Below are 72,089 nucleotides of genomic sequence, written 5' to 3' on the forward strand. Positions count from 1 at the left end.
AAGCACTCCTGGCCTGCCTGTCTTTCATTTCAGTCACTCTCCATTGCCACTCGAATTTCTTTGAACATTACTCTTGGAGAACTCATTGTCGTTGTCATCTAATAGGCCGCAGCTTGCTCAGCCAGGATCAGTGCCCCACAGGAAATCTCCAACAATTGCAGCCTGAGGCAAATGTTGGATGGCACAGAAACATTGTAGAAAATACAGTGCAAAAGTTTTGTGAGAGGAACTGCAGAGGTTCGGCCGAGCTAGAATACATGGCTTGCATCTCAACCCATATGGCTGTGCAGAAGGCCAGCCCAGGACCAATGAACAGCCCTTTGTGAAGATTAGAACCTCCTCTTAGGGATGGATACATAGAAGCATTTAAAATGTTCTTAATAGCAGTGTCTAGGGGCTGTTTTGGGATGGATGAGGGTGAACAAGCTGAAATTTAATCCAGACAAGACTAGGGATGTATGAAAGGCACTTACCTGGTCCCGCAGCTTGCTTCGCGGTGGGGGGGAGGCGCTTCGGTTCTCCCCCCGAAGTTCAGGCCAGGGGGGAGGCGCCCCGCCTCGCCCAGCCGAAATTCAGGCCGGGGAGAAGCACCCCGTCTCCCCGGCCGCGAAATACAAAAGTGAAAAAAACAAAAACACCCGTGATAGGCTACGTAACGATTTACGTAGCCTATCACGGCTAGATTCCCAAAGTCAGCCATGATAGGCTTCGTAAATCATTACGTAGCCTATCATGGGTGACTTTGAAAAAAAAAAAGCGCGTACACAAAAGGCGGCGCCCATGGGCGCCGCCATTTGCGTTCCTTATTTGGTCCCGGTAGTCTACGTAAAGATTTACGTAGACTACGGCGAAAATAAGGGCAACGCTATAAGGGCAATGCTACGTAATAAGGGCAACGCTACGTAAAATCTTTACGTAGACTACTGGGACCAAATAAGGAACGCAAATGGCGGCGCCCATGGGCGCCGCCATTTGCGTACGGGCTTTTTTTTTTCAAAGTCACCCGTGATAGGCTACGTAACGATTTATGTAGCCTATCACAGCTGACTTTGGGAATGTAGCCGTGATAGGCTACATAAATCATTACGTAGCCTATCACGGGTGTTTTGGGGTTTTTTTACTTTATTTTGTAATGGCAGCGGCGGCAGCCGGTCGGAGGACCGGGCGCCGCCCCCGACGAACCTCCACCAAACTCCTGCCGGGACCCGCCACCAAGAGGGACATTCGAGGGAGGTAAGTCCCATCCCGGGGGGGGGGCGGAGAATTTCCCCACCAATTTGGGGGTCCGAATGTATTGGCATTCGGCCTCCCTGAGATTCGTGGAGAAATTCTCTGACATCCCTACCCTCCCCTCAGCAGCAGCAGCAGCAGTCACCGTCTGCAAGATGGGGGTCGCTGGCAGGGTTAGCACCAGGCTCCAGTGGCCCCTTGGCATAGTGCAGGCAATGGTCCCCTGCCACCCTCCCCCTCTGTCAAAGCCCATCACTACTGAAGCCACCTGCTCACCTACCAAAGCCCCTCACCTGCCCACCAACTGACTTATCTACCCACCACAGCCCTTCACCTGCCCACCCACCACAGCTAAACCCCCTGCCTGCCTGCTGCCAAACCCCCCTGCCTACCTGCTCATCCACCAAACAACGCATGCACACACCACAGCCCCACATGTGCCTACCACCCCACCCCACCCACCTGATGATGCCCCTTGGCTGCCTGCCACAGCTTCTCATCCAGTCCCCAGCCTGCTGAAGCTCCTCACTTGCCTGCCACAGACCTGGCCAACCACTGAAGCCTCCCACCCACCATCGCTGCCACCCACACACCAACCGACCTGCCAGCTGCTGCCAAATCCCACCACTGCCACCTGCCCAACCAACCAACCTGCCAGCGGGCTCAACCAACCAACCAACCAACCAACCTGCTAGCTGGTCCACTGCTGCCACACCTCCAAACAGCCCCCCTGCCAGGTGTTTGCAAATCCCACCACTACCACCTGACCACCCACCACCTGCCAGCTGCTGCCAAATCCCACCACTGCCACCCACCCATCCAAACAGCCCACCTGCCAGGTGTTTGCAAATCCCATCACTACCACCTGTCCACCCACCCACCTGCCAGCTGCTGCCAAATTCCTACACCTGCACACTGCCCAATCCATTGGAGAACTATTGATGCATTATTTGGAATGAATTTGGAATGAATGAATGTGAGGCTGAATTTGAATTGCCCATCCAACCACTGTGGCCGCCAACAGCTGCCTGCAGCTTGTGTGATGACATGCTGAAAATGATGCTGGTGCAGCTCACCCCCATACTTGTGATAGATCCAGCACTCAAGTCCCATTTCTGCCTCTGACATCATGTTCATCAAGTGAGCCAACAACGTGGTGAATCCCAGATATGTCTGTTTTACCACAGTGTCATAAATGCAATTTGCTAGGGCAATTTTAACTGGTCTTATCATCCTCTCCCTGCCCTCTAATGTAGGATATCAGGCCTGGGAGCCAAATCTGGCCCTCCTGATGAAATCGCTGTTACATGGCCAAAATTGGCACAGATATCCAGCAATATGGCAGCAGCAAAAATGGCAGTGATTTCTCTTTAAGCCAAGTCACCCAGGGAGCACACAGCTACTTTTAATGCAAAATTATGCTCCCTGGAAGCTTCCGGGAGCACAATTTCGCTTCAAAACAAGATGTGCACTCCCTACACACCTTGCTTTAACAAGAAAGTTTTTGTTACTGATGCATCACTGGCACACACATTTGGCTGTGCAGCAGAAGTGGCAAAGGTGGGGCCCTCAAAAAAGCTGGCATGTGCCCCATGGGTCATGTGTTGGCCACCTCTGCAATAGATGAAACTTCTCTCCCCACAACCTCAACATGTCATGACAAGAAGCATTTTGCTAGTAAACAACATGAAATAATCACCACCACTGTGCCGGGCCTGTCTTAGACTTGGGAACTGCTTACAGCAAACAAGGTCTTTCTAAAAATAATTGGGGAGGGAGCTACATAATCAATGCATGTCAAGATCTCATCACCAGATATGCTATACACAAGATGACAAAGTATGCAGCTGTAAGACAAGCGGCAATGACTTGAAGCATGTAACGGTGCAATGCTACGCATCTCTACCCAGAAGGAAACCCCACTGAGTTCAGTTAGACTTACTCCTAGGTAAGTGAATATAGGAATGCAGTTTTGGCATCCAAGTTCTATGAAATATTTCTTTAACAGATTGCTTTTCGTTGAGTCCGTAAGCTGGATGCCATGCCTTTCTTGCTGAATGCGAATGATGGGACACCCCAAATAATGGGATAGTTCCATCTCCCACCTCTTTGGATTCTTGCAAAAACTTTTTGTGTGTATGTATGTGTGTCAGGAGAAGTCATTAACATAACATCAGCATGACCAAGAGAGATGCTTTGTTTTCAGTATCTCAAGAAAAGGAAGCCATTCACTGGATTCTATTTGATGAAGCTGGCTGCACCATGCATATGGAATGAAAAGGTGTGAATGAAGGGTGAGAGGCAATAAATTTCAACCTGGTTGACTTTTGCAGCTGAGAAAAAGCAGATCAAAAGAACAAGAGAAAACAACATCCCTAATGGGTGTTTTATCTAATCTTCAACCTTCCATCCTCCATGCGCAATGATGGTGGCATCCCTTGCAAGGATGTTGTACAGGCTGCAGAGATAAAGCCAATGATCTTTTAGACAAGGTGATATCAGTGCTAAGGTCTGATACAGCTGAGAGCTGATGTCACAGTATTAAAAACCCCTGTTGCGGCTGAGACTATCTAAGGGTGCAATCCGATGCATGTTTAAAGTGAGAAAAAAGTCTTACAATTCCCAGCATGCCCCAGCCAGCATGGCTGGCTGGCTGGGGCATGCTGAGAATTGTAGGACTTTTTTCTGTCTAAACATGCGTAGGGCTGCACCCTAAGGCTAGAACATTTCACAAATAATCAGAGCTGGTTATTTATTTTTCAGGGGTTTCCATCTCTTTTGCAGCATTTCATCATGCTTGATGCAAGTTTTCCAAAACAACCAAACAAACAGTGTTTCATACCTTAGATATAATCTCCCCTTTGTCATTGATTATTTGTGCTTCCAAAAGCATAAACAGAAGGTTTATCAAGGGCACTAAAACTCATTTCAAGCTCTCTTGGTGAAGATAGGGATCCACAAAACTGTCAATTTCAGTTTCTCTCCATTTCTCATTTTCCCAGTCTTCAGTTCATTCCATTCCATTTACACATTAGTTTGCAACTATTAAAAAGAAAAACTAGTTTGTACAAAAATTCATATGCATTTTCATGCGCATTTCTCCTAATATACACATTTTTCTATGCATTTTTGCCTGATATGTGCATTATTTGGTAGCAACATTCCCTTATATAAAGGTTTTGTACATTTTCCTCACTAATATTCATATTTTGTGGCATACCTTTCCCTAATATACACATTTTTATACTCTTTTTGTTGTTGTTCAGAGACTGCATGACAAATTCTGAGAAGTGCAGATACTGAAGGATAACTACGTTCTGGTTCACATAATGATTTGGGTTTGGTAACTTAAAATGTGAACTGAATGAAATTCTACCCTATTCCTAGACTGAGGATGGGGAACCTCCTGGCTGCAGGCTGAATGTGGCCATCAAATGCCTGGGAATGGAGGAAAGACATGGTGTAAAAAAGATGACAATGTTGGTGCCAGGCGGACCTCATGGGAGAGAGCATTCCTCAATCGGGGGGCCACCACCAAAAAGGCCCTCTTCCTTGTTGCCATCCTCCAAACTTCTCTCAGAGGAGGCACTCTGAGCAGGTCCTCAGATGTTGATTCAGCGGAGGCTGGTGGCTCCGATGTCAGTGGAGCAGTGAATCTGCTCCAGGTTTCAGTCAGAACCTATCAGAAGACTAAAGGAGCTATCCAATGTGATGAACATATTTTGGAGATAGCACCTTGGATCGCTCCTTTAGAGTTCTGACTGAAATCCAGAGCGGATCCACCACCTCATGACATCAGAGCCACCAGCCTCCACTGTAGTGTATATGCCAGGAAAGGCCCTCCATCAAGTATTACAGTCCTGAGCCATGTAAGGTTTATAGGTTAAAATCATCACCTTGAATTGGGCTCTGAAATGATAGGGATGGCGGAGAATTTCTGAGAATTTCTCCACGAATCTTGGTGAGGCCAAATGCCAATGCATTCGGCCCCCCGAAATTGGCGGTGAAATTCTCCGCCACCCCCCCCCGGGATGGGACTTACCTCCTGCGAATGTCCCTCTCGGCGGCGGGTCCCAGCGGCGGTTTGGTGGGGGCGGGGGCAGCGGCCGGTCTTCCAACCGGCTGCCACCGCTGCCATTACAAAATAAAGTAAAAAAAAACTGTGATAGGCTACGTAACAATTAACGTAGCCTATCACGGTTAGATTTCCAAAGTCAGCCATGATAGGCTACGTTAATCGTCATGTAGCCTATCACGGGTGACTTTGGAAAAAAAAAAAAAGCGCATACGCAAATGGTGGTGCCCATGGGCCGCCACCATTTGCGTACGCACTTCTTTTTTTCTTTCAAAAGTCACCCGTGATAGGCTACGTGACGATTAACGTAGCCTATCATGGCTGACTTTGGAAATCTCGCCAATCGTTAATCGTTACGTAGCCTATCACAGGGTTTTGGTTTTTTTTTTCACTTTTTGTTTCATGGCCGGGGAGACGGGGAGCTTCTCCCCAGCCTGAATTTTGGCCGGGCGAGGCAGGCCGCTTCCCCCCCCCGGCCTGAATTTCGGCCCGGCGAGGTGGGATGCCTCCCCCCCCTCGCCTGAACTTCGGGGGGAGAAGCGAAGCGCCTCCCCCCCACCGCGAAAAAAGCTGCGGGACAAGGTAAGTCCCTTTCGTACATCCCTAGAAATGAACAGGCATCTAGTGCAAGTGGGCTAGAATCAGTGTTTTAGTTTAATTTTTTGTTTGTTTGTTTTTGTTTTGTTCTGTTTTTACCTCAGGCACCAAAATATCTTGGGCTAGCCCTGGCTATTCAAGTACTCTAGGATGCACTAGAGTGGTACCATCTCATACGCTGGAGCTGATATGTGGCACACTTGCCAAAAAGGTTGGCCGCCATTGCTCCATAGAAGTGCTAAATCTTATTATCACCACTTCTAGCTTAAAACAACATAGGCATTGGGCATCTCCCCCTCCCTAGTAATTCCTTACCTTTCCATGGCACAGTCATTCCCCTTTTCTGTTTATTGGTATGCAAATATGCTGCATTCCAAATCGTTCCTTGAACAGACTGTTATTGTGTTTGAACGGCAAGAGGCGTACATCACCTTGTCAGCTGCACCAGTTAGTAGCTGCGATTCTGAATCCGTCTCTAGGGCTGCCTGTAAGATGGCTAATGGGTGAGGGAGGGGGAGATGTCATTAGTTTCTCAAAGCATCTGGTACTTATTGTTGAGTACCAGACAGGTGGCCCCAGAATGAAGCAGGCTAAATGCAACACATAAAACAAAGGAAAGTGGTCATTTCTATGTGGACCTTCTGTTGGCGTAAGCTGTTGGGGACAACTCCTTTTGAATTCGGCCTTGAGACAGAGGTGGGCAGCTCTGCCTATCCTCCTCACAAGCACCATCTTCACTGCTTACTTAAAAGCTGGCAGCTAGCACACATAGCGATCCCAACTATTGCTGTGAGGGATGTAGGACAATTTCGTTTATGTTTGCGAATCATGCAAGCATGCTGTGTTTGCAGATTGAAGTGGGGAAGCAAGTAGGAGGACAGGTTCTCCAAAACTGTTCTCAAATTCTCAAACACATGTTCATATTTGGAAAATGTGCCTTACAAAAATACACATTTTTAAAATGACACATTAAAAAAAAAAAAAAACCCTTGCACATTTTCACAGTGGAGTCTAGAGCAGAAAGTATGCACTTTTGGAAAATACCAATTTGGGGCGCATTTTTCATTTTGCACACTTTCCCCATTCACGCGAAGCAAACAGAGATCGCAAATGAATGTGGTAAACGAGGAGAAACAAACATCAAGTTGGCGGCCGGAGAATCTGGGCAAATGCCAACGTCACATGTCTGCCCATCCCTAATTGCTGTATCCTAAATACAGTGATGAAAATGGGCTACACACAAAAACCCAGCTCAAGAGGTGGATGGAGAAAACAGAACTCCATTGAACCCTACACCAACCCGTTCATCCCACCTGGAGCTCTGACAGTGTGGCAATCAAGAATGGATCCTGCCCTTTGTAACTGTTTATTTATTTATTTTATTACATTTCTATCCGGCCTTTTTTTCCTCCTTAAGGAACACAAGGTGCTGTACATAGTCCTCCTCCCCCTCCATTTTATCCTCACAACAACAACCCTGTGAGGTGGGTTGGGCTGAGAGTCTGTGACTGGCCCAAAGTCACCCAGTGAGCTTCCGTGGCTGAGTGGGGACTAGAACCTGGATCTCCCAACTCCCAGTCCAACACTCTAGCCACTACACCACACTGGCTGTCATTAATATTAATAAGTAATTAATTATTTATTGATATTAATAAATAATTTTAATAAATAATAATAATACTATAAATACATAAATAATACTAATATTAATAAATAATATTATTTATTAACTAAATAATAAAATGTTCCTATGTGCTACTTATTCATCCATGCCAAAGGCACATCCTCAAAGAAGTGATTCTCAGCTGTGTTTTGATCATCTTGGTAAGGTTATTATGTGGTATGAAAAAGTAATAAGAACAAATGATCTTAAAACAGGTCATAGCTGAGGAGAGATTTGGACGTGGGTCTTCCACATCCTGTCCTTAGCCATCCTACCACTATCATGCTGGCTTGAAGGAGGATGAAATCTGATGCTGGTTTGTAGGATTTTGAAATGTTTTTACAGCCTTGTGGAGGGCTTATGCTTAAAAATCTCACATTGGCTACCCCAAAAATGGATATTACCACTTATGAATATGAAACATTTTATACTTAGTTGCAAATCACACATTTTGGGGAACCTATAATGTCATTTTGCAATCTTACAATAATTACCTTGATTTTTATATGTGTTGTTTTACTGAAATCAAGTTCAGACATTTTAAAATCAACATTATAGTAGGGATGGTGCAGGCACCCGATTCATTCTGGGGATCTGGCTGACCTGCTCCTGGCTGCACCCCCAAGCCCTGCTCACTGAGCCCCTGCCCCTGCTCGCCCCCGGCCCATGCTCGGCGAATGGCCTACACTCACCCCGGCAGCCTCATCAAGCTTTACAGTCACCATTTTTTGAGACATAAAATGGTAATCACAAAAATGCGCAAAATTGAGCACATGTGAAAATGTGCATTTTAGCGAATGCGTATGTGCGAAAAGGCACATTTTCCAAAAATGCAATTTTCGCGCCACTGTGTGCTTTTGCAAAAATGTGTATTTCACACATGAGAATATGTGCATTCACAAAAATGTGCATTTTTGTGCATACAAAAACATGCTCATTTTTGCAATCACTATTTATTTATTTATTTTTAAAAATGTGACTGCGGAGCTTGGTGAGGCTGCTGGGGCGAGTGCAGGCTGTTCACCAAGCATGGGAGGGCCTGAAGTGCGGCCTGGGGACTGGCGAGTGGGGGCAGGGGCTGGGCGGGCATCCGGAGAACCCAAACAGGGGTGAGTTTGCACATCCCTAGGCTAGCAAAAATTAGGTAATGTATAAGTATGTTTCAATTTCCACATTAATATTGGCTCAATGCCCCCTAAATTCTACGGTGTGTATATTTTCCCTTTTAAGAAATACTCTTTGTGAAATGTTCCAGAAAACATGTGGATAAATAACTTCAAAACAGATAGACATGGTGGGTAATTTGATATCACTTTCCCCTTCTAAAGAATAATTTAAGTGGATGTCGAGTAATTGCCCATCAATAAAGACTCTATTGTGTGATGCATCAAGATTTGTATATCTTTCCAAACACTGGGACCAGGCAGCAAGTGCACTTTCTCGAGTTAATGTGATTTCAAATGTGTGTATTGATTTTCTACTTCTTTTGTTAGAGTGAGCACTATTTTGATTAGAAATGGGTTTAAAAACAAAAAATAAACAAATTTTCAGTGGAGAATAAACTGTCTGGATAGATTGGCTTTTGATTTGACCTCCTTAGGAAACATGAAAAAGACGTTCTAAAAACTGTAGACTTCCAAGAATTTGGAGGAAATCTTGATGGGTTTCTGCAAATAAGCATCCAGCCCTTATAAGCAGACAAAGGTATGCACAATCTGGAGTGAAACAGAGCTACTGGTATGGATGGAGGGAGGAAGCTCCAGCTTGTACACCACCTCCAGTTCTATCTGGAGCAATTGGACCTGGCCATGGTTACCTTTGCTCTGGTTATCTCCAAAATAGATTACTTCATTGCACTGTATGTGGGCCTGCCTCTGAAGATGGACCGGGAGTTTCAGATGATGGAAATATGGCTGCCTAGATGTTGGTGCAGGGCCAGAAAACCTGAACCCATAATTTCAATCTTGCACCAGCTGCACTGGCTACCAGTATGTTTCCAGGCCCAATTCAAAATGCTGGTCTTATTCTTTAAAGCCATTAATGGCTTGGAACTAGGTTATCTGAAAGACTGCCCTCACCCACACAATCCTCTCCATATACTAATGTAACACTTTTCTTCGGGGTCTCTAAAAGGACTCATAACAAAGATGTTGTACAGGGACAATGAACATATATAATTTCAATTTCTTAATTAAAAACAATAATAATGCACATGTAATAATTTCACATGAATAACAATACACTTATCACCAAATATAACAAAATAGAGCACAGTGTTCCCAAAGTTCTGTCTTTCAGCTTGAGTCCACAACAAAAATATACATAACACTTCTCTCCGAAGCTTGATTTTTCTGCTGGCCAAAGAAGGAAAACAGCCTCTACTCAGTTCACTCCAGCTCTGCAGCAATCTTCTCAAAAATGGATCAGGATCCAGCAACACAGGAACAATGTAAACAGCCCTTTATACAATATAAAAGAACATAAACAAGGAACTCATAGTGTCTGTAAAAAAAAAATGACTCTCAAAAAACATTTCAAAAGGAATCCCCCATACTAAATTTGTTGTATTTCATGTTGTTATTTGTATTGTATGCTGCCTAGAGTGGCCGGGTAGCCAGCCAGATGGGCAGCTAATAAATCTAATAAATAAATAAATACTAACTTGTCTCAAGGGTTCCAGGTCCTACAGAGCAAGCTTCTTCCACACTGTATTTTGGTAACTCCTAAAATGTTGGTCACTCCCTATCTCACTCCTTTGCATGTGCAGGAATATTCCCACTCAAAAGTAGGGATGGCAGATAATTCCGCCACGGATTTCAGTGAGGCCGAATGCCAGTGCATTCTGCCCCCCAAAATCCGTGGCGGAATGACCTCCTGCCTTCTTTATCCATGGCGGAACGGCCTCCTGCCTTAACTCCTTTAAGTTTGAAATACTTAAAATTCATAAATAAATAACTAAAAATAAGGAATGCGACTTCAAAAAAAAGGAGCAAGTACATCTTCCACATAGGGTGTGAAGTTTGGGTCTTGCTGGAGTGGGGAAAATGTGCAAAGTTTTTTTAAAAAAAGTTTGGTCTCTATGCTTCCATAGATGATTAAACTATCCAATGAGAACTCTTTCTCTTCATGGTAGCCTAGTTGTCTATATCATCCTGCCAATAGTAAGGAGCTTTTAACAATACATTTTTTTGGTTTAAAAGTGTGATAGACAGATGTGTCATCCATATGTTAAAAATGTACATTGGGAGAAAGGCCCATGGCAGATTTTAGATTAATTGCCCAAAGACCTCCTTTATGAAGATGCCTTAATAATATATGGAAAATTATTTTAAAATGGTGGGTGCATTTATAGACTGGAACAGAACATGTATAAAAAGAGATCAAACCCCAGAAATGAATAGTTAGCCAATGAAGAGTTATTGAATGATAAGCCATTGACTGATATGTTATCAACTGGTGCAAAATTCATGCAGGTTGTGAATCAAGCATGAGTGTGTGAATTGCTTTCAAATGAGAAACGTTGTGTTTGAGGCAAGGTGAAATGATACACAAGCCATCCATATGATGTTTGCCCAATGATGACTATGGCACACCTAGGGGTCATTGTGACTAGGGATGGCATGGGAGTCTGAGCAGGGGGTGGAGTTTGATGGATTACCCCCCCAATCACCCAGATCCCACTCGCCGGGCTGTGGGGGGCTCACTTGCCCACTCGGCAACCAGTGGGAAGCACTGCAAGGCCATCCATGCCCTTACTAAGCTGCAATTATATGCACAATTGCAGCTCTGGGTTACTTCCACATATCTAAATTTGCATCTATGGCTGCCTTAAAGGAGCAATGATTCAAGATTACAGGTGTAAAGGGTCCAGGTACAGAGCAGGTGGGCTTGCAGATGGCGGATCATGCTGAAGTGTGCCAAAGCACTTCGGAGAGACCCAACCCACTTTGGATTGCTTCGGGCAGATCCCAACCTGCTTTGGGTGTGGCCCAAAACAGCCCGAAGCAGCCCACTTCAGCTCGAAATTCAGCTCCAGAACTGAAGCAGTGCAGAGCCTTACTGAATATTGCAGCCAGTGAGTAATGATATGCCTGTGTGAATTCATTCTAATACAGAAAGAAATGTCAGATGAACAATTGCTACAGTGCCCCTGAGTATCCCAAGCACAAGGAAGAATTACTTAGGCTTGCCTGCGATGATAAGAACTTTGATATCTTTGAATGGGCCTTCGGGTCCCTTCTAATGTTGCTTTTAGTAGTGAAGGATCTGCTGTAAATGCCTGTGTCTGAGATCACATGAGACGAGTCTATGCAGTGGTTCCTCCCCACACCAGAATTGCACCAGTTTCCAGGCAGGGTGTCACTCACTGGTGGGGAAAGGTTCCTGTGGCAAGGACTCTTCTCCCACTCCCAGACCTCCGAAGTTACTGAGTAGCTTGGGTGATGTCAGAAGGGTTCCTTGGGAATGGATGAAAAGTGGCTTGAGATTGTATGATCTGGCTGGCCTTCTTATGTTTATTCTTTTCTTTTTATTAGTATTTATTGCATTTATATCCCGCCTTTCTTCCTCTTGCAAGGAACCCAAGGCGGCTTACATTATCCTCTTCCTCTCCATTTCATCCTCACAACAACCCTGTGAGGTCGGCTGGGCTGAGAGTCTGTGACTGGCCCAAAGTCACCCAGTGAGCTTCCATGGCTGAGTGGGGACTAGAACCCGAATCTCCCAGCTTCCAGTCCAGCACTCTCACCACTACACCACACTGGCTCCCATGTTTATTACTTAGAGGCCCTTGTTATAGTAGACTGAAAATGAAAGCCTTTGCTCACACCAGTGTATCTATCTATCTTTCTGAAGCTGCTGATCATTGCCTACTACTTCACAATGTCCTTTTCAGTTGATAGGCTACACCCAGTCCTGACTTTAACCAGTCATTGTAGGGGATAGTCAAGCCGCTAGACAAGACTTTCCTGATGATCTTTGATATTGCCTTCCATATCAGACCCATAGAAATAGATAGATCTCTTCTCTCCTTCCAAGAAATGAGCATCTCTGTCTTGCCATGGATGGAAATTTTAATTTTCTTCTGGGAAATAAAGCACAATGTATTGTTAGTCTGTGGCTACTTTTGCCATTCTGGCAAATATTATTAGAGTGCAGGCTGTCATGAATCAGGTTTTCTTGGCAATCCTTCCTTTATAGTGCTCGATTGTATTATCCTCTATGCATTTTAATTTCATTTTGTCAGATTTAAAGGCATAGCTTTCTTTCCGATTTCCATAGGGCTTGTTTTTTGTAAGTATATAGAAGATTTGGCAGAGACATGTTTGGCAAGTTCTTCTGTAGAAAAATTAGTTTTAAATGCCTTAAGAAGGAACATACCCCCTGTCATCTCATTGAATATGGCAAAGTTCCACAGTTTTAAATATGTCATATAGTTCTGGGCTATGATGCATAACTTTATATACATAATTCCATATTTATGTTTTATAAATACAGTTTTATGGTTGAGGAGTTTGTGGGAGTGGAATGTTAACAAATACAGGGTGAATTTGCAAGTGGGGAAGGGCTAAGCTACCCCTTCCACTCACTGATTCTTCCCTGCAAATGTCCCTCGGCCCCTACATTCACATTATGAGGCACACATGAGGTGGGGGAATCCCATGTTTGCGAGATAGCACAGTTCTGCCCTGAGATTCCTGCTGTTGAAGAACATTCTAACCAAACCAGTGAGTAACCAGGGGTCATTTGTGGATGGAAGCGCCCCCCTCATAATTCCCTGTTGACATGAAGAGTGGCACTATAGCAAAGAAAGAACTGAAGATTATTATGGATGCAGTTTTGGTATGTATCAAGTCGGAATAGCCGGGTTACTGACAAAAGGAGCATATGGAGGGAGAACAGAACAAAAAGTGGAACAATTTATCTTACACAATTGGATTTCTATGCTACTTTCTGCATAGAATAACACTTAGGTCCTATTACACAATCTGCAGTTCCTAGAGAATGTGTTTGCTTCTGCCTTGGATTTGGTCAGGCACAAATTCAAGACTGATGGGTTTTAAACATATGATAAAAAATGTTCCTAAATTTAATGATATTTCTGCAACCAAGAGCTGCAGGCTGACAGGTGGTGTGTGTGTGTGTGTGTGTGTGTGTGTGTGTGTATAATGAACCACTATTAACAGATCTGGACTATCCCTCCCCTCCTACGAGCCAAAGTTGCTTCTAGGCACGCCACTGTTGCTCAAACCCAAGGTTGTGCTATCACACTGGAACAACAATTAACAATGTCTTCAGTAACTATTATGGCATGCCCAGCAGCACAATCTGCTTTGCTTAGTGGTACAGTTGTACATTATTTAGTCTTCATTATAGTTAGAAGTGAGGACCAAGGAAGAGGGAGGGGTGGTACCTTTTGAGAAGGAGTTCCCAGAAGGAGAACTCCTTCCCAGGGAGTTCCCAAGGTTCAGGGAAGGAGTTCCAGACATAAGGGGCAGCATGGGAAAATGAATGGATCCAGACAGAAGGAGAGTTTGGGTGGTTGAGGGCAATTGAGTTGGAGGAGTAAAAGTAGGGGTGTACGAAACCCCGCTTACCTGGCTCCGCTGGGTTCCACTTGGGGGGAGGCGCTCCGTCCCTCCCCCTGGAATCCTCACCGTGGAGGGAGGCAATCCGGTCCTCCCCCCCGGAATCCTCGAAAGCCGGCTGTGCTCCATGGCAGCTCCGTGGAGCAGCTGGCCAGGCCCAGGCCAGGGCCATCCGCAGCCGGATTTCCGGCCGCAGAGGGCTCTGGGTAAGGGGGGAAAAAATGCGTATGCAAATGGCGGCGGCTACAGCCGCCGCCATTTGCATTCCTTATTTTTCTTCATCTTAGTCTACATAAATATTTACGTAGACTAAGACAAAGAAAAATAAGGAACGCAAACGGCAGCGGCTGTAGCCGCCGCCATTTGCGTACGCCTTTTTTTTTTTTTTTTTTTACCCAGACGTTTTATGCTATGTAAAAACTTACGTAGCCTGTCACGTCTGGGTTAAAAAAAAAATGCATACACAAATGGTGGTGGCTATGGCCGCCACCATTTGCGTTTCTTATTTTTCGTCTTTTTTTTTTTAGAGAGAGACGTGATAGGCTACGTAAAAACTTATGTAGCCTATCACGTCTCTGTAAAATAAAAAAAGACAAGATTGCAAATGGCGGTGGCAGCAGCCATTCGGAAGACCAGCCGCCACAGCTGCCACCGCCACCAAAGCTGCCGCCGGAGCCGCCGCCGCCTGGAACATCCGCCCCAGGTAGGGGTGGACGAAAGTCACTTACCTGTTGTCGAAGGCCATTCGCGGTGGGGGGGAGGCGCTTCGCTGCTCCCCCCGCGAAGTTCAGCCCAGGGGGGGAGGCTTCCCACCTCGCCCGGCCGCGAACGCGAAAGTAAAAAAAAAAAAAAAAAAGCCCCCTGATAGGCTACGTGACGATTCACGTAGCCTATCACGGCTAGATCTGCAAAGTCAGCCATGATAGGCTACGTGAATCATCACGTAGCCTATCACGGGTGACTTAAAAAAAAAAAAAAGCGCGTACGCGAATGGCGGCCCCCATAGGGAGCCGCCATTCGCGTTCCTTATTTAGTCGCTAATGTTTAGTCGCTTATTTAGTCGTAAATGTTTACGTAGACTACGGCGAAAATAAGGGCAATGCAAATAGCGTTGCCCTTATTTTTGCCGTAGTCTGCGTAAACATTTACGTAGACTACAGCGACCAAATAAGGAACGGGAATGGCGGCTCCCTATGGGGGCCGCCATTATCCGTACACTCTTTTTTTTTAAAGTCACCCGTGATAGGCTACGTGACGATTCACGTAGCCAATCACGGCTGACTTTGCAAATCTAGCCATGATAGGCTACGTGAATCGTCACGTAGCCTATCAGGGGGCGTTGTTGTTTTTTTCTTTCATTGCAATGGCGGCGGTGGCAGCTGGTCGAAAGACCGGCTTCCACTCCCGCCTCGCTCGAACACCCGCCGAACCGCCGGCCGGACCAGCCACCGAGAGGGACATTTGGTGAAGGTAAGTCCCGTCCCGGGGGGGGTACGGGGGGTGGGGGGGGTGCGGAGGATTTCTCCCCGAAACTTGTTCGGGGGGCCGAACACGTTGGTGCTCAGCCCCCCCGAAGTTTCGGGGAGAAATTCTCCGCCATCCCTAGCCCCAGGTAAGTCTCATCCCGGGGGGGATCCGCGGGGGGGTGGAGGGTTGCAGGCCGTTCTGCCACGGAGTTCAGGGAGCTGAATGCACTGGCATTCGGCCTCACGGAGATCTGTGGCGGAATTCTCTGACATCCCTAAGCAAAAGTCACCAGCAGGGGCCTATCAGGAAATAAGGACAGATAAACAGTGTACAGTAAGGCCATAGAAAGACCTAAAGCAGGGATGGAGAACCTGTAGGCCAGGAACATCTGGAACATCTCCCTTCATCTCTCACTATGATGGCTGGGGATAATGGGAGTTGGAGTCAAAGAGCATCTGGAAGGCCAGAGCCTGGTTGCCTACCCATGCTCTAAAGGGAAGGATGAGGAGTTTGTGCAGTACATGGAAATACAACCAATTCTTTTTTCCCACTTCTCATCCTTTCCACCACCAGAATGTCATCCTCCGGAATGGCACTCTACACAATCTGTGTCAACCCTTTTAGGGGCAGCGGGGGGGGGGGGAGAAAAGAATAAAACTCGGAGATTTGGTGAGGTCAAATACACACATTTTGGGGACTTCCAACTGTACAGACATGTTTGAGTCTGTAGCATTCAATCTAGGCAGTAATCAATCCTACAATAGAGTCCTGTGGACATCTAGATTCACTGATAGCTCTGAACAAGACCACAAAAGGCATGGCAAGTCTTTTGAAGTTCTCTATCAGAAGCTGGAGCACCTTGAATAAGGGAGCCTTTCTAATCCCTTATAAGTGGTCAGTGATCGCTGACTGTTGTGTATCCAAGCTATGGTTTGCACCAACAATAAGACTGGCCCTATTAAAGAACACCCATTTAAAGACAAGGGCTGGAAATCTTGCAAAAAAAGGATTTACTGTTTCAGAACAGAAGTGGGCAGTACTATTCCAGGAGCTACCTACTGGGATTTCTTGCTCTTAAATCCTAGTGAATTGTGTGTTTTTCATATTATGTTCAGTTAAACTTATCAATTATGTACCAGTATCTTTTGACCCATGATACGTCAAGATGGAAAATAGACTTTTTTTTTCCTCAGCAAAGCAGTAAAAAGCAATATCTGTTGTTTGCTTGTTGATGGGTTTACCTTTCAATGTTTTCCGCCAGTCACTAGTCTTGACAGGAAAGCTTTTCACCGGTTAAAACTCTTTTGGACTGTGTTGGTGAAAGTAAACATTTAATTCAGACAGAAGCAAATCACAGCCTTTAAACCAAAGGTGTACAAGTGAAATGGTTTGGAAAACCAAACTTCTCACCTGGTAGATGTTTAGAAGGTATAACCTTTCAAAAGCCTGTTTTGGAATGGGGGACAGACCAATGGGAGGATAAGTAGTTAATTTCTAAACTGGACCCTTGCCATCCAGTTCCAATATGCCATCCTTCCACATTTGGCTTCCTCAGATTTTTTCACCAGCACCAAGACTATCCCCAGCCATCAGCTTCTTACCCAGGCCTGATACGCCATACAGTTCCCAATTTCCCAAAACCTAACTCCTCCCCCCTTCCAATATCCTAATCCTTCCCATAACCTCCAGCATCTTGTCCCATACCAGAACAGCTTGTTTTCCTGCTCCCATCCTCCACTTTAAACATCCCTGATAGGGATGTCAGAGAATTCCGCCACGGATCTCAGTGAGGCCAAATGCCAGTGCATTCAGCCCCCCAAAATCTGTGGCGGAACGTAGCCTGCCACCCCCCCTACCACCACCCCCCCACGGATCCCCCCTGCGATGAGACTTACCTGGGGCAGATGTGATAGGCTACATAAAGATTTACGTAGCCTATCATGGCTGGGTTAAAAAAAAAAATGACGTGATAGGCTACGTAAAGATTTACGTAGCCTATCATGGCTGGCTTAAAAAAAAAGCACGTACGCAAATGGCAGCGGCTATGGCCGCCGCCATTTGCGTTCCTTAGTTTTGGCCATCTTAGTCTACATAAATATTTTCGTAGACTAAGACGGAGAAAATAAGGGGAACGCAAATAGTGTAGCGGACGCTATTTGCGTTCCCCTTATTTTCGCCATCTTAGTCTAACTAAATATTTATGTAGACTAAGATGGCCAAAAATAAGGAACGCAAATGGCGGCGGCCAAAGCCACTACCATTTGCGTACACGCGTTTGTTTGTTTTTTTAAGTCAGACGTGATAGGCTATGTAAGTCTTTGCGTAGCCTATCACGGCTGACTACAGGGATGCAAACAGTAGTGGCTATGGCTGCTGCCATTTGCGTCCCTGCTAGCCAGCGGCTGGATGTCCGGCTGCTGGCGGAGCCAGCTGGCGGTTCCGCAGAATCCCTGTGGAGCGGAGCCGGCTGGCCAGGATTCCGGGGGGAGGGACAGAGCACCTCCCCCCCAGTGGAACCCGGCGGAGCCAGGTAAGGGGAGTTTCGTACATCCCTACATCATCACCTACCCATCAGACAACGGTCACCCATTTCCACACTCTTTCCCTTTAGCTGCAAATTCTGCACTATGCTTTCCACTCCTTTACCTTTCCAGCCATTTTTAAAATGATGCAGTACTAAACACTGCTGCATCAATATTTGTTCCCTACTCATGGCATTAGCTTACCTGGCCCTGGAAATGATTTAGCAATTTGTGTAATGTGGGTAGGGGTGTTGAGGATTGCACTGGGCACTGCACTGCAAAAGCCCTTAGATTTTATGTTTGACAACCCGGCTATACACAGCCTAGTACATTGTTCTTCACTGCAGGGCCACTGGTGTCTCCCAGTCACCTCATGTGCAGCTCTCCACCTCCCCTCCCCGCTCATTTATCATCTTTCTCTCTCTCACTCACTCTCTCTCTCTCTCTCTCTTTCTGGAGTAGCCGTTCACTCTCAGCAGGAGCTCTCTAGCTTTGCCTTGCTTGCTTCAGCAGTGAGCTGGCTACCAGAGGAGGCTTCAGTGGTAGGGAGTTGGGAGTAGGGATGTGCGAGCCCACCCCCACCTGGGTTCTCCGGGTGCCCGCCCAACCCCTGCCCCTGCTTACTGGTCCCTAGACTGCATTTGAGTCCCCCCTGCAACCGGCAAGCAGCCCATACTCGCCCCTGCAGCCTCATTGAGCTCTGTGGTCACCATTCCTTGAAAAATAAAATTGTGATCGCAAAAATGAGCATATTTGCACATGCATGAAAATGCACATTTTGTGAATGTGCGTATTTGCACGTGTGCGAAAATGTGCCTTCTGTGAGTGTGCATATTTGTGTATGCATGACAATTCGCATGTTCACTGAATGTGCATTTCCACGGGAATGCACATTTTCGTACAGGCACAAATATGTGCATGCGCGGAAATGCGCATTTTCACACCTACGCAAATATGCACATTTTTTGCGATCGCCATTTTATGTTTCAACAAAATGGCAACCGTGGAGCACAGCGAGGCCGCCAGGCTGCTCACCAAGCATGGTGCAGGCTGCTCACCAAGCATGGGCAGGGGTGAGTGAGGACAGGGGCCTGGCGAGCGGGGCTTGGGATGGAGGCAGGGGGGTTTCCCCTCGATTCCGCAATGCAATCGGGCACCTGCACCATCTCTAGTCAGTAGACGTTCTGCTCATCAGCTGTAAGGTAGCTGGAGTGGGGGGAAAGGAGAACACAAGAGCAATGATCCGATGAACAGTAAGAAGGGGGAGTCCAAGAAGCAAAGAGCAATGTGATTGGTGAACTGCAGTGGTGAAATGCAGTGGTGAACTGCACAGATGCTGGAGGTGTGAGGGAAATCGAATGTGCAGGCAAGAATAGGGATGTACGAAAGTCACTTACCTTTTACAAAATTTGATTCGTGGTGGGGGGGAGGCGCTCCGTCCCTCCCCCCGAAATTCTGGCCGGGGGGGAGGCGCCCCATCCCTCCCGCTGTGAATCCTGGCCAGCCAGGTCTGCAAATGGCGGCGGCCCTGAAGTCAGCCGTGATAGGCTACGTAAATGTTTATGTAGCCTATCACGGCTGAGTAAAAAAAAAAAAACCGCGCGTATGCAAATGGCGGCGCCCATGGGGAACGCAAATAGCGTAGACGCTATGCTATTTGTGTTCCCCTTATTTTCACAGTAGACTATGTAAATGTTTATGTAGACTAGATGTGCCAAAATAAGGAATGCATGGGCGCCGCCATTTGCGTACACGCGGTTTTTGGTTTTTGGTTTTTAACTCAGCCGTGATAGGCTCCGTAAACATTTACGTAGCCTATCACAGTATTTTTAAAAAATCTAGCCGTGATAGGCTACGTAAATCTTTACATAGCCTATCACGTTGTTGGAAGACCGGCCGCCGCAGCCACCACCGCCGAACTGCCGCCGAACCGCCACTGGAGCTGCCGCCGCCAGGGAGATTAGCCCTAGGTAAGTCCCGTCCTGGGGGGGGCAGACCATTTCGCCACCGATTTTGGGGGACCAAATGCGCTGGCATTCGGCCTCCCCAAGATTTGTGGCGAAATTCTCTGACATCCCTAGGCAAGAGAGGGAGAGCACATAACGGGGACCTTTGCTGGGAGGTTTTGCCGGACTGCAGCAGCTAAACACAGTAGGTACAGCAATTCCCAGCATGGAGCAGTTCATCTTCTATTGCTTGCCATTAACTCTTAAACATGAAGGGCCTGTAAGAATAAAAGAAGTGGCAGCCCTAATTAAGCACTAACATGGTTGAACACACAGGGATTCAAAGCTAGACTTTTAAGAGCTAAGCACTCAAAGCCCTGGGCCTGGATGGACAGATCTGTCAATTTTGGCTCCTCCCAGAGTTGTTTTTATTCTTGTTTTAAATCTCAAGTTCTTTCTATCCCAGCTATGAAAGAATTTGTGGATTTGGGCAAGTTCTTATCAAATACGTCCTGAAATGAAATTCTCACCCATCCCTATCTGCTATATCCAGTGCTCTCATTCTGCTTTCCTCTTAGAAGTACATTTGTTCTGTTCAGCCTCCATTTTTGTCTGATCTTATCTCATGAATAACTCGAGAGGCTTCACAGTTGATTCATTTTTAATGTTTTTTTCCTTCTTCTGTTGCTAATGAGGAGGAATGGGGAGGAAGGTTTGCATTTTGCTCCTTCTGCAAACTGTTCAGCAGAATTTGCAGCCATGAAGGCGTGGCCCTTGACTTTTTCTTTATAACCAACAAGGATGTCTTTTGTGATCGATGCCAGCTGTAAATGCTAATACCATATTGATGTTGGTGCCAAAGCAAACCCTTTCAGTCCAAAGCCAGTGGAATGCTTTGACACACACAATAATTGCCTGTCGACACCGTGATGGTCAGGTGTCCTTTCTGTCCCTAGGCAAAAAAGAAAAGAAAATCACTTTCAAATCTCACCGAGGCCGGGTCATCAGGTGACTGCCATGAGTTGCCATTACAAAAATTAACAAAATATGAAAGTGCCTGGGGACAGGAAGGACACCAGACCATCACAGCAGTGATAAGTGATTATTGTGCATGTCAAAGTATTTCATTGGCCTCGGCCTCAAATTTTTCCTGTAATGGGGAGTTATGAAGATGTACTGCATATGCTGCCTGGCTGTGCCTGATCCAGTCTCTCACTCTTTGGAAGCATTTCCTCTTTGGAATGGAAGAAGGGAGGCCATGGGAGATGATACATTTCTTTGTAGAGGTACCAAAATCAACCCCACTGGAATACATCTCTTCTCTCACCTTGGCATGTATGGATGTTATACTGAAGCCTAACCCAGGAAGATAATCAGCACTGTAGATTTTTCTAAGTATGACAAACAAAGTCTTGAACAACTATAGAGTTTTTTTGTGGGGCTACCATCCATTTTTAACCATTTCAAAGCACAGGTTTTTCTTTTTATTTGCACTAAAAGGCTTATCCTTAGCAAAATCCAAGATCAGAAGTGAATGGGGAGCAGAGAGGGGAGGGGTATCAGTCCTATCTTGTTCAGTGTAATGGAATAATATTTCAGTTCAGAATACAATTCAGTAAATACCAATGTGATAATATTCAGTGAATATGTACACTACATTCAGCATCTAAGGCTCTCCTCCGGGTGCCTTCTCCGAGGGAGCTTGGAAAGTGGCAACAGTGGAGAGGGCCTTCTCGGTGGTGACCCTCCAATTACAGAATAATCTCCCTGATGAGGCCTGCCTGGTGCCAACATTGTTATCTTTTCAGTGCCAGGTTAAGACCTTTCTCTTTTCTCAGGCATTTGGCAGCATATGATGAGTTTTAATCAGGTCCTGGATCTGTCTTATGGTCGATTGTTTTAAGTTGTTTTTAGATATATGTTGTGTTTGTGTGTGCTGTCTGTTTATGCCTTATTATGTAAATGGTAATTAAAATGTTGTATACTATATTTTAATGGTTTTTAATCTCTGTAAACTACCCAGAGAGCTACAGCTATGGGGAGGTATAGAAATGTAAATCATCATCACCACCATCAGTACATACCAGTGTGTTTTGAACTGGAAGTTGCTTCTATATAGCTGTTAGTAGTAATCTCCATTGTTGTTGTCGTTGTTGTTGTTCTTGTTGTTGTAAATCACCTTGAGGGGGTGATCTCTACCCTTAAAGGCACCTATATTTTACATAAATAAGATTCAAAGTTCAAACTGAGATTCCTACTAACAGAAGGTGCATATCTATCATCCATGTACCTACATTTCTAACTATCTAGTATATGTATTAGCCATCCTACAGCACAGGCACAGCATCAGTACCCAGCATGGTGGGGCAAATTCCAGGACTCCTGGGCCCCTGTGGGCCAACTGCAGATGAGGCTAGCCTCTCTTTTTTAAAAGAAGATTATGGCCTGGTGCTATGAAGAGAACTGCTGGTTCAGGCAGCTGCAACTGCTAACATCTTCATTGTCTCCAGTGCTTCTGGTTCCTGCCCCCATTGTATAATGGGTGGGGCCCAGAGGCATTAGACATAAGGAAGGCAGTGGCAGTGGCTGAAGCTGTCTTGCCAATGCTTCTCTTCAGAGTACAGTCCCTACAATGCCCTGGAATGAAGTCTGGGCTGGACCATTGCAGAGGATGCAAAATGGTGGTCAGGCTGTTCAATGCAGTTGCCACCGCTGCCACCTGCAGCAAAAGCAATTATTAAAACAAAAAAATAGAAAACCCTTGGAAAAAATGAATGAACCTGCCCTACTGCCACAGTTAATGGTGAGCTCCCAACTCAAGAAACTGTTGGAGAATTCCTCCTCTCCCTGGAGAGGTTCAGTGAAATGGTCCCCCTGCCCCATTTCTCCATCCTGAAATAGGGTGGAGAGTGTTGAGAGGCTGCTGGTGTACAGCTCTAGAGTGAAAAAAAGTAGGGATGTCAGAGAATTCCGCCTCGGATTCCAGTGAGGCCGGATTCTTTAGAATCCCCCCAGAATCCATGGTGGAATGGCCTCCCGCCCCCCGCCACCCCACGGAATCCCCCCGGGACGGACCTTACCTGGAGCGGATGCAATGGCAGCAGCTCCGGCAGCAGCTCCGGCAGCAGAAGCTCCGGCTGGTCTCCCAGCCAGCTGGCCGCGGCCAGGCTGCTGCGGCCGCCATTTGGTTCTTGCAGCCGTGATTGGCTACATAAGTATTTACTGTATAAGTATTTGCGGCCACAGATCATCTCCCCCCCGTCAAGGATTCCAGGGGGAGGGACGGAGCGCCTCCCCCCCACCGCAGATGCCCCGGCACGGAGCCAGGTGAGTATTTTGTACATCACTAGAAAAAAGTAGGGGGGCAGCTCTTGAAGCTGCAAAACACAAAGAGATACTGAATAAAAATTATACCAAAGAATATTCAAATTCAAATATTCAAGACTATTCAAACAGCCCAACTAAAAATTCTTCCACAGGGGCAATAGATTTTTGATGTACTTTCTCACAAAGAAAGTCCTTTGTCTATGCCTCACGTTATTTTATTTTTTTTAATGTCTACCACAAAGGCCTTTTCAGTGTACATCTGAAAATTAGGACTGTGCAGATCTGACTCAGAAGCCATTTCATGGCTTCAGAGGCGGGCCCGATTCAGCTTGGGCTGATTCGAGGGGGTGACCTGACTTGGGCCCGAACCCAAAGTGGGCCCCTCTGATGCCCCCATGCAAACCCCCAGCTCCTTACCTTGCTGCCACCGCCTTCTCCTCCTCTGCCACCGCCGCCTTCTCCTCCGCTGCTGCCACCACCACTGTCAGCTCCTGAGGACTGGATGCGTGCCGGCTCTTATTGCAGGGAGTCGCCATTTTTAAAAGTTCCAAGAAGTTGCCATTTTAAAAATGGAGACTCCCTGCAATAAGAGCTGGCATGTGTCCAAGCCTCAAGAGCTGGCAGTGGCAATGGAAGAGGCGGGAGCGACGGTGATGGGTGGCTCTCAGGTAAGGACCTGGAGACTCCAGTGCAGCTGGGCCAGGGGTGTTGAAGCTCTGAAGTGCACTGAGGGACTTCAGAGAGCCTCCAACCTGCTCTGGGTCACTTCGTGCCCCCTCTGCTTCACCTCAGAAAGGGTTCAAAGTGACCTTAAGCAGCCCCCTTCCACTTGGGCTTTGGGCCAAAGCGGTGCACAGACCTACTGAAAATGTATGAGAAAGCCAAGTCTTTGAAATCACGTCTTCCCCAACCTGGTGCCTTCCAGATGTTTTGGACAACTTTCCAGCATTCCTGACTCTCAGCCATGTTGGCTGGGGCTGATGGGAGGTGAAGTCCAAAACATCTGGAAGGCAACAGGTTGAGGAAAGCTTCACTGTGCAAAATAAAACTCAGTTAAACTTTTGTAATGTATCTAGGGGTCCCTTTCCCCTAGAGGTCGCCAAGTCCAGACTTTTCGAAGGATTCCCCAAAACACCAACTGCCACCACCTACCAATTTCTGGAGAGCAGTAGGACCTTCCTCTTTATATACTTGGCATGTAGGCTGAGATATAGAAGAATCATAGAATAGTAGGGTTGGAAGAAGCCTACAAGACCATCGAGTCCAACCCCCTGTTCAATGCAGGAATCCAATGCCAACCTTCAACTCCACCGAGACAGAACTTAAGTATTTAAAATATAAAAGATACGATTATTTATTTAGCAGGTCAACATTCGGAACAAACAATTACTGGTAAATGGTCATAATAATGTTCTCAAAATCTAACACCACATATTTGCTTTCAATAACTTTCAATAACTTCTCTTCCCCCCCCACCTCATTTACAACCTGTCTTTGATTCTACCTCCTGACTAAGGGTGACTATAGAGGTCACCTATACAGGTCACCTATAGAGATAGGTGGGTGCCTCCAACCTCCCCTGAAGTCGGAGTTGACCTCCGATCTAATGCAGGGCGGAGGAGAGGATTCCCATCATGCTGCAGCCACCCTGCATTTTGCCTTAGATGTGTTTTTGAGTGTCTAAGTGTGGCTTTGGGGAGGGGGTGGGAACGGGGCTGGAGACCACATAGAAAGCTGTCTAAAACAGCTTACATGGTCTCCTCCCATCCCTGCTCCCAGGAACACTCGGTTTTCATCCCTCTATGCTCCATGTTGTGAGCACAAAGCTGTGGTGGACGGTACAGTTTTCTCCACCCTGGCTATGAGAGGGTGGGGGCAGGGACCACGGTTTCCTGGCTACAAGCACATAGCACTGTCAATGAGCTCGGAGCTGGGAAACCGAAAACCCCATCTCCCCCGGACACTGTCTAGGGGACATAGGATTGTTCTCTGACTTAACTAACTCACTTTGGCCCCTAATTCCTCTCACTGTCTCTGTCCATCCTAACTCAACTCCCTCCTTCCCCGATTAACTGTCCTTCTAACTGACTTTCTTCAACTGCCACTAGCTGCACCCAACATTCCATTCTGGTCTCAGCTGTCAATCATTCCCTCCACTGACTCTTCTGTCACCCTTTCAATATTTGCACTTCTCCAAATTTTGCAGTGGAGTTCTCCAATCAAAACAATGCATACAGGAATGCTGAGATGAGGGAGAATGGTTTAGAAATGCAATACATTAGGAAAATTCCTTGCAAAAGCATGTATGTTGGGCAAAAATGCGCACAAAATGTATATCTAGGAAGAAATGTGCACAACTATGTAATGGCAAGAGTGTTAAACTAGGAGCTGGGAGATCCGGGTTCTAGTCCCCACTCGGCCAGGGACTAGAAGCTCACTGGGTGACTTTGGGCCAGTCACAGACTCTCAGCCCAACCCACCTCACAGGGTTGTTGTTGTGAGGATAAAATGGAGAGGAGGAGGATAATGTAAGCTGCCTTGGATTCCTTGCAAGAGGAAAAAAGGCGGAGTATAAATGCAATACATACATACATACATACATACATACATACTAAGTTCGAATGAATTGAATTTAAGATAGGAAAAATGAGAAAATGAGAGAAACCAAGACTGACAGATTTGTCCGTCCTTAAACAGACCTTACTTCTGGTAGAAGGTTGTCTCTCCAGCATATATGGCTCCAAAAAAATGGCCAACCTGATGAAGTCACCTCTGGGAAGCTTGTCACAAGCAGATGATGGAAGTGATAGTTACATCCTATTGCTTGTCTTCAGCATGTGATCATTATGGGTGCGGGATGTTGTTCATGAACATGGAAGCACCAGTTATGTATCTTTTTTATTACATTTAGTTCCCCGCTCCAGGGCAGTGTATCTGGTCCCTCCCCCCGGCTTTATCCTGCATGGTAGGCCAGGCTGAGAGAGAATGACTGTCTCAGGGTCACCCAGTGAGATTTGTGGCCGAGCGGGGATTTGAACCCAGCTCTGATATTCCAACCACTAGACTACACTGGTTCTCATTTCTATCAATAGATCTGTTCTCTATGAATACAGGGGGAAAGCCCCAAATACCTGCTATGGAAAAGAAAGGAAGCAGATTCTAAAAGCGCTACTCTTTGTTTAGTCCGTCCCAACTCCTGGGGTCCTTTTCAGTCCTACTTGGTTGTTGCCTTGTCATCATCTCCTGATCAGAAAATGGATGGGGATGAATCCATCATGCCTTCCCTTCTCTCTGGGAACGAACCTCCCACATTGGAACTACATATTCCTTCTTGTTGTCCCTCTCAAGTTCATTATTTGCTTCTAAGTGCATACATACATATATACATTGTTCTTTGAATAAGGTTCTCTCTGATCTAGCCTCGGATTAATTTTGGAGCACAGGACTGAATAGGAAAATAGTGAGTAATCACACTAAACTATGCTTTTAAAAAAAGTTAGAAAGGTATGATAAATAATGGGAGTAATTCTGACAATTTGTCATTTTAAATGCCTACTATTTCCCTACCTGCACATTGATTTGCTTAAGAAAGAATGCTGATAATTGGTGATTTTGCTGTCTCATAAGGTAATTTATTTGAAGCAATGCATCTGTTTTCAAACTATAAATTTAAATTGCTAATACTGAAGTTATTCACTCCAATTCAAACTGGTATTCATTATAGGCCCTGTGAATTCATCTCTACTGCCTGTTAACTGTTATCTTAATGAGTTTTGCATGGAAGGCAGAAAAAAACACATTTATTAATGGTGCCCATGCTGCATGAAGAAAGGAACAAAATTGGACAAAACCCTTTAATAGCTACTTTGAAATTATTGTGGTCCTCACCTCTTTGTAGAAAAGCCACTGTTGATTGTATATTTAATAAGTGATTTAAATTTTGGAGAGGAATGTGGGCTCCTTCCGTTAGTGATTTTCTTTTCTTTTTTCTTTTTAACAGCGGGGTGCCTTTTGCCAGTCAAGAGATATAACTGAGAAGCCTGATCCAAAGAAGGATTTTTCAAAATATTGTTTTGTGTTCACTCCAACCAGGACCATGGGAATTTGGGAGGGGGGATTTAAGCTTCCCCCCTCCCATTTTCATCCCTAAAATTCCACGGACACACTCACACAGACGGGGTTAAAAAGTGTGTGTGTGGCAGGGGGGACTCCATGGATTCCAGTGGAGACTGGGTTTTTTCCCCCTTCCTTTTGCCTCCCCATGGGAGGGGTGGAATCTTGGGCTGAAAATGGGAGGGAGAGCTTAATCCCCCCCCCTTCCAGAATCACCATGGTTCCAATCCAAATCAGGCCAACATCAGTGCTGCTCCCTGTATCTGCTTGCCCAAAGACTGAGCTCTGTTGGAGGGGCCCCACCAGGACAAGACATACACTATGGTGGGATGTGGGAGAGGACCTTCTCTGCTGTGGCACCCCAGTTGTGGCATGTCCTCTCCCCTTGGAGGCCTAAGTGGCACAGAAATTAGTCTCATTTCAGCACCAAGTAAAAACATGGTTTTTACCGAAAGGCTTTGAGGGCTAAATGCATTCCCTAAAGTAGCACACTGTTTTAGCTCTTTTATTGTTTTAGATTTCAATTGGTATTAGCTTGTTTAGAAGTTTAATACGTTTTAGCTGTTTAAATTATTGTTTTATACTGTTTAAATTGATTTTATCTGTATGCCACCCTGAGATCTTATTGAGACAAGGTGGGATACAAATGTTTTAAATAAATAAATAAAACTAAATACATGGACTTACACTAAAATAAGTAAGCAGAACATTTAGTTTGGACCTCATTGTGGTTTGAGTTCCTTGAAGTTCTCCAAGTTCCACCTTGAAGCTTGGTCTGCCTTGCTCCTGTTTTCGATTATGATGTGTTTTTTGTTTTTGTTTTTGTTCAAAGGGGAAAAGTGCACATTTGGCAACACATTTTCTGAATGTGTGCACCCAAATACATACTTCCCCCCCACAGACTAAAGTATGAAAATGTATTTTTTTAAAAATGCATTTTTAAAAAAGTGTGACTTTTTTTAAGTGTGCATTTTTTCAAATGGGAATGCAAGTTTGGACATACAAGCTTTTCCCAAAGAAATTACATATGTGTTTGTGTACGGAGGTGCAAATGGGGCAAACCTGAGTAAAAAGTTGTCATATATCCCTACCCCCTCAATCACACACACACACACACTTGCATAAAGGTGGCCTAGCTATAATTTTAAGCAGTCTAGTGAACAATTTCAATTAACAAATAAAATAAAAGGAGGAGAGCAGGGGTGAGCCCATTGGCTACACCTCATTCCTTGTGTCCTTGTCACCCATCTCTGCAGCCCTCCATGTTGGGGGCTGAATGTCTGAAGTGAGGCACCTACAGCTCTACCCATGTGTCTGGTAAAGTGCATGCAAACAGTATAGTGGTAAGTGAAGAGTAAATATTTGAAGGAGGAGCTATTCCGTGAGAGGAAAAGAGCTTCCACAAGAAGAAGGGCTCCAGTCACTGAAGGTCCCTCTGCCCAATTTTGGGGGGTTGTGTCCTCCACCACCACCCCAACACCATCACAGCTTACCCCATTCAGGTCTCTTCACTCTCTGTGTAGCATTTTCAGGAGGTTGGAGGGCCTGCCATGGGAAGAAAGGGGCAGGGGAGTCCACTTCTGCCAACACATTTGATCTAGTGTAAATCTGGATCCAGCTCTTTAAGTTCCTCTGTAAGAAGTTGTATCTGTTCTTAGTGGAAGCCAGAGAAGACCTCTGAATCTCTGTTACAACAGTGTAGGCTACCTGTGTGATTCAAAATTGTAGAAAATCAGTGTTCAAATTCTCATGGGAAGCCTACATGACTAGGCAAAGCTCCCAACTGAAGTGACCGTTCCAACATGTGGAGGGCTGCAGAGACAGGTCATAAGTGTAGTGTATTGGCCCTCCTGACTCGCCATACCAGGAAGTGCCCAAGTCAGCTCTCAGGCACTGTGCTTTCGGTTTCCTGTCCAACCTTGCCTGAGGCAGTATGCTACATGGCCTGTTCACTGTAAACTTTATATATTAAAGTTGTTAGTTAGTTGGTTTTGCATTTTCTGCATGACCTTCTCTTCATGACACATTTCAATGGGGATATAAGCAATGGGCTCATCCCCGCTGTCTGCTTCACATGATCCTAATTGCACAGAGGTGAACTTCTGAGTAGGGCTCATGCTCTTAGCACCACCCAAGGTTTCAGTCTCCTTTTCTGGCTACATTCCAACCGGCACATTTTTCTTTCTCCAGCCACCACCCAAACAGTTGGTGTGTGATTGTATTGAGTAGCCACCATTGATGCATAGAAATGCATCAATGCTTGTTTACGCAAGCATCTTCTATACTTCATGCCAACTGAGGAAGCATCATCTTGCTATTAGCTGTACAAAATCCTACTGGAAGGGTCACTTCTCCCAGTTTGCATGTCCATAACAATATATTGTCTTTCCCTATTTTCCTCTTTATGCCATTGTAGTTAAAGGGCATCCTATGCTTGAGAAGTTGAATGGAACCAGCTTCATTTCACTTAGTATTTACATTGGCTGAATACTCTGGGTTGGATCCAGGCTTGGTTCAACTTAGGTGACATTGAAATCCATGGGACAAGCTAGTCCTGACTTGTCTCATTGATTTCAATGGGAACCAAGTACAACTCAGTGCCAGTTCCAAGTTTGGGAGGGCCCTTGGGCAAGACACCCTCAGTGAGCCCCCTTCCTCAATGAGTCTACCTTCTCACCACCGTTGTCACCAGCTGCTATTTCTCCTCTTTCTCTTTCTCATGATTGCTATCGCCTGCTTGCTTGCCAGGCAGACAGCCGAGGAGCAAGTCAGCAGTGGTATCTACTGCTCCTCCTCCACACCGCCACCGTTACCTGGGCCAGACAGGTTGGTGAACAAGCAGGTTGCAGTGTTGAAGAGCAGGTAGCCAACCATGCCAACCCTTGGCACCAGCCCTGGTACAACTAACAAGTCTGGATTACACCCTGCATCTTTTCAAGGATATTTCAACATGTATATAGAATGGGGCACCAACTGACTTTGTGTATGTTATTGAACTTTATAATTATGATATGTTGTATGTTGTGGCCACCCTGGGAAAGGGGTGGGGAAGATAGATAGAGGATAGATAGAACCATGCTGGTATTAGGAAGGCCAGGCCTCCTCATTGTCCTGAGGAAGGTTTTCACCAGTTACAAAGCAGGGAAAAAACATTCAGCAGTCTCAGTCTTTGCTTCTGTAGTGGTATTAGTGGTAGGTTGCCATGTCAGTGCAGGAACTATTGAACTGAATCAGAACTAAGTAGCAGACTTGTTACTTACTTGTCTTGTCTTTTTTCCTGGACTGTCACATTTCAACTTCCAGGTGGGAAGTTTCATGTTTTTATGCTCCTCCGTGCACCGAAAACCTCCTGAAAGTTTTGCCCTCTGCTGTGCTCATTTTCTGTGGTAAAAGGAGGTGTGTGTTTTTTGTGGGGAAGCATTCAATTGTTGAACCACCACCTGTAGTCGGAAGTGATACACCCCAGGGTTGCCTCAGTTCTGCTGATTGTATAAACAGGTCTATGTTTCCATTATGCCAGTCCTGAGGCTCTATAAACTGCTGTCTTGGCAGAGTAGCTCATGAGATTAGGCCATTAGATACACTAACAGACAGGCTGCCTGAACAGTCTGTTGATTGCGATTTAATGTGGATACTTGACCGTCTATTGTCAGACAAGCGTATTGGACCATTTAGAGTAAACAACACATTTGTTATGGCTACATGAAAGTTTTCTTTCCCTCCTGCATTGCTTCTCCGTGAGCTGTAGAGCAAAAGTAGGATTGGAATAAGAAGTAAACATACTGGGTGGGATCCAGATTTCAGTACATGTAGGGATGGCGAAGAATTCCGCCACGGACCCCAATGAGGCTGAATGCAAAAGAATCCAGCCTTTGGAGTCCGAAGCAGAAAGGATCACTTACCTCCACCTCCCTCTGGAATCCTACAGAGCCAGCTCCTCTCTGACGCGATTCCTCAGAGCCACACACCAGCTCCGTATCGTTGGCAATACAGTAATGGTGGCTGCCATTACCATACTGCTGTGAGGAATGAATACAGCCGCAAGTGGCGTAGTGGATGCCATTTGCGGCCATAAAGCCCTTAGTTTAACCTAAATGCAGCTAGCCTACCTACCTCCAATCTCCTGAAATTTTTACAGAGGGTCAGGGGACCCAGCTGTATGGGGTGAGCTGTGGGGTATGTGAGTTGGGGGGTCCCCCAAAATCAGGTGGGGGAATCTTTTATAAGCAAAGCCCCTTGCATCCATGGAAGGATGGCTTTAAAAGGGGCTTGGATGAAATCCTGGAGAAAAAGGCTATCAGCGGCTACTAGTCATGATGGCTATATGCTAACTCCAGTTCCAGAGGCAGTGATCCTGTGTACACCAGTTGCTGGGGAACATGGGTGGGAGGGTGCTGTTGTGCTCATGCCTGCTTGTGGGTTCCTGGTTGACAGCTGGTTGGCCACTGTGAAAACAGAATGCTGGACTAGATGGACCCTGGTCTGATCCAGCAGGGCACTTCTGTTCTTTCATTCTTATGTTTTTCTTTCTATTCTTTAAACACACACACACACACACCCTGCTCTTGCAAGACCCCAGGACTCTTCTCCAGCCTGGCAGTTCTTTCTGAACTTTCAGGAGGCCATGTGACCTCACCCTTTCCAACAGGCATTCAGGAAAAACTCCCAGCTGGAGAAGAGTCCTGGGGTCCTGCAAGCAGAGGGGATGTTTTTAAAAAAATAGAAAGAAGACCCCTCAAGAATTTCCTACACTTAAAAAAAAAGGTATGAGGAAACCCTGTCCCCTTCCCCAGGGAGAAAATTCTCCAAAATTCTCCCTCTCCCTGCAAAAAAGGCAGGAAAAAATGCCCCTTTCGCAGTGAAATAAAAAGTTCCCCAAAATAGAGGACAGGATTTGGTACAGCACTAATTTGAACCCAGGTAGAGTCTAGGTCTATGCAGTCATTTTCCTGCAATGAGAGTGTGGCTGAGGTGTGGATGAGGATATGGGCAAGCATTCAAGCCCTGCCCACAACACCGCCATGTGCCTGGCTATCTTCATACCTCTGGCTTTTAGTGCAAAGATCTGAAAGGGGGTTGTAAGTGTTCTCAGCTGGATGCGCTTGCAGCACTAACTGTGGGCTCAAGGCCCATATTATTCAGGATTGCTGTGGCATCCATGCCGGGGGAATAACACATGAATCTGGCATCAGGCACCAATAAAGTCAGTGGATTAGTTGCTACTGACTTTACTGGGCAGATGGCCCGGAAGAGAACAGGTATAAATCTTTTAAGGATTTTGTTGTTGTACTCAACAGTTAAACATTCATTTTCTCTCCATTTCTCTTGATTTAAACTCCTTTCTCCCATAAAAGGTCATAGTTTAAACAAACTTCTAAAATACAAGCAGATGTGTTTTTATTAGAACCTTAATGCATGCTGTTAACTAGTTACACACAGCCGGAAAACAGAGGCAAAATATCAAGGCTTTTATTATTTTTATTATTATTATTTCAGAGCTCTGTTTTATTGGTTTCTTTCTTACCATAAGTTTCCTCAAGTTTAAACTGGTTTTGATTTAAACCAGAGGTGATCAGTAAAGCCAGAAATCAGACAGGGTGCCTTAAAAGCACAGAATATGGTTTATGCCCAATGCACAACAGAAAAGAAGTTCTTTGCTTTAGAAGTTACCATTCCATCATATGGAACTAATCAGAAATTGAAGAACAAGATTTAAGAAGGGATGAATATATTCACTAAGGAAAAAGCCTAAAGAAAAATATACAAAGAATATGATTGCCCCAGTCCAGCAAGGGAGAGCCACATATGGAAACAGAACTCCTTTTGTGCAGGTAATGGCAATGAGATCCACACCCACCTAAGAATGGATTTTATTTATTTCAAGAATTTACAACTGGAGATGTCCGTTGCTGGGAAATCCAGTTCTTTTTTATGCGACAAAGTTCTGCGGTGTATATAGCTCAATTTCTGTTTGCAAGCCAAGCCCCAGGCTTTTACCTGAACTCCAGGAACTTTTTTGTGGATTGGAAGTCCTGTAATTTGCACATATTAGCCAAAAATGTACACAGATCATGGCCAAATTTGTGCAAATTACAGCCAAACCAGTGCAAAGTATGGCCAAATTTGTCCAAATTGCTCAGAACTTGGCACAAATTGTGGAATCTGTGAAAAATGTGCAAAATGTCTGGAAAATCCATGAACTGGCCTGACTTGCTGCAGACTAAGTCAGGTGCCACAGCAGGAAACGAAACAAAGCTGGGGGCCAAACCTAGGAAAATTCATCAAACTCCACTCCACAAATGGATTTCTCCAGCATCCCTATTTACAACCTCACTTTCTCATCACAAAGCCTCTCAAAGAGACTGACAACCATTAAAACGACAAGAACACAAAAAATTAATAGGAACATCATCAACAGTAGCCACTTCAGTGTTGACCAAATAAACAGCATCAGTATAAGAATTCAGAAAATCTAAACAGCTTGGCCCAATAAAAATGCCTTCACTAGGCACTGTATTGGAACCAGATGACTCTCTATGAGAACATGGACAGCATTCCGTTGTCAGGATGCCACCACTGAAAAGCCCTATCCCCAGTCATCACCCACCTAACCTTTGAAGGTGGGAGGATTTTTAAAAATAGGCTTCAAAAAAAAGATTCTCATAATACCCAGGCAGGTTTAGGCATGGGCTGAGCCTAAAGGCAATGAAAATGTTCAAATAGAAATGTTTGTGATTATTTTTCATAGAATAGTAGGGTTGGAAGGGGCCTCTAAGACCACTGAGTCCAACCTCTGCTCAATGCAGGAATCCAAGTCAGAGCATCCCTGACAGATGGCTGCAAAGCCTTATCTTGAAAGCCTCCAGCATAGGGATGGGGGAGAATTTCTCCCCGAAACTTCGGGGGGCCGAGCGCCAATGCATTCGGTCCTCCGAAGGTTGTTCGGGGAGAAATTCTCCGCCCCCCACCCGCCGCCCCCCCCGGGATGGGACTTACCTTTCACGAATGTCCCTCCCGGCAGCGGGTCCCGGCGGCGGTTCGGCAGGTCTTCGTCAGGGGCGGGGGCAGCAGCCGGTCTTTCGACCGGCTGCCGCCTCTGCCATTACAAGAAAAGTAAAAAAAAAACAACACACCCCTGTGATAGGCTACGTAACGATTAACGTAGCCTATCACGGCTAGATTTGCAAAGTCAGCTGTGATAGGCTACGTTAATCGTCACATAGCCTATCACGGGTGACTTAAAAAAAAAAAACGTGTACGGCTAATGGCGGCCCCCATAGGGAGCCGCCATTCACGTTCCTTATTTGGTCCCTGTAGTCTACGTAAAGATTTACATAGACTACGGCGAAAATAAGGGCAACGCAAATAGCAAATAGCGTTGCCCTTATTTTCGCCGTAGTCTACGTAAATCTTTACGTAGACTACAGAGACCAAATAAGGAACGCGAATGGCAGCTCCCTATGGGGGCCGCCATTTGCGTACGCGCTTTTTTTTTTTTTTCAAAGTCACCCGTGATAGGCTACGTGACGATTAACGTAGCCTATCACGGCTGACTTTGCAGATCTAGCCGTGATAGGCTACGTAAATCGTTACATAGCCTATCACGGGGCTTTTTTTTTTTTTTTACTTTTCTTTTGAAGTTTGCGGCCGGGGAGACGGGGCTCTGAAGTTCGGCCGGGTGAGGCGGGAAGCCTCCCCCCCCCAGCCTGAACTTCGGGGGGAGAAGCGAAGCACCTCCCCCCCACTGCGAAAAAAGCTGCGAGACCAGGTAAGTGACTCTCGTACATCCCTACTCCAGCGTGGGAGAGCCCACCCCTCCCTAGGTAATTGGTTACGTTGTCGTATTGCTCTAACAGTCAGGACGTTTTTCCTGATGTTGAGCCAGAATCTGGCTTCCTGTATCTTGAGCCCATTATTCCATGTCCTGCATTCTGGGATGATCAAGAAGAGATCCTGGCCTTCCTCTTTATGACAACCTTTCAAGGCCTTATCATATCTCCCCTAAGTCTTCTCTTCTCAAGGCTAAACATGCGCAATTCTTTCAGTCTCACCTCATAGGGCTTTGATTCCAGTCCCCTGATCACCTTTGTTGCCCTCCTCTGAACCCTCTCCAGTTTGTCTGCATCCTTCTTAGAGTGTGGTGCCCAGAACTGGACACAGTACTCCAGATGAGGCCTAACCAATGCTGAGTAGAGGGGAACTAGTACTTCCCGGGATTTGGAAGCTATGCTTCTATTAATGCAGCCCCAAATAGTATTTGCCTTTTTTGCAGCCACATGACATGGTTTGGCTGAAAGTCAGCTTGTGATGTGTAACAATTCCAAGATCGTTCTCGCTTGTAGTATTGTTGAGCCAAGTATCGCCCATCTTGTAACTGAGCATTTGGTTTCTTTTTCCTAGGTGCAGAACTTGGCATTTATCCCCATTAAATTTCATTCTGATGTTTTCAGTCCAGCACTCCAGCCTATCAAGATCACTTTGAATTTTGTTTCTGTCTTCCAGGGTATTAGCTATCCCATCCAATTTTGTGTCATCCGCAAATTTGATAAGCATTCCCTGCACCTCCACATCCAAGACATTAATAAAAATGTTGAAGAGCACTTTGCCCAGGACTGAACCCTGTGCTGTGGTACCCTGCTTGTTACCTCTCCCCAGGTTGAGAATACACAACTGATAGGCACTCTTTCAGTCCAATTCTTTAGCGCACTGTGGATCCACCTGATAGTTGCTTCATCTAGCTGGCTTTTAGCTATTTTGCTAATCAGGATATCATGGGGAACTTTATTTATTTTTTATTTATTGTATTTTTATCCCGCCTTTTTTCCTCTTTCAAGGAACCCAAGGAGGCTTACATTATCCTCCTCGTCTCCATTTGATCCTCACAACAACAACCCTATGAGGTAGATTGGGCTGAGAGTCTGTGACTGGCCCAAAGTCACCCAGTGAGCTTCCATGGCCAAGTGAGAACTAGAACCCAGATCTCCCAGCTCTCAGTCTGTCACTCTCACCACTACACTACACTGGCTCTCGAAAGCTTTGTCGAAAGCTTTGCTGAAGTTGAGGTATATTATGTCCACAGCATTCCCACGGTCCACAAGGGAGGTTACCTGATCAAAAAATGAGATCAGATTCGTCTGGTAGGATTTATTCTTGACAAATCCATGTTGGCTTCAAGTAATCACTGCATTGTTTTCAAGGTGCTTACAGATGGATTGCTTTATCATCTGCTCCAGAAGTTTCCCAGGGATTGATGTCAGACTTACTGGTTTGTAGTTCCCATGTTCCTCCTTTGTTCCCTTTTTGAAGGTAGGGACAACATTAGCCCTCCTCCAGTCACCTGGCACTTCACCCGTCCTCCAGGATTTCTCAAAGATAATAGACAGCAGTTCTGAGAGTTCTTCTGCCAGTTCCTTTATTACTCTCGGATGCAGTTCATCTGGCCCTGGAAATCTGAACACATTCAAAGTAATTATCCTATCCTATCCTATCCTATCATATTCCTATCAGTTGCAAGCTACAATCCTGCCCCTTCAGCCTGTACTTCACCTTTGCCAGGGTGGTCATAGACCCTCTTTCAAGAGAAGACTGAGCCAAAGAAGGAAGTGAACACTTCTGCCTTTTCCTTGTCATCTGTTATCATTTTGCCATCCTCATTGAATAGTTGAACCACCATTTCTTTCCTCTGACTTTTACTATGACTACTACTATTTTTGTGTGGACTGCTGCAAAAAAAAAAGATTCCTTCCAAATAATTTCTTTTGGTGATCCTTGATGGGCAAGAATCTCTCATGTGACTTTCATGGGCAGAGAGCTTTGGCTATTGGCCGGTATAGAAATGAAATGAACAGATAAATAAAGAAAATATTGCTCCCGCTCTAAATGTGCTTCATTTGCCCTCGTTGAAATCAGCTAGTCATCCAAACCAGTTGGTTACATAGTAAAGAAACAGAGAAACTGGGCAATGGTGCAGCAGCAAAGGGGGAATGGGGCTTCAAATAGTAGTGAATATAGCCTATATATTCACTACTATATAGTGAATAGTAGTGAATATATGTTGAATTTGTGGAAGCTCCCTCTTTGCCCGAACTGTAGGGGAAAGGGGGGAAAGACCAGAAGCAAACAGTGAATCTCAATGCATGGCTGCCTGAAGCTTGTAGAGCTCTGGGCAGGCTTCTTTACCCATAATATCTCATTTTACCTCCCACAAGGCTAAGTCTTGAGAAAGCAGCTACAACTCCAATTGTTTCATCAGTACGAGTGCAAGGAAAATCACAGCCTGGTATGTGCGTATCAACAACTGTGCCTTTATTTCTATGGAGACGGTAGATTACAGTGAACACCTTTAACTATATATAACCAGTGGATCAATTATTCTAAGTGATGAGAGCATATAAACAGCACACACTGAGGCAAATTAGGAGAGACACAGCACAGAAGTGAAAGTGTGACTGTTTGTGATTTCATAGCAGTAATATTTTCATTTTCCCCCTTATTACAATCTTATATTTAATACAGCAAGGAATAAACAAAACAATTAAGGGAATAATTAGGGTTACCTAAGGCCACTGTTGCAGTTCTCACAGCCAAATTACTGAGTGCTGCAGCTTTAAGCATTTCAATGCCTTTCTTCTGAGTAACTTTATCTTCACCTCATTGACTCAGGCACCTGATTCCATCTGGGAATCCAGAAGACACACACACACCCCGCCCACACCCCCAAACCCTGCTCATCAATCCCCTACCCCAGCTTTCCTCATACCCATGTTTGGCAAGCAGCCCACATTCACCCTGGGGGCCTTGTCAAGCTCCACAATCACCATTTTCTGAAAAATAAAGTGGCGATCACAAAAATGTGCATATTTGCATACGCATGAAAATGTGCATTTTGTGAATGTGCATATTTGCATATGCGCAACAATGTGCATTTCCACAAATATGCACATTCACGTATATGCAAATATGTGCATTTTTGCAATTGTCATTTTATTTTTCAAAAATGGTGACCGCGGAGCTTGATGAAGCTGCCTAGTGTGAGCCACTCACCAAGTGTGGAAGGGGCTCAAGCATGGTCCAGGGACTGGCGAGCAGGGACTGGGTGGTCACCCAGAGAACCTGGACAGGGGGGTGGGTTTGCACATCCCTAACTCCAATCCTATAGACATTTATCTGGGAGTAAGTCCAACCAAACTCAATCGGGAGGGAAGGATCTGTTCAGGTTCCATCCAACTGATGAACAACACTGAGAGCCTGGCCAGACATTATGCGCTTGCCACCAAAAACAGCACACTTGTGGCAAGTTCTTCCCCTCCTCGCAATGACATCTAGGACCACTCACCATGGGAAGAAGCAGCATCATGTTGTGAGTTTCTGTACCCTCCACATTGGTTGCTGTGGGCAGGGGCAGGAAAGTCCACAGTGCTGCTTCCAAAGGGAGTCCAAGATGTTAAGATAATGTAGAGAAGAATTCACCACAGGATCCTGTCTTTGGTGGAATCCCCTTGGCAGGCATAACATGTCAGCTGTTAGGCTCTATAAATGGCATAACCATGTTTGGTTCTCTTTGCCCTTCATCAGCATCCTGTAGCATTAGCACAGTAGTGTAGTATCACCCTGGCCATGAATCCCTAGAATGCAACAGTCTGATGAACAGGAGTGATTTAAATGAGTTGCTGGCCGTATTGAACTTTGTTCAAGTTTAGATTTCCTCTTTTCTGCATGAAAAAAAGAGAGAAAGGGAGAAATAGTGTGCCTGTGAGGGCTTTCCTTATTTAGTACTATTTCAGTGTTAATGTATTTTTAATGATGTTCATTGTTCTTTGGAGCTTTCTCATCTCTCATTACTTATATGCTAAGAGGAATCTAAACTGGCACAGTAAAACCGTTTCCCAAGTGATTTTGGTAGGTCAAAAGTCTACATGCAACATGGGGCTATTATCACCCCACCACCACCGTGATTATATTACTAGGGCTTTCATTTTTGTCCACAGCTTTGTAACACATTCAAATGGGAAAGAGATTTAAGGAGCATCTTCTTAATTATGGAGCCCCCACTCATTGAAATCTGGTAGAAAGACCTTGCTTGTTTTGTCTGTTATGTAGTAATTTGCTATGGTAGTCTTCAGATGCCCCTTCATGGATCACTGCCTTGTTGTGGCGAAGGGGCTTGCGTAACTCAGTGAAGCCATAAGCTATGCCGTGCAGGGCCACCCAAGACGGACAGGTCATGGCAGAGAGTTCTGACAAAATGTGGTCCACTGGAGAAGGAAATGGCAACCCACTCCAGTATTCTTGCCAAGAAAACCCCATGGAACGTATCACAAGGCGAAAAGAGATGACGCCGGAAGATGAGCCCCTCAGGTCGGAAGGTGTCCAATATGCTACTGGGGAAGAGCAGAGGGTATTTCCAAGTAGCGCCAGAAAGAGTGAAGTGGCTGGGCCAAAGCCGAAAGGACACTCAGCTGTGGATGTGTCTGGTGGTGAAAAGAAAATCCGATGCTGTAAAGAACAATATTGTTTAGGAACCTGGAATGTCAGATCAATGAATCAAGGTAAGCTGGAGGTGGTCAAACATGAGATGGCAAGATTGAACATCGACATCTTGGGAATCAGCGAACTAAAATGGACAGGCATGGGCGAATTTAATTCAGGTGACCATCATATCTACTATTGTGGGCAAGAATCCCTTAGAAGAAATGGAGTAGCACTCATAGTCAACAAAAGGGTGGGAAAAGCAGTACTGGGGTACAATCTTAAAAATGATAGAATGATCTCAGTACGAATCCAAGGCAAACCATTCAACATCACAGTAATTCAAGTCTATGCCCCAACCACTGAGGCCGAAGAAGCTGAGGTTGATCGGTTCTATGAAGACCTACAACACCTTCTAGAACTAACACCAAAAAAAGATGTCCTCTTCATCATAGGGGATTGGAATGCTAAAGTAGGAAGTCAAGAAATCACCGGGATAACAGGCAGGCATGGCCTTGGTGTACAAAATGAAGCAGGACAAAAGCTAATAGAGTTTTGCCAAGAGAACATGCTGATCATAGCAAACACTCTTTTCCAACAGCACAAGAGACGACTCTACACATGGACGTCACCAGATGGTCAATATCGAAATCAGATGGATTATGTCCTTTGCAGCCAAAGATGGAGAAGCTCCATACAGTCAGTAAAAACAAGACCTGGAGCTGACTGTGGCTCAGATCATGAGCTGCTTCTTGCAAAATTTTGGCTTAAATTGAAGAACGTCGGGAAAACCACTAAACCGTTCAGGTATGACCTAAATCATATCCCTGATGAATATACAGTGGAGGTGAGGAATAGATTTCAGGGATTAGACCTGATAGACAGAGTGCCTGAGGAACTATGGACGGAGGTCCGTAACATTGTTCAGGAGGCAGCAACGAAATCCATCCCAAAGAAAAAGAAATGCAAGAAAGCAAAGTGGCTGTCTGATGAGGCTTTACAAGTAGCTCACAAAAGAAGGGAAGAGAAAAGCAAGGGAGAAAGGGGAAGATATACCCAACTGAATGCAGAGTTCCAGAGAATAGCAAGGAGGGACAAGAAGGCCTTCTTAAATGAACAATGCAAAGAAATCGAGGAAAACAACAGAATGGGAAAGACTAGAGATCTCTTCAAGAAAATTGGAGATCTCAAGGGAACGTTTTGTGCAAAGACGGGCATGATAAAGGACAAAGAAGGCAGGGACCTAACAGAAGCAGATGAGATTAAGAAGAGGTGGCAAGAATACACAGAAGAACTATACAGGAAAGATCTGAATGTCCCTGATAGCCATGATAGTGCGGTCACTGAACTTGAGCCGGACATCCTAGAGAGTGAAGTCAAGTGGGCCTTAGGAAGCATTAGTAACAACAAAGCTAGCGGAGATGACAGTATTCCAGCCGAGCTATTTAAAATCCTAAAAGATGATGCTGTTAAAGTGCTGCATTCAATATGCCAACAAATCTGGAACACTCAACAGTGGCCACAAGACTGGAAAAGGTCAGTTTACATTCCAATTCCAAAGAAGGGCAACGCCAAAGAGTGTTCAAACTACCACACAATTGCGCTCATTTCACATGCCAGCAAGGTGATGCTCAAAATCCTACAAGCTAGGCTTCAGCAGTATGCGAACCGAGAACTACCAGAAGTACAAGCTGGGTTTAGAAGAGGCAGAGGAACTAGAGATCAAATCGCCAACATTCGCTGCATCATGGAGAAAGCAAGAGTATTCCAGAAAAACATCTATTTCTGCTTCATTGACTACGCTAAAGCCTTTGATTGTGTGGATCACAACAAACTGTGGCAAATTCTGAAAGAGATGGGAGTACCAGACCACCTTACCTGTCTCCTGAGAAACCTGTACGAGGGTCAAGAAGCAACAGTAAGAACCAGACATGGAACAACCGATTGGTTCAAAATTGGGAAAGGAGTACGACAAGGCTGCATATTGTCACCCTGCTTATTTAACTTATATGCAGAGTACATCATGAGAAATGCCGGGTTGGATGAATCAGAGGTCGGAATTAAGATTGCTGGGAGAATTATCAACAACCTCCGATATGCAGATGATACCACCCTAATGGCAGAAAGCGAAGAGGATCTCAAGAGCCTCTTGTTGAGGGTGAAAGAGGAGAGTGCAGAAGCTGGTTTGAAACTCAACATTAAAAAAATGAAGATCATGGCATCTGGCCCCATCACTTCCTGGCATATAGAAGGGGAAGAAATGGAAGCAGTGACAGATTTTACTTTCTTGGGCTCCAAGATCACCGCAGACGGTGACTGTAGCCATGAAATTAAAAGACGCTTGCTCCTTGGGAGGAAAGCTATGGCAAACCTAGACAGCATAGTAAGAAGCAGAGACATCACCTTGCCGACAAAGGTCCGTCTAATCAAAGCTATGGTTTTCCCAGTAGTAATGTATGGCTGTGAGAGCTGGACTATAAGGAAGGCTGAGCGCCGAAGAATTGATGCTTTCGAACTGTGGTGCTGGAGAAGACTCTTACGAGTCCCCTGGACTGCAAGGAGGTCAAATCAGTCCATCCTAAAGGAAATCAACCCTGAGTGCTCATTGGAAGGACAGATAATGAAGCTGAAGCTCCAATATTTTGGCCACCTAATGCGAAGAGAAAACTCCCTGGAAAAGACCCTGATGCTGGGAAAGACTGAAGGCAAAAGGAGAAGGGGACGGCAGAGGATGAGATGGCTAGATAGCATCACGGATGCAATGAATATGAACTTGAGCACGCTCCGGGAGAGAGCGCAGGACAGGAAGGCCTGGCGTGCTATGGTCCATGGGGTCACGAAGAGTCGGACACGACTGAACGACTGAACAACAACAATTTCCATGGTAGCAACTGCATTTAATGAAAAAGCTACCTGCTCAGTTAGTAGGTTACAAGCCCTTATTTTCAAGGAGACATTATATGCACTTATGGAGTAATCCTATGGGGATAGGCAGCCACCTCTGAACTCAGAGGTGACTGCCTATTAGGGATGGCAGAGAATTCCAGAATCTTTCGCAGTGGGGGGGGGACACGCTCCGTCACTCCCCCCGGAATCCTCGATGGGGGGGGATATTTATGTAGGCTAGAACGGCGAAAAATAAAGGAACGCAAATAGCACCCACTACACTATTTGCGTTCCCCTTTTTATCACCATTTTATCTTACATAAATATTTATGTAAGATAAATCAGCGAAAAATAAATCAGCTGCTGTAGCTGCCGCCATTTGCGTATGCTGGGGGGGTTATTTTGGGGGGTTAGCTGTGATAAGCTACGTAAATTCTTACGTAGTCTATCATGGCTACCTGACTGGATGCAAATGGCTGCCGCTACGGCGGCCACCATTTGCGTCCGCACCAGCCCATCCACGGCCGGAAATCTGGCTGCGAATGGCCCTGGCCGGCTGCTCCGTGGCCTGGCCGTGGAGCAGAGCCAGCCATCGAGGATTCCAGGGGGGAGGACCGGATTGCCTCCCCCCCATCAAGGATTCTGGGGGGAGGGATGGAGCACCTCCCCCCATCGCGAAAGATTCCGCAAAAAGGTAAGTGAGTTTCGTACATCCCTACTGCCTATCCAATGTTCTTATACAAGAACTGTATATAACAAAACAAAGTAAAAGAGTGTTGTGCTTGAATTCCAGTAGCGACACACCAAATGTCTACATACAGTAAGTTCCTCAGAAAATAATTCTGCAGCCACACAGGAAGTTCAGCATGGTTAATAGTTCAGCATCTCATCAAAAACATCTTTATTGTGTGAATCTACTTGTAGAAGATAACCTCATCTTAAACAGAGAATAGCTGGCAAATCCTTCAAGCTCACTTGAAAGGATTTTCAAAATATTGGTGGAGAAGCACAGAGAAAGTAAATGGGTTAATGTCTGAATGAATTCAATATTCTGTTTTCTAAACCCTGGATAACTGGGTAGTTGTATGCTTGCCTGAGACTTAAAGAGCTCTGGATTCAAACTTCATTCTGAACACAAATGTTTATTTGCACACTATATGGCACACAGAGGTGTAGCAGTGCACACACAGCACTAGGGATGTCGGAGGAATCCTTCACAGACCCCAGTGAGGCCGGATTCTATTGAATCTGGCCCCCCGAAGTCCGTGGAGGATTGAATCGACTCCCTCTGCCTCCCACGTGAAGTCCTCGCCAGCGGATCCTGCCTGCCACCGGCTCTGAAGACCCAGAGATATGGCCTCCATTGCCATATCGCTGGCTGGACTGACAAACTGCAGACACAAATGGTGTCTGGCATAGAGGACGCCATTTGCGTCCCTGCTCTTTGATGTGATAGGCTACATAAATCTGATAATGTGGCTGTGGCCAAGAGTGCAATGTGTGTGTTTCCCCTTTCTGTTGCTTTGCAGCCTCCCAAACTGCCTGGCCTTCCTTATCAGAAAAAGCTCTGTGGAAGGAATTACCTCATGATGTCTTTCCCTAGACTTTAATTGAAGTGCAGGAAGCTGAGGAGGCTACAAGCTGCCAGAGAGATGAATGTGCAATGAAAGAGAGGGCACTTGTGCCCAGTCCTCTGCCACCTCATAAATAAGGTAAGCACAAGAACCCTGAACCAAACCCATGAACATTTATCCAAAATTTCTTCTCTTTTGAATTTGTTTTCAAACAATTTATTTTCTATCCAACTGAATGAGAATGGTCAAAAAAATGTTGAAGAAATTGTCGGGACAGCACTAGTCTGTAATGCCCTACAAGACTAGGCCATACAAGAGCAGAAGTGTCCTATAAGTCCAGCAACTGCCTGAGTATGTTGTATGCTTATGTCAGACCTAAAATAAAACATTGAGGAAAAATAGTAGTAAAACATCACAAAATCTACAATTAAGCAAAACAAACCAAGCAAAATACAACTGGATTAAATTAAGGATGAGTAGATTCCTGCAGTTCTGCTCCACTGTGATTCCATGGTTCCATGATTCTTTGGATTCCACTCATTTTGTCTTCTGGTTAGGGATGTTGTGGAAGTCCAGGGAGGGGGTGGAGTCTGGCAGACATCCTCCTGCTCAGCCCCGTGGACACCAGTCTGCAGACCCCCATGCTTGCCCGACTAGGCATGCACCAAATCGGGCAAGCTTGGGGATCCCCACTTACCTGAAAGCTACCATTTTGTGGGAAACCATGGGTAAGCTTTTTACATAAATGGCCACTTTGCACAAAATGGTGGCCGTTAATAGTGCCATTTATGCAAAATTGTAGGCAATTTGCATAAACGTTGCTATGTACAGCCACCATTTTGTGCAAAATGGCCATTTACTTAACAAACTTACCTGCGTTTTCCACAAAATGACATCTCACAAGTAATTGGCACCAGGCACCCATGAACAGTCCAGCAGCATGGGCCACATGCCGAGCAGGGTCGGGCAGCCACCAGGGATCCGGCGAGTGCCATGTGAGGCAAAGGCAGGTGAGTTCTCCCAGCCCTAATTCTGGTAAACAAGGAGAACTTTGGAATGATAATAATAGATTCTACACAAGTAAAATATGTGTAATCCATTCAGATTTATAAATATTTTAAAATCATTCAAAAATATGGACCTCCAGAAAGAAAGAAAAAATACGTTGTTGTTATTCTTGTTGTTGTTTCTTGCTGTTATTGTTGCCTTTTTATAGGTGCAGACATGCACTCTAGCTCAATGTAGAAACAACACATACATACATAAACCAGCCAACCCCAATAAAAATATTAATAACGCTCTTGTACCAAAAACATGTTGTGGTTTCTTGTTGTCGTTTTAAACTTCCTATAAAAGAACACCAGTGCTCTTATAAAACATAATAACTTTCACCCTTTGGACAAAATAACATTTTTAACATACTCCTTTTTGAGTGCATGTACTCCCAGTTTTGAAATATTCTTGGAAAATCTCTGAGCTGTTTTTCAAAATTCTCCAAAAGGACCTAGAAAACCCCTGCCCCATTTCGAATTGAGATGAACAGGTTTTGCCCATTATTAGTTTGGGGATAACGACCAGTTTCACTCAGAACACTGACATTTTTTAAAATCTTATATTCTGTGTTTGCTTTATCTTTTTATCTGCAGTACTTGTTATTATGCTTGTTAAATATCTGATTATTTGTATATACCAATTGTTTTATTTTTCTTCATGTTCTATTGTTCAGATAAAAATATTTATAATAGTAATCCACTCCTGAGCATTGAATTTTGAATTATTGGGGGGGGGGGTAAATGTGAAACTATTTTTATTTTACATTTTCCTAAATGGGCGGAGTGGCAGGGGAATTATAATGAAAATGGCACATATGTGATTGACAGTTGTAACAAAGGTTTAAAATTACCCCGTGAGACTGCTGTGTTTTGCATAGTCTCTTTCAGTGAGTTAAGAAGCTGAATGAAGACTTCCTGTGGAGGAAGGAAGTTGAGAATAACATCTTGCTGCTCTGACAGAATAGCCAATCAAGTCTTCATCACCAAGGTAGACCTGGGAAATTATAAATGCTATTCTCAAAAACAAAAAAAATCTGACACACTGTTCACAGTTCCCCTTTTCCTCTTTTTTAGTAATGCAGTTAATAAATTGTCCTTCTATTTGCTTGACAGAACGTTTAAAAGTTTCAATATATAAAAAGTAAGGCTGCAATTCCATGCAAACAAATGCACAGAAATACAAATAGAAGTACCAGATTTGAGCCATGTGGTGGTTGACATACCTTTCACTGGTGGTGGTGGTGGTGGTGGTCAGAGCTCTTTCTTGTGGCTGACCATTTCATACCTAAATTATCTGGATTTTGCATCATTCCAGGGCACTGTTGGGAAAAATGGCACACAGAATCTAGCAAGTGTGGGTAAATAACATGACAGCCACCAGAAGCAGATGCTGAAATCAACTTTGCAGCAGCAATTGAAAAAAATTAAAAGAAAAACACAAATGATTGTTAAACAAATGGGTAATGATAGGAATGCAATTCATATGAATAAAGAAATGAATGAAGCTCTTATTTGTGAAGAAAACAAATGGAATTACAAAAGGGGTGGGGAATCCTGCACACCCCTTGATTTTATCTAGACACCAGAATATTTCAGTGGGTACAGGGTGGGGGGTCCAGCCTACTGTAGTGTGGCCAGGTGTCCTACTTTACAGAGGACATTTCTCTGTTTTGGAGATCTGGCAGAGAGGATAGTCCTCTCTTTGAAGGCACCTTCTATTTGTAGACATGTCCATTTCAAGTTGAGTTTAAAGTCAAAGAACCATAAGAAGGGAGAACAGAGGCCTTGAAGTTGCCCATCAACAGTGAGCACCTGGACACCAGACTGAGCAGGCACACAGCTTCCCCACTAGGGTGAGATGCATTAGATTTCCTTCTGAATGATAGCAATTATTTCTACATGTGTGTCTATACATACAAATTTTCATATGCAAATGATATGCAAATTGCTGTCCTCTTTCTGGTGATGTGTTTCCTCTTTTTTGGTGATGCATAAAGTAGCCACTCTAAAAAAACCTACTTATTTCAAAGAGTGGGCCCAGCCTAAAAAGGTAAAGGTGTCCCCAACCAGTCATGTCCAACCCTAGGGTGCGGTGCTCATCCCCGTTTCTAAGCCCAAGAGCCAGAGCTGTCCGAAGACGCTTCCGTGGTCATGTGGCCGGCATGACTGAACACCGAGGCGCACGGAACGCTGTTACCTTTCCCGCCAAGGCGGTACCTATTTATCTACTTGCAATTTCTTGCTTTCGAACTGCTAGGTTGGCAGGAGCTGGGACTGAAGACGGGAGCTCACTCCGTCACGTGGCACTCGGGTCTCGAACTGCTGTCCTGCCGACCTTCCGGTCTGCAATTCAGCGTCTTAACCACTAGCTATTATCTTGAGGTGACAGGATCTAAGCTCTTACTTGCATTAGGTTAACAGAAAACAATAGATATACCTAGAAAATTAACTTTTCAGGGTTTTTTTTAATTTACTTTAATCAAAAGATTATAAAAACAGGTTGTTGCATATGGAGCATTCGCTGTTCCGTGCCAGAAGTAGAACATGTTTCATATGCAAAGGCAATGTTGTCTGTTGGCAAAGCCTTGTTCCCTTCCCTGCCTATTCTCTTCCCTGAGAAACAATTCTTTTCATATCCATACTTTTTTTCTGTTGGAAGGAGGGAGCATACTTTAAAAAAATCAATTGGTGGTAGTAGTATTTTTTTAAAAAATTGTAACTACTGTTTCTAGAGGTTGGAAGGAGAATGTCATAAAACTGTGAGTCAAGTACTCCATTTCTCATCAGCCTGCTGTGCTGGGACTCTCCTCCCTCTACCCCCCCGTTTTCCCAGAAGTCCTGCCTTTAGGGTAGAGGGATGGAGAAACAAATGGAGGTTCAAGGGCCTCAGTGGAAGAAGACTTTGGCTCAGGGAACTCTGTTCCTTTTTGGAGTCTAGCGCTTTAAAAAGTTAGGATCAGAGGTAGTTCAAAAAACTATGATTGTAGGTAGGCTTAGTATTTTTGTAAAATTATCAAAGGTTGAAGGCCTAAGCCAGGGGGCAGGGGCAGGGAGAGAGACAACATTGGCCACTCAACTAAATTGACAATGTCAGGTATGGATCTGTGACCCCATAATAAAACGATAACAATATATGAGAGAAGATTAAGGATCACATCAGCCAGTTTTAAAAGCATTAACTTTCACTTCCCTGACTTGTGTAGGTCTTCTTCATTATTTCCCTAATAAATCATGCGTTTGCATTTTAAACCACTCTTGGGCACATTATTGTTGCAGGAATGTTGCAGTTGAATGCTAGTGTTTCTCCAGAGGGGAGGCAAAATTAGTAGGTGAAGCCTCACTTAAACTGTCCTAGCAATGAAATGAAAAGTTTGGGAACATTCACTAGGCTCTTACAATCCTGCTGCCTTTGGATTTGCATGCTTAATTCCTTGACAAAATGCATGCATATGAAGTTGACCTGTAGCTCATGGCTACTTGGTTCAATTTTCTTGACTGATGAAGACTTCCCATCTAAGATACTTTATAGTAAAGTTGTTCCTGGAGTATGTCACTTCTCAGACTACAGGTTGGTGTTCACATGACTAAATGCTCAAAGGAGCTAGAGGTCACCCAAAAGAGGAGATCGGAAGTATATGCCCCCAAATGCTGGATGGATGAGCCACTGTAGGCAGAGCAGTCTGGAGGAGGCAGGTGAGTGAACAGTTGCCAAGGCCACCAAAGAGCACTCAGATAGCTACCAGCTCCAGCAGGAAGGGGCACATCAGCTATTGAAAGAACCACCTCCATAAGCTTTGGTGAGGAAGGACATGTTGGCTGGTTGCCAGAACAACCGCAGCATGCCATAGCCACTGATTGTTGTTGGCTTCCAAGAGCTGAACGACACCTTAAGTTAATCAGGTAGAGTGCAGCTGACCCCTCGCCTTTCTTCTTATCCTAGAGTAAGAGTGTGCAGCTACAATCCAAAAATTCATATTTAAATAGTATTTTCCAATGCATTTTTCTCTCAAACTAGGCCATTTTAAGCATATTATGATACATTTCATTGACCCAAGAACTGTGTTGCAATATTTGAAGAAGTGCTAAATTCTACGGAGAACTGGGTTCCAATTCACATATTAGTCTGGGCAGTGTGGATCAGCCAGTTCATATTGGCATTTGCATCTGAAGTCAATGAGCCAGCAGGAGACTAGAAAAAGATTCCCTGTATATAGAAATCATGCAGTCTTCCCTGCCTCCACTCTGAAATGTCCAGGCTTAGTTTCATCATGTGATGAGCTCAGTGCCATTGTTATTTCACAAGCAATATCTAAGTCCCATCACAACAAAAGGATAAGCCGGCACAAACGCTTGTCAGTAAAAAACCATTTGGCAGCTGTCAAGAAGCCATAAAATCCTCTCCCATGCATGCCCCAGATCCACCCAGAACAGAACAAAATAAGGGCTGCTTACTGAACTGTAGAAATGGTCTGGCAGAAGCCTAGAATGCTCCCTCACACAGGGCCTCACTAGGTCTGAGCTGAGGCCTAATGCACTGACAGGCGCTGATCATTAATTTCATTGACCCATGCTAGTGCTCCAGTCCAAGGTTCAGGCCTAGAAAGGGGCACACAAAGACCAGAGATCATCCTCAGCTGTTGAATCAGATATTTCCAGACAACAATCAACGAGACCTGCCTATTCCTAAGACCAAATTCACAAAAAGCCCATAGGGTGGCCATGTGTCTTGTTTACAGATGCCAGTCCTCTATTTGAAGGGCTGCCCAGTCCAACTCCACTGTAAAGATAAAGTACCACAGGAAGGGAGAGCTGGGCCTTGAAGTTGCCCCTCAAGAGTTCATACTAGGACAGTAGACTAAGGAGGCACACAGGTCACCTGTTCTCAGTCTTCCCCCACTGTGGTGAGATATATTGTATTTCTATTTAAAAGACAGTAATTATTTCTAAATTTTCATCTTTACATATAAATGAACATATGCAAATTTTATGCACATTATAAGAACATAAGACGAGCCCTGCTGGATCAGACCAAGGGTCCATCTAGTCCAGCATTCTGTTCACACAGTGGCCAGCCAGCTGTTGATCAGGTACCCACAAGCAGGGCATGAGCGCAACAGCACCCTCCCACACATGTTCCCCAGCAACTGGTATACATAGGTTCGCTGCTTCTGGTACTGGAGGTGGCACATAGTTATCAGGACTAGTAGCCATGGATAGCCTTTTCCTCCAGGAATTTGTCCAAGCCCCTTTTAAAGCCATCCAGATTGGTGGCCAACACGACATCCTGTGGTAGTGAATTGTCACCTCTTTTGTTCTCTTTTGGGATGAAGCGTAAGTGGCCACCCTAGTGGTGTGGGGGTTCGCTATTTGGACAAAGTGGAGAGAAACAGGTTGGCATTTTTGCTTAACCATGAAGTTCACTGGGTGACCTTGGAACAGTACCCTCTCTCAGTCTAAACTACTGTAAAGGGCGGTTATAAGTACAAAATGATGGAGGGACCATATCTGTTGCCCTCATCTCCCTGGAGGAAGGGTGGGATAAAAAAGTAATCAACAAGCAACACTGGAGACTTGTCAGCAGCATGTTACCTGTGGCGTAGTGTGTGAAAAATTAAGACAGGAACATTAGAGAGCTTTATTTTAATTCCCCGCATTATCTTTCATGGCTCCCATAGGAACTGGTCTTGCAACTCCAGGGCTGCAGTGTCGTACTGTGAAGATAGATCTCCCATCCCAGACACTTTAAAACCTCCTTTAGCTAATCCTATACAAGTGGATAATTATTAAAGCTTCAAGAAGCTTATAAATCCCGTGATTTATTGCTGTGCTAATCTCTATAAATGGCTGATCCAGCTGCAGTGCACAGAATATGTTTTTTTCTCCCTGCTGACAGTTGTAAGGCCAGGATTAGACCCCAGCCATGATGCTATATGGGACTGAAGAAATGAGCTTTATGTCTTCACTTTATTTATGCCTCAATTCCTTTAAACTCAGTCTGTTTCAACAGTTAATTATTTTCAATACTTATATTTGTTCTTAAGGCTTAACCAACAAGAAGTTGTTCTTAAGGCTTAGCTGGATATATTATGGTTGCAATCTAAATGTGTTAAGATCAATGGGACCATTGTCACTGACTTCAGCGGTAGTAATAAAATCAAATAAACTATGTGATGATGATGATGATCTAATAATAAAGAAAAGATGTGGGGTTTGAGGGGTACTTCCATTACACCCAGGCCATAGCATGCAGTTCATGCTATGAGAAGAGGAGAAAGGAAATGGGAGCCATTTTAGAGGTGAACCATGGAGGGAACAGTAGCTTGCCTATATGCAGAGAGCTCGTGGCCACATCTTCCTTGTAACTGACTAAGGAGGAGAAGAGTACGGTATGATTTGTACCGTAGACCAAAATGTTCCCCAGTCAGGAGTAGAGATTATAGCCCACATAGAAGTAAAGATCTATTTGTGAACAAGGGCCTGCTCATGAGTAGAGATGTACAGATTATGTAAAAATCCATTCCGTCTGTGTTTTGCAGGTTGTCAGGCGCCTTTCGTTCTGTCGTTCTCCAATCAGCAGAATTTGATTTTTTTTTAGTTTCTGGATTTGCACAAATTCAGACATGCAAAAATGAACAAATTCCCACAAAATTCAGAAATCCCTCCAAATGCGCATTTTCACACTTTAGCCTAAAGTGGGGGAAATGTGCATTTTGGGTAGGGATGTACGAAAGGTACTTACCTTTCGCGGATTATGCTGATGGTGGGGGAGGAGGCGTTCCATTTCTCCTCCCGGAATCCTGGCCAGGGGGGGAGACGCTCCGTTCCTCCCCCCCGGACATCCGGCCGCTGGCTAGCAGGGACGCAAATGGCGGCAGCTGTAGCCGCCGCCATTTGCATCCCTGCAGTCAGCCGTGATAGGCTATGTAAATGTTTACGTAGACTATCACGGCTGATTTTAAAAAAAAAACGCGCGTACAAAAATGGCGGCGCCCATGGGCGCTGCCATTTGCGTTCCTTATTTTGGCACGTCTTAGTCTATGTAAACATTTACGTAGACTAAGACGGCAAAAATAAGGGGAACGCAAATAGCGTAGCATCTACTCTATTTGCATTCCCCTTACTTTCTCCGTCTTAGTCTACGTAAATGTTTACGTAGACTAAGACGTGCCAAAATAAGGAACGCAAATGGCGGCGCCCATGGGCGCTGCCATTTGTGTACGCGCGTTTTGTTTTGTTTTTTAAGTCAGCTGTGATAGGCTACATAAAGATTTACGTAGCCTAACGGTGTTTTTTTAAAAAAATCTAGCCGTGATAGGCTACGTAAATCTTTACATAGCCTATCACGTCTTGTTGTTTTTTTAACCTGGAAATGGCGGCGGCGGCAGCCAGTCGGAAGACCAGCCATCGCAGCTGCCACCGCCGAACCGCTGCTGGAGCCGCCGCCGGAGCCACCGCTGCCAGGAAGATCCACCCCAGGTAAGTCTTGTCCCGGGGGGGCGGGGAGGCAGACCGTTCCACCACCGATTTCGGGGGGCCAAATGCACTGGCATTCAGCCTCCCCGAGATCCGTGGCGGAATTCTCTGACATCGCTGATTTTGGGCCATTTTAAAAAATGTGTGCATATTTTTCTATAATGAAATTCGTGCAAAATTTCCAAAGGTTATAAAAAAGAGTCCACAGGTCTGTGGTATCTGCCCGACAGGAGAAAAGCCAGTCTGCTGCAGAATCCACAGGTCAGATTAATAAAAATCCAAACTCATTTGGTTCTATTGAGAATTTCCCCAACATCCCTACTTGTGTGAGTCTGAAGAGGAGGTGGTAGATGAAATGGGTGCATCTTGGATAACTGCCGATAAGAGTCAGAAAAAAGAAGAGGCTGCTTAGAAAGGATTTCACTAATATATTTTGCAGTTATGATCCAGCCTGTCTTTCTCAGTCCTTGGACAACTGGGCTAGAACTACATTAGTGCTTTTTATCAGTACTGAAGTGTACTGATAACTGTTGTGGCACATTAAACCTTCCACATACCATTTTTCTAGCATCATTTCCACTTTTTATTCTACACTGTTCAAAGTAGTGCCACAGATTTCATTGTGTGAGCTACAAGTAGAGGTGTTGTGGGTGCCTGGTTGGGTCTGGGAGTCCAGTGGATTCCCCCCCCCATGGCCCCAAGCCATGCCCACCAAGCCCCTGCCTCCACTCAAGTCCCCCCACACTCACCAAGTCACCATGATGGATCCTATCGATATGATACAAGGTGTAGATCTGGCCCTGGTCATGGTAGTTCGGAAGAAGACTTTAATCCCAACAGCCAGGGACTCTGCCGGCATTGAGAAGAGTAGCTGCTCTTCCAGATGCAGGGGGAGTAACTACATGTAGTGTGCGTGTGGGAATAGGGATGTGAGAACTCACCCACGTCCAGGTTCTCCAGGTGTCCTCCCAACCCCTTCCCTGCTTGCTGGTCCCTGAGCCCCTCTTGTGCTTGGTGAGCAGCCCGCACTCACCCCAGCAGCCTTGTCGAGCTCTGTGGTTGCCATTTGTTGAAAAACGAAGCAGAGCTTGACAAGGCCACAGGGGTGAGTGCAGGCCCCTCACCGAGCGCAAGCATGGGGCAGGGGCTTGGCAAGAGGGGCTCGGGGGTGCAGGCAGTGGGGGGTTCCACTGGATTCCCAGATGGAATTAGGTGCCCACGCCATCCCTATGTGGGAGCTGTGAGCCACACAAAAGCAGGGACTCGCCTGTCATCGGGAACTCTTCCCATGCTGGCCAAGTCCCTCTGTCTGTGCTGGGAGAGGCATGGAACTCCATTCATCTACAAGTGGGCATGACTGCACCCACTGACATCATCTTGCCCATGGAGGGCCTTGTGGGAACAATTTGGGCCCCCACCTGAAAAGGGTTCTGCACCCCTGCTTTAGCAACACACATGGGTATGTCGCAATGCACGAACACATTTACACCACACACAAAAAACAGTGTGCTACAGTGGTTAGTGTTGGACTAGGACTGGGGAGACTCAGTTTCCATTCCCTATTCAGTCAGGTAGCTTTAAAAAAGGTAAAGGTGTCCCCAACCAGTTGTGTCCGACTCTAGGGTGCGGTGCTCATCCCCGTTTCTAAGCCGAAGAGCCAGCGCTGTCCGAAGACGCTTCCATGGCCATGTGGCCGGCATGACTGAACACCTAGGTGCACAAAACACGGAACGCTGTTACCTTTCCCGCCGAGGCGGTCCCTATTTATCTACTTGCAATTTCTTGCTTTCGAACTGCTAGGTTGGCAGGAGCTGGGACTGAAGACGGGAGCTCACTCCGTCACGCGGCACTCGGGTCTCGAACTGCTGTCCTGCCGACCTTCCGGGCTGCAGTTCAGCATCTTAACCACTAAGCCACCACGGCCCCTATCTAAGGTAGCTTTAGTGGGTGATAATTGTGGGTAGTAACTTGTCGATAGTTACTACCACTCCATGTAACCTACCTAAAAGGATAGTGTGAGACCCTCTCATTGTGAGAGGTGTGAACCCATTGTGAACCCTCTCATTGTGAGGTGAGAGGGAGAGTCTTGAACTCCTTGGAGAAAAGGTGGGATACAGACATAATAACTCTTTCCTTTAGTACTGAGGACCTAGTTTCCTAGAGAGGCGGGGGCTATCCTGCACATCTGAAAAGTGGTGTGGGAGCAGGACTTCCCAATCTAAGGTGTGGCTTCCAGGCAGGATCACCACCTTGGTGCCACTTTTCATTTTAGGAGTTAATTGCTGGGCACCCCTGAAATACAGCAATCAAGATTTTTCTTTTTCTGTCTTGGCTTCCCATAGTCTGTTTTTCATTTGCTAAGTCATACATCATTTAGAATCATAGAATCATAGAGTAGTAGGGTTGGAAGGGGCCTACAAGGCCATCGAGTCCAACCCCCTGTTCAATGCAGGAATCCAAGTCAGACCATCCCTGACAAGTGGCTGTCCACCTTCATCTTGAATGCCTCCAGTATGGGTGAGACATACAACTAGGTATGTCAGAGAATTCCGCCATGGACTCCAGCCACCCCATGCAATCCCCCCAGGACAGAGCTTACCTGGCGGCAGATGCGGCGGCGGCGGATGCGGTGGCTCTGGCTGGTCTCCCGGCTGCTGCCAGGTTGCTGCGGCCACAAATGGCCACCGTCGCAACAGCTGCCATTTGCGTGGCTGCCTTTTGCCATGATAGGCTACATAAATACTTATGTAGCCTATCACGGCTTGGCAGCCACGCAAATGGTGGCCAGTGTAGCAGCCCCCATTTGCGGCCACAAATAGCGTTCCCCTTATTTTCGCCATAGTCTACGTAAATGTTTACGTAGACTACACGTGCCAAAATAAGAAACACAAATGGCAGCGCCCATGGGTGCCGCCATTTGCGTACGTGCGGTTTTTGCTTTTTTTTTAACTCAGCCATGATAGGCTATGTAAACATTTACGTAGCCTATCACGGCTGACTGCAGGGACACAAACGGCGGCGGCTATGGCCACTGCCATTTGCAGACCCGGCTGGCAGGATTCGCGGCAGGAGGGACGGGGAGCCTCCCACCCGGGCCAGAATTTCGGGGGGAGGGACGGAGCGCCTCCCCCCCACCGCGAATCAAATTTGGTAAAAGGTAAGTGACTTTCGTACATCCCTACATGGCAGGCAGGCAGGCAGACATCCAACATGAAGTCCCCACCATCCACATTGCTACACCTCAGTGCCAATTAAATAAATAACTCACGTCTTGGATTTCTCTCTGCAGCACTCTTTCTAGAGATGCATGGGCCCTGTGGTATGATGAGGAGGTGGCAGATGTATTTCTAGTACACAGCAGTGATGTGTGGGAAGAATGACCATTCTGATAGTAGCTGATGTGAATTTGTTGTTGTTGTTGTTGTTGTTGTTATATAGTGGGGAAAGGCTTACCTAGATAACTCAGGGAGGTACTTCTTCGAGCAAACTAATGCAAAGAACTGGAATGGAAAATGGCATACAAATAACAGACTGTGGTGGATTTCACAGTTTGTAATCTTCTTTGCTCATGCAGTACCAAGTCAAGCTGTGCCCTGAAATGTAGCTCTAATCAGTTCTTTACAAAGGGTTATGAACCAAGGCTAGGGGCCAGATGAGTTTGGGTCTGAAAGACCTTTTACTGCACTATGGTACAGTAACTGTTCTTTTTTTTCTTTTCTTTTTTCCTCAGTTCATGTTGTGTGGATTATGGACCTCTAAGCAGGGCCAGCAATTTTCACATGAGGAGCTTTGCAGAACACCAGCTTTCCTGTTGTGTTTCTAAATATTTCTAAAGTTGCCACCTTGTTTTCCCACCTGACAGAGTGCCTTCAACTAGGGATGTATGGACTGTGTAAAATCTGCTCCATCTGTGTTTCGTGGATTGTCAGGTCCTTTCTTTCCATCGTCCGTCCACAGACAGATGTGAATTTTTTTTTGATCATGCAGAAAAATACTCAAATAATTACACACATATTTATGTAAGTATTTACATAATTTATCTCAGTACATAACATTTAGTGTATTGTCCCCCATTTCATTCAACATTTCCTCTGCAGAAACTTACATATTTTTCTAAGGATTTATATGTGTAAATTTCAGAAAAGTAAAAAACAAAACATCTGAAAGTCCATGGACTCCATGCAGCCTGAAAGGGTCACTCCACAGAGGATTCCTCAGGTCAGATTCGTAGAAATCCAAGCTCATTTTAAGCCATCTCAAATTTCTCTAGCACCCCTACCTTTAACAGCTGTATGGCAAAAAAAAAAAAATAATAAAAGAAATCCAACAGGTCTAGCGGTTCCCATCATTGCAACTTCTATTGCTTCTGTCAGTGGAAAAAAGGTGGGAACCCCAAATCTTACAGATCACCCTTTCCTCCTGATTTAATGAGCCACAATATCACCAAAGCTACATTCTCCAGCCCATCAACTGAAAAGTTCATATAGAAACTGTTTCATCCTGAGTCAAGATAGCTGGGAAGATATAACGCAGGGTGTTGAAGCTCTTTCAGGTGGCTAAATTCCATTTTGGAGAAGCTCTCGAGGGTAGGGATGGCGGAGAAATCTGCCACAGACTCCAGTGAGGCCGGATTCTAAAGAACGGACTACCCCCCCGCCACCCTGCGGAATCCCCCCCCCCAGACGGACCCTACCTGGTCGTCGGCCTTCCGGTCCATCCTCAGCTGCCTCATCCCTGTCCGCAGATGCAAATGGCAGCCGGCGTAGCATAGCCTATCACAGCAAAAAGCAGGGATGCAAATGGCGCCCGCTACACCATTTGCATCCCTTCTTTTTTCGTGATAGGCTACGTAAACTACATAGCCTATCACAAAAAGAGCAGGGACGCAAAGGGCGTAGTGGGCGCCATTTGCGTCCCTGCCCTTTGCTGTGATAGGCTACATAAATACTTACGTAGCCTATCACGGCCTAAGGCAGGGACGCAAATGGCGGCTGGGGAGGATTCCGGGGGGGTGGGATGGATCACCTCCCCCCCAAGTGTATGCCCCCGGCGGATTGGTGAGTGGGGTTCATACACCCCTACTCAAGGGAGGGGCCTGCATTCCAGTGTGGGTGGAGCTGAATGCAAAAGGGGTGTGGCCAAAGGCAAAGGGGTGTGGCCCAAAATACCAGCATCTTTTAGCTTAAGGCTCTTGCTGCCAGAACTAAATGTGAGGAGATGCCTGTTCACTGTTTTAACATGGGGAGAAAAACATGCAAAAGCTGGAAAAACAGCAGATGATCAGTAGTCAATGGAAACTGGGTGTGGCCAGGAGAAAGGGGGTGTGGCCATATGTGGAACCCCAGAGGGCCGGATTGGAACCACAGGAGGGTTGGATTTGGCCCGCACACCTGAGGTTTCCCATCCTTGATATGATGATACAGGTACTGGAGGAGGTGGAGGAAAGTGGGCCATTTTGGTACTAGACCATGGGAACTGTAGTTCTCTGCAGGGTATCTAATGTGGAATTCTCAGCATTTCCCCATAATGACAATTCCCATTTTTTTCAGAGTAGGGATGTACGAAAGTCACTTACCTGTTTGCAGATTATGTTGATGGGGGGGGAGGCATTCCGTCCCTCCCCCTGGAATCCTGGCCAGCCGGCTTCGCTCCGCAGGGATTCTGCGGAGCCGCCGGCCAGCTCCGCCACCAGCTGAACATCCGGCCGCTGACTAGCAGGGACGCAAATGGTGGAGGCCGTAGCCGCCACCGTTTGCATCCCTGCAGTCAGCTGTGATAGGCTACGTAAATGTTTACATAGCCTATCACGTCTGACTTAAAAAAAAAAACACCATGCATACGCAAATGGCAGCGGCCACGGCATACGCACGTATGTGCGTTTCTTTGTTTGTTTTTTAATCAGCCGTGATAGGCTACATAAGCATTTACGTAGCCTATCACGGTGTTTTTAAAAATCTAGCTGTGATAGGCTACGTAAATCTTTATGTAGCCTATCACTTTTTTTGTTTTGTTTTGTTTTTACCTGGAAATGGCAGCGGCAGCCGGTTGGAAGAACGGCCGCCACAGCCGCCGCCACCGAACCGCCACCGGAGCCGCCGCCGGAGCCACCGCCGCTAGGAAGATCCGCCTAAGGTAAGTCCCATCCCGGGGGGGGCAGGGGGGCGAGGGGCCGTTCTGCCACCGATTTTGGGGGGCCGAATGTGCTGGCATTCGGCCTCCCCGAGATCCGTGGCAGAACTTTCGTACATCCCTAGACGTGATAGGCTACATAAACATTTACGTAGCCTATCAAGGTTTTTTTTAAAAAAAAAAACCTAGCCGTGATAGGCTATGTAAATCTTTACGTAGCCTATCACGGCTTTTTTTTTTTTTAACTGGAAATGGCGGCGGCGGCAGCCGGTCGGAAAACCGGCCGCCGCCGCCGCTGAACCACCGCTGCTGCCGCCCGGAAGATCCGCCCCAGGTAAGACTCGTCCCGGGGGGGTCGGGGGGCAGGCCGTTCCACCACCGATTTCGGGGGGCTGAATCCCCTGGCATTCGGCCTCCCAGAGATCCATGGCAGAATTCTCTGACATCCCTATTTCAGAGGAATCTGTGGTGCTAAAACAGTTTACCTCTATAGTGTAGCTGTGCCCTCATACGAATCAATGTTTGGTCAAAAGAGCCTACTATTATCACTGAAGGAACAAATGTACTACCATAAGCTTTGTGAAAAATTAGCCAGGGCAATTTTAATTCTCTGTCAAAATAAATAGTTGAGTGATATTGTTTTAGCAAGTCCTTAACATTTATTCCAATGGCATGTAGATTTCACCACAATCCATACATCACCTAGAAATTCAGGGAGGGGAAATTAGTGGCCAATATATTCAGTGCTGAAGTTGTAGAGGTTGTAGAAGTCACCTGCATCTTTAGGTATTAATACTTGGCCTATCAAAGCTTCATTTGGGACACTGAGACTTATGCAAATATTCCTTCTGCAACAGTTCAACTCAACATTTTTACTTGGTAGCAAGCCCCAGTGATTGCAGTGCTAGCTAGGGATGCTCAAGGATTTTATTTGGTCTGCATTTCAAAGTATTTTAGGATTTCAAAAAACATTTGAAATCTGTACTTCTTGATAAAACATGCACTGGTAACTTCCCAATTAGACTACTGCAATGCACTTTACGTGGGGCTGCCCTTGAAGATGACTTGGAAGTTGCAGCTATCGCAAAATGCAGCAGCTAGATTGTTGAGCAGAAGATCTTATAAAAATCATATAACACCAGTTTTAAAGGGATAGCACTGGCTGCCAATATACTTCTGGTCGGCGGCATTCAAGGTTTTGGTGATGACATTTAAAGCCCTAAGTGGCTCCAGACTAGGGATGTACGAAAGTCACTTACCTTTTCACGGATTCTGTACATGGTGGGGGGAGGCAATCCGGTCCTCCCCCCTGGAATCCTCGACGGCTGGCTGTGCTCTGCAGCGGCTCCGCGGAGCAGCCGGCCAGGCCCAGGCCAAGGCCATCCGCAGCCAGATTTCTGGCCGCGGAGGGATCTGGGTAAAAACAAAAACAAAAAACACGTACGCAAATGGCGGCGGCTATGGCTGCCGCCATTTGCATTCCTTATTTTTCGCCATCGTAGTCTACGTAAATATTTACGTAGACTAAGACGAAGAAAAGAAAGGGGAATGCAAATAGCGTACTGGGCACTATTTGCATTCCCCTTTCTTGTCTTCGTCTTAGTCTACGTAAATATTTACATAGACTAAGACGGCGAAAAATAAGGAACGCAAATGGCGGCGGCCATAGCCGCCGCCATTTGCGTACATGTTGTTGTTGTTTTGGGTTTTTTTACCCAGATGTGATAGGCTACGTAAGTCTTTACATAGCCTATCACGTCTATGGGGGGGGGAGAAAAAAAGACAGACTGCAAATGGCGGCAGCAGCAGCCGGTCGGAAGACCAGCCACCACCACCGCCGCCGAAGCCGCCACTGGAGCCGCCACCGTCCGAAACATCTGCCCCAGGTAAGTCTTCTCCCGGGGGTATCCATGGGGGGCGAGGGGGCAGGCCGTTCTGCGATGGATTTCAGGGGGCCGAATGCACTGGCATTCTCTGACATCCCTACTTCAGACCTCGATATTTGAGGGAGTGCCTCTCCCTATTTATGCCTGCCCAAGGACTGAGATCTGTTGGAGGGACCCTCCTCTGTGTCCCACCAGTGAGAGACATACACTATGGTGGGACATGGGGGAGGGCCTTCTCTGCTGTGGTACTCCGGTTGTGGAATGCCTTCCCCTTGGAGGCCCTATTGACTCAGACATTGGTCTCATTTCAGCACCAAGTAAAAACATAGCTTTACCAAAGCCTTTGAGGGCTAAATGCATTCCCTAAAGTAGCACACTGTTTTAACTGTTTTATTGTTTTAGATTTAAATTAGTATTAGCTTGTCCATGATTTGATATGTTTTTAGGGAGCAATCCTATGGGGGTAGGCAGCCACCTCCGAACCCGGAGGCGACCACCTATCCAATGCAGGGCAGGAGAAGCACGGAGGGGATCCTCCCCTCTGTTCTTCAGCCACCCTGCATTTGTGGCTAGACAGCCTATTTTGCCTGTCTAGGTACGGGAAGGCAGAGTGGGGGAAGCAGCTGCCAGATGACACATAGGATGTGTCATACTGGCATTTCCTCCTTCCCCGCCCTGGAACGCCCCCCCAGAATGCCCTGAATTGGCCACTCTGTGCTCCTCTTCTGAGCACAGGGCCATTCCGAGCTGCCTGTGAGGCAGCGCAGGAGGGGGGGGGGGAAGTCAGTTCTCTGGATACTGACCTCAGAGCATGGGCTCCAAGGTTGGTTCCCAGAAACCGACATATCCTATGGCCATCTAGCCGCTGACTAGTGGCCATAGGATTGCTCCCTTTGCTGTTTAAATTATTCATTGATTTATACTGTTCCAATTGATTTTATCTGTATACCACCCTGAGATCTTAATGATATAGGGCGACATATAAATGTTTAAAATAATAAAATAAATACATATATTTAGAAATCTATATTTTGTAAGGAAAATCCATTAAGATAAGTTGTCACATTCATATCTTAATATGAACAGTCATGTGTGTGTGTGTTTAAATTGCAGACCAATGTGGAAATGGGATGGAATCAACTCATGCACAAGCACATGTGAATTTGATATTGACCAGAAATACATTGATCCGTTCCTCCCTAACACTAGCCTCAGAGGTTGCCAAGTGGCAACATATAGGGTATGCCTGTCTCCTCAACATTTCCAGAGCATGAATAGCATTTGTGGGGGGGGTTCTACTTTGTTCCCTCTCAGTGCCTTTACCCACCTTCTAGTCCTGTTTCTCGTGATATCAGCAGGGCTCTCATTTTGCTCCACAGAAGATGAAATGGAAATGGTGGCAGACACACTGAAGGAACTGTAAGATGGGACAAGTCACAGAAGTAGTGTCCTTTTATATTAGGGGAAAAGTGAGAATATATGGGGCTACCAGTGTTAATTAGGCTGACTTCTCTTCTTGGACTATAGGAGTCTGTTAGGGGACAATCCTGTGCATATTTAAATAGAAAAAGCTCTACAACTCCCAGCATGCCCTAGTCAGCATCCCTAACTGAGGCATGCTGGAAGTTGTAGGACTATTTTCTGTCTAAACATGCATAGGACTGCACCCTTAGACCCTTCTGTATATTCATGCTTTCCCCATTGCTTCACTTCCATATTAGAAGATGAAATACCAGTTTGAATTTCTGTTATGTAGCTGTTTAAAAACACAAGAGCCCTACCCAGAAAAAAAAATGGGAACGCCACACTGTAGTCATGTGAACAAAATTACTTTTGGAACTTGTAGACAAAATTGAGTTAGAAAGCTTAATCCATTAAATAAGTAGAATAAATAAACAAGCAATTAGTCCTTATTGATCACATATTGTCGAATGGAATGGCATGATAAACACTAAAACGGTAGGGAATTTCAGTGAATCTGCAATTCCTCCATAGACGTATCCTCTTTTTCTGTTCCAGTGAGGCAGGCCCTTGCATGCCAAGCTCTAAGAATTATAAGACTAAGAAACCTGTTACAATGCTTGGACTTCCCATGGATTCAAACCATAAAGTGTTTCAGAGCATGGAGACTGGCTGTATCAAACACAAAGACACTGGAAGGGGGGCTTTCTCCAAACTTATTAATAAACCCTTCAATAATTTAACAAACCAGCTGACAAGCCAGCTCTATGTGTGTCAAAGAAATGAATTTGGTGTGCATAGAACAAATAATGCATATTTATGATAATGTTAAGGCAACCAACCCCCTGCTGTACACCCATATGCTTTCCACTGTTCCTTGTCCTCATTCGAGATGCATCTCAAAATATCTCGATACAACCTTCTCAGCTGGATTTTGAAGAGCAGTTTGATCCCAATATTATTATTCCCTTTTGCCATTTCTTTTCTTTTCTTTTCTTCTTTCTTTCTTCCTTATAAATTCCAGGGATTAAAAAGATGTTACCAACTTTTATAAGCAGACACCTTTCTGTGTTTTCCCAACTACCACAAACAATTTCATGGTGACATATGGCAACAATTATCAGTGAAAAAAGCTCCCTGGGTTTTAAAGATTTAGATCTAGCTTCCTTTCAAGCTGGAATTTGCAATGGTGTTGTTACCACTGGACCTCTGAGTGAAAGTCCAGATCCCCACAGCCTGGTTGCAGCCTGGAGGTCCCCCAAACAATGGCACTGGCAACTGAGGTGGCGGCACTGGCAAGCCACGATTAGGAATGAGCAAACTCACCAGGGTCCAGGTTATGCGCTGCTCACTGGACCCCTGCCAGCTGTGCCCCTGTTCGCTGCACCTCACACCAAGCTGGGCAGCCTGCATGTGCCCAGTGAGTGGCTGCCCACTCCCTCGCCGAGCCATCATATTGCGGAAAAATGGCTGCTCATCCTTGTTCATAAACATCCATCTGCGCAAATGGTGGTCATAAATGGGCATTTACTCAAGATTACAGGAGTAAATGGTCCATTTACATAGGGATGCTGGAGAAATTAGGGATGGATGAAAATCCCTTACCTAGTCCAGCAGCTTGCTTTGCTGTGGGGGGGAGGCACTCCATTTCTCGCCCCGAAATTCTTGGTGGGTGGGGAGGCGCCCTGTCCCTCCCTGCCGAAATTCTGGCTGGGGGGGAGGCACCCCATCCCTCCCCGCTGAAATTCTGGCCGGGGGGAGCACCCCGCCTCTCCGGCCGCGAAAGTTCTTCTGCCGTGAAGAAGTAAAAAAAAAAAAAACATGATAGGCTACGTAAAGATTTACGTAGCCGATCACGGCTAGATTTTCAAAAAACACCGTGATAGGCTACGTAAATCTTTACGTAGCCTATCACAGCTAACTTTGAAGAAGAAAAAAAAGTGTGTACGCAAATGGTGGAGCCCATGGGTGCTGCCATTTGCGTACGCACTTTTTTTTTTCAAAGTCAGCCATGATAGGCTACATAAATCTTTACGTAGCCTATCACTTTTTTTTTTTACTGGGAAATGGCGGTGGCAGAGGCCAGTCGGAAGACTGGCCGCCGCCGATGCCGCCGAACTGCCGCCGGGACCTGCCACCGCGAAGGACATTCGCGCAAGGTGAGTCCCATCCTGGGGGGGCGGACCGTTTCTCCACCAATTTTGGGGGGCCGAATGCATTGGCATTCAGCCTCCTGGAGATTCATGGAGAAATTCTCCGACATCCCTAGGAGAAATTCGGGATGGACTAAAATGTGCTCAGATTTCTAAGAATCCAATCTGTGGAATCCACTGCAGAGAGCCTCTCTTAGGCCTTGCGGAGTCCGTGGACTTCCAGATGATTTTTTTTTCACTTTCCCGACCTTTACGCATATACATTCACAGGAAAATATGTACGTTTGTTTCTGCTGAGGAAATGTTGAATGGAATGGGGGACAATACGCTAAATGTTATGTACTGAGGTAAATTATGTAAATACTTAGGTAAATACTTACGTAATTATTTACATATTTTTCTGCATGATGAAAAAAATATTGCATCTGTCTTTGGGGGACGATGGAACAAAAGGCACCTGATAATCCATGAAACACAGACGGAGCAGATTTTACACAGTCCATACATCCCTACATTTATACCTGTATTCTTGTGTAAATGGACCCTTTATGCCCACCATCTGCACAGATGGATGTTTGCGAACAAGGGCGAGCTGCCATTTTTCTACAAAATGGCAGCTCAGCAAGGAAGCAGGCAGCTCCATGCTTGCCCAGCTCAGCGTGCACCAAGCCAGGCAAGGCGGTGGTGGTGGTGGTGCAGACTGGTGTCTAGGGGTCCAAGCTGGTGATTTCTTGCTGGGCTTTGATCCCCAGCCAAACACCCACGACATCCCTAGCCACAGTGCACTGAAAATGGAAGCACTGTGCCTAAAGCCAAGGCTGCAGCTGTGCACCAGTGTAACTGAAATAATTCATACACCTCCTTTGGGGCCGCATTGCCAATGAAGGCACTGGAGAAGTGAGGGGAGTACGCCGAACCCTTTCCCTATTCCAATGTCCTCATTGGCCATACAATCCAAAAGACGCCACCTGATTGGCTGAGTGTGGTACCACTCTTTCTTTGGGGGAAATCTGTTTCAATTAAAATGGTGCACAGCTGCAGCCTCGGCTGCAGGCACGGTGCTTCCCTTTGGGCCTCCAGCCTTGCCAGGCACTCAAGGAGAAAAAAGCATGTTGCCCCTGCTGAAAGAAAGGGCTGTAAGAAAGGGAGAACAGCACGGTACCAGTGGCAGGTGGGCAGGGACAGGGAGTAAGTGAGTAAGTGAGAAGAGAAGCCCTGCGCTCTGCAAAAGGTGAGACGACAACAACAGTGTATCCATTGACTTGCATGACAAGAATAAGAGGGAAATCTGTACTTCTGCCACTCTGCGACTCCCCTGATCGTATTTATGATGCCTCAGCCTGTAGAAGTGAGAGGTCTAGTGCTGGTATTACCAGCCCGCTGTCACCACTTGAGGAATTTTCCTTCCATTACCCAGAGCCCTAAGGATACCAGGGCAACAATGTTGCTGCTGTATAAACTGCCAGCTCCAATTGACATGTGTACTGACCACCACTAAGCCACACTGGATAAATGTGTTTATTTTCTAATTAAGTAACAGTAACAGCAATTCATGCTCTTTCAAAGCCAAGTAAAATCAGAAATCAGCATGCATGCACAGAGACAGAGAGAGAGAGAGAGAGAGAGAGAGAGATTTAACTCCTTTCTTCCTCAAGTAGTACAAATCCCATATCGCCACAGGGGCTAGTAGTCTGTGAATGATTCAATAAAAATATGTTTCCCTGTTTCCCTTTCGACTGGAACAACTTTACACTTTTAAAATAAATCTACTATAAGGAAACTGGCAAAGGTGAAAACAAAAACAAAAAAGACGTTTTTTTTTTAAAAGATCATTTACCATTTCTTGAAGTTTGAGGTAAAAGACATGTGATGTAAGATTTTTCTCTTTCTTCTCCCTGTGGTGTCCTTTCAGCTCTTTCTCCTCACCTTCTCTTCCTCCTACTCTTATCACTGACTGACTTTTCTTCAGCCCCTTTCCCAACATTCTGTCCCTGCCCTTTCATTGGCCCAGTGCTCTAAGAGCTTACAAGAGTAAGCATTATTGCATATGCATACACACACTGTGTTACATGTTACATTGTATGCACAGTGTGGGGCATATGCATTAACCTCCCCATTGCCTCATCCCTCTCCCTTCTGAGCTGCCCAAAGCTCCAGCTTTGGACTTCTTTTTTTTCAAAGTTTCAAAATTGTCTGCAGATCTACACTGCTCAAGCTTCAGTTTAAAACAAAAATGAGCAAAATTGGCCTGGTAGATCCCAAGTAATAAGCCTTACACTACCATATTCTTATATAAGATCCCCAGCTTCCAACTGTCATAACTGCCCTCAGAACCCCACTGACCAATCGTAACTCAGTAAAGAAGCACAATCACCATGAAGATGTACCACCAGTACAGTTAATCCCAGCAATAAATATAATCTGCTGAATTTGAATAAAAACAGCAACTCCACATTTCAGCACAGTATTAATAAGCAAATGGCTGATACCACTCTCCTATATTCATGTATTTTAAAGTGTGTACATGTTTTTACTTGTAAAACACTGTTGTCTTGACATTTCCAAAAGTAATGCATCTACAGTACAGTTGGTTCACATGTATGAGCCAGTGTGGTGTAGTGGCTAGAGTGTTGGACTAGGAGTCAGAAGATCCAGGTTCTAGTCCCCAGTCAGCCATGGAAGCTCTCTGGGTGACTTTGGGCCCATCACAGACTCTCAGCACAACCTAACTCACAGGGTTGTTGTTGTGAGGATAAAATGGAAAGGAGGAGGATTGTGTATGCCACCTTGGGTTCCTTAGGAGGAAAAAGACGGGATATAAATGTAATAAGTAAATAAATAATGTTTTAAAAAATACTAACATTGTTTTAAAAAAATGTCCAGGGATCAGTGGCCAACTTCCAGGGACTCCTGCTCCCACTTGCCTTGCTGCTGCCCTATTAAAATGTAGTGGTGCAGTGGCAGGAAAAATAGGCCCCCTTTAAAAGGGAAATCAGTAGTTTGCTACCAAATTTCAGTGGTTCTTTAAAATGGCCCTTTTTTGCTGCAGCCCCCCTGCCACCAAAATTCAGGGGTAAACCACAGATTTTCCTTTTAAAGGGGACTTCTCCCCCCTGCCACCATGCCACCAAATGTTGGTGCCCCAGTGGCGGGGTAAGTGGAAGCCACAAAAAGGGCCAGGGGATTGCATGTTGTCCACCCCTGGTATAATCAGAAGTAGACCCAGTAATTTCTGTTATTTTTATGGCTGGAAAAAGCTGCTCTATCCACACACATACACAGAGCAAACACAGAAATATCAGCCTTGCCTCTGTCTCCAGGGGCACAGAGCCCCAATTCATACTAACATTTTTTATACAATGGGGTCACCAGTGTAGGGGAGCCTTCCAGAAGGCACCTTGCCCGGGGCCTCCTAAAACCTGGAAGTGCCCTTGGGAACTAGAAACTCTTTTTCTTGTCCTCTGCAAAACAATTCTCTTATTCTGATATAAATGTTGCCAAACTCCATGTTGTCACACACAGTTGCATCCTTCATTCCCCCAGAGGAAGTCGCCTCAGAGGTTGCAATCAAGAGAGGAAGAACCATGCTTCACCCTTTCCATTTGTTGCCATTTGTCCCTTCCAAATTGCATGTGCACATACACACACGAAGTCACACACCCTGCATAGATAGCAGGATCTCAGCAGGTGAACGCTTTCCCTGTCACTGTGTATATCTGTGCCAGTAAAAGTAAATGAACTTTTATTATGCACCTGTTAAAGCCAACACTGGATCTTTCCCTGGAGTCTTCAGACTGGCATTGCATGTACAAATGTGGTTGAACAGCTCTGAGGCAAAATTTAATGCTGATGATGCCAAGAAGCCACCTTCAGAAGTTATTCCTCCCCGTGTTCAAAGAACATTGGGGAGGGGACAGAGGGGGGGGGGACTGTGTACATGGTACCACCCCTGGTCTTCATGTGATGATCAGAAAGTCTAGAAGGGGAAACCTACATGCATTTGGCTGAACATGTTTAGGATTTTCCTCACGATCAAGAATGCTGATCGTGCAGTGTTTCTGACTGAACAGAGGATCCTAAGCACTTTCAGCAAAACTCATCCAGCTCCCGCTCAGATTTTCTGCTCAGCACATGAAGTAAAGAAGGGAATTTAGCAACAGTGTGTGTTGTCCCACCCCATATGTTCTTTGAATGCATGGGGCAATAACTTCTGAAGGGGGCTAGAATATCATCTCATTGGCATCTGGTTTGCTATTCTTGAGGTTGATCGCATGCTAGTTCTTTGATTAAGGCATTGACACCAGCCATGCACAAAATTTGCCTCTGTATTTTTAGGCTCATGATGTCATCAGAATGAATCTTTGTGCAAGATGGACTCGGGTTTCAAACTATAGCCTGTCTGGGAACAGAGGGGAAGGCAGGCAAGTGGATAAGTGGCGAGAAGACCAAAAGGTTTCTGGTGAGTCCACAGTGACAGCAAAATGCCTCATAAAACTAGGGATGTACGAAAGTCACTTACCTTTGCGGAGCTTGGATTCACGGTGGGGAGGAGGCACTCCATCCCTCCCCCCGGAATCCTCCCTGGGCCGGCTCCGCTCCACTGCAGCTCCGTGGAGCCGCCGACCAGGGCCTTCCACAGCCAGAGTTCCGGCCACGGATGGGCTGCTGTGGACGCAAATGGCAGCCACTGTAGCGGCCGCCATTCGCGTCCTGCGAAGCTGCCGTGATAGGCTACGTAAGTATTTACGTAGCCTATCACGGCAATCCCTCCCCCCAAAAAAACAGCGTATGCAAATGGCGGCAGCTATGGCAGCCGCCATTTGCGTTCCCTATTTTTAGCCGTTTTAGCCTACGTAAATATTTATGTAGGCTATTACAGAGAAAAAAACAGAAAGCAAATAGCGCCCACTACGCTATTTGCATTCCCCTTGTTTTCGCCGTAATAGCCTACGTAATTATTTACGTAGGCTAAAACGGCTAAAAATAGGGAACACAAATGGCGGCCACGATAGCTGCCGCCATTTGCATACGCTGTTTTGGGGGGGGGGGCTTGCCGTGATAGGCTACGTAAATACTTATGTAGCCTATCATGGCCTCCATAGGGACACAAAAGGTGTCCCTGCATTAGCCATGATTGGCTATGTAAGTATTTACGTAGCCTATCACGGCTATGATGAAGAAGCGAATGACAGCCGCAGGGTGGCCGCCATTCACAAGACAGAGTGGATGGCAGCAGGTAAGTGCTCCATTTTGCGCACCTTTCGTGAGGTGGGGGGGGCTTCGTTCTGCCACAGATTTCAGGGGGCCGAATGCACTGACATTTGGCCTCACCAAGATCCGTGGCGGAATTCTCTGATATCCCTACAAAAAACCTGATCATGTTGTGAAGAATAGTGCCTTTCCTACGACATATTCCATGTCAGAGAAAAAACCTTCCCACTTAGATGGATGGAATCACCTCAGTCCATGCTCACTGGTTGCTCACCGAACTGCCTCCACTGCCCCCCCCCATTAGCCACACCACGGGAGCTGCTGAAGGGCTTGGCGAGCATTGAGGCCTTCCATCCCTGTAGAGACCCAAGTTTAGGGATGGCAGAGAATTCTGCCACGGACTCCAGTGAGGCCAGATTCTTAGAATCCGGCCCCCCAGAGTCCATGGCGGAATGAACTGCTCCCCCCCGCCACCATGTGAAGTCCAGTTGGGACAGACCTTAACTGGCGCCAGTCTTCCACTGCCATCCATCCCGTCGGTTGCCGCCTGCCTGCAAACGCAAATGGCGTCTGGCGTAGGCGACACCATTTGCGTCCCTGCCTTTGGCCGTGATAGGCTACGTAAATCTTTACGTGACCTATCACGGCAAAAAGCAGGGATGCAAATAGCATCCACTATGCCATTTGCATCCCTGCTCTTTGCCGTGATAGGCTACGTAAAGATTTACGTAGCCTATCATGGCCAAAGTCAGGGACACAAATGGTGTCTGCTACACCGGATGCCATTTGCATCCGCAGACCGGCTGTGGACTCCCCGTGCAGTGGAGCCATCCGGGGAGGATTCTGGGTGGAGGACCGGATCGCCTCTCCCCGCCTGTGGACCCCCCATGGACCCTAGGTAAGGGGATCTATACATCCCTACCCAAGTTATGATTATGCCCAAAATGGAGACGAATAGAGGAAAGTGGGGGAATGGGGAAGAATTGCTCACTTTTCAATGAAGGAGCTAAAAACACAATTATCCAGTACAGCATCTGAAGAATCCCTATGACATCACCCCATCACCACAATTTCACCACATGCCAGCAAACAGTCAGTGATTTATATAGCTCCCACACCCTTTCTCCTTTTCTGGCCACTTCTCCCTGCTCTCAATGACAGGCTTCCCTGGTGTCGATGACAACCTCCTGTGATTGTGTGATCCTGGTTCCCAGATCACAACTGTGATAAAGCACTAATGTGCATTTCTGTAATGGCAAAGGAAAGAGTAGAGGGAAAGGTCCCTATTTGCAAATCTGAAAATGTGCACATTTAAAATGTGCAAAAGTGCAAAGCAAAAATAACAAAATAAGAGGAACAGAGGTAACCGCCGAATAGGGGGAATTGGGGGGATACTCACTTTTCCATGAAAAAGCAGAACTGCACAGTTATCCAGTACAGCACTTGGAGGGGCAGCCTGAGGGCACCCCACATGTGCAATTTCGACCCATTCCAGCAAACTGTCAGAGTTATAGTTCCCACCCCCTTCCCCCCTTTATGTGCACTTTTCAATGAAGAAGCTAAATTCCACTATTATCCAGTAGAGCATTTGGAGGGGCATGCTGAGGGCACCCCACCTGTGCAATTTTTCCCCATTCCAGCAAATTTTCAGGGAGTCATAGCTCCCACCCCTTTTTCAAGCTGTGAAGTAAGACAAGCATCAGGGAAACAGCAAAGTTACACAAGCATCAGAGAAGCACAAAATTACACATGCATCAGAGACGCTCCGAAGTAACACAGGCATCAGAAAAGGATGGCACAGCCCCGATACAGCAAAGTTGCACAAGCATCAGAGAAGCAGCAAAGTTACACATGCATCAGAGAAGCCCGGAAGTAACACATGCATCAGAGAAGGATCACAGTGCCCTGATTGTGCGGCCCCAATACAGCAAAGTTACACAAGCATCAGAGAAGTGGCAAAGTTACACAAGCAAAGATAACATGGTTGTCCACTATTTCCGTAAAAGAGGTCTTACACAGAATGGGAAACAGCTGCCATTTTGTGCATAATCTTGGCTCTCTACAGAGATGGGTGGCTCCACAACACTCGTTGGCCACTCACCAAGCCCTCCAGCAGGTTGTGCAGCACAGCAGGCAGTGGTGGCAGCTTGGTGAGTGATGTCCAGAGGGGCAAGCAGTGGGGAGTTTATCAGATTTCACCCCCTTTCCAGATGCCTGCGTCATCCCTAAGCTCATTCCATTATGTTTCTGCACAAGCTTGCATTTAAAA

This window comes from Heloderma suspectum, chromosome 5 (assembly GCF_057233095.1).
Source record: "Heloderma suspectum isolate Gila_16-S chromosome 5, 16-S_ref, whole genome shotgun sequence".
Taxonomy (NCBI): Eukaryota; Metazoa; Chordata; class Lepidosauria; order Squamata; family Helodermatidae; genus Heloderma; species Heloderma suspectum.